The sequence below is a fragment of the Haliotis rufescens genome, unplaced genomic scaffold (assembly GCF_023055435.1).
Source record: "Haliotis rufescens isolate VD_foot unplaced genomic scaffold, xgHalRufe1.0.p SCAF_110, whole genome shotgun sequence".
NCBI classification, from domain to species: Eukaryota; Metazoa; Mollusca; class Gastropoda; order Lepetellida; family Haliotidae; genus Haliotis; species Haliotis rufescens.
In genome coordinates this window covers 12468-73415 of record NW_025963792.1, presented here as the reverse complement: position 1 = coordinate 73415, position 60948 = coordinate 12468, and the positions used below count along the sequence as shown (strand labels likewise).

The following is a 60948-nucleotide window of genomic DNA, read 5'->3' as shown; positions in this document are numbered from 1 at the left end:
CATACACCGTACATCATACACCGTACATCATACACCGTACACCGTACATCATACATCATACACCGTACATCATACACCGTACATCATACACCGTACATCATACACCGTACACCGTACATCATACACCGTACACCGTACATCATACACCGTACATCATACATCATACACCGTACATCATACACCGTACATCATACATCATACACCGTACATCATACACCGTACACCGTACATCATACACCGTACATCATACACCGTACATCATACACCGTACACCGTACATCATACACCGTACACCGTACACCGTACATCATACACCGTACATCATACACCGTACATCATACACCGTACACCGTACATCATACACCGTACATCATACACCGTACATCATACACCGTACATCATACACCGTACACCGTACATCATACACCGTACATCATACACCGTACATCTTACACCGTACATCATACACCGTACACCGTACATCATACACCGTACATCATACACCGTACATCATACACCGTACATCATACACCGTACATCATACACCGTACACCGTACATCATACACCGTACACCGTACATCATACACCGTACATCATACACCGTACATCATACACCGTACATCATACACCGTACATCATACACCGTACATCATACACCGTACACCGTACATCATACACCGTACATCATACACCGTACATCATACATCGTACATCATACACCGTACATCATACACCGTACATCATACACCGTACATCATACATCATACATCATACACCGTACATCATACATCATACATCATACATCATACACCGTACATCATACACCGTACACCGTACATCATACACCGTACATCGTACACCGTACATCATACACCGTACATCATACATCATACACCGTACATCATACACCGTACATCATACACCGTACACCGTACATCATACACCGTACACCGTACATCATACACCGTACATCATACACCGTACATCATACATCATACATCATACACCGTACATCATACATCATACACCGTACACCGTACATCATACAACGTACATCATACATCATACATCATACACCGTACACCGTACATCATACACCGTAAATCATACACCGTACATCATACACCGTACATCATACACCGTACATCATACACCGTACATCATACATCGTACACCGTACATCATACACCGTACATCATACACCGTACACCGTACATCATACACCGTACACCGTACATCATACACCGTACATCATACATCATACACCGTACATCATACATCATACACCGTACACCGTACATCATACATCATACACCGTACATCATACACCGTACATCATACACCGTACATCATACATCGTACACCGTACATCATACACCGTACATCATACATCGTACACCGTACATCATACATCGTACACCGTACATCATACACCGTACATCATACATCATACACCGTACATCATACATCATACACCGTACACCGTACATCATACATCATACATCATACACCGTACACCGTTCATCATACACCGTACACCGTACATCATACACCGTACACCGTACACCGTACATCATACACCGTACATCATACACCGTACATCATACATCGTACATCATACACCGTACACCGTACACCGTACACCGTACATCATACACCGTACATCATACACCGTACACCGTACATCATACATCATACACCGTACATCATACATCATACACCGTACACCGTACATCATACACCGTACACCGTACACCGTACATCATACACCGTACATCATACATCGTACACCGTACATCATACATCATACACCGTATATCATACACCGTACATCATACATCATACACCGTACATCATACATCATACACCGTATATCATACATCATACACCGTACATCATACATCATACACCGTATATCATACATCATACACCGTACATCATACACCGTACATCATACATCATACATCGTACATCATACATCGTACATCATACATCGTACATCATACACCGTACACCGTACATCATACACCGTACACCGTACACCGTACATCATACACCGTACATCATACACCGTACATCATACATCATACATCATACACCGTATATCATACACCGTACACCGTACACCGTACATCATACACCGTACACCGTACACCGTACATCATACATCATACACCGTATATCATACATCATACACCGTACACCGTACATCATACATCATACATCATACACCGTACATCATACATCATACATCATACACCGTACATCATACATCATACATCATACATCATACACCGTACATCATACATCATACATCGTACATCATACACCGTACATCATACACCGTACACCGTACATCATACATCATACATCATACACCGTACATCATACATCATACATCATACATCATACATCATACACCGTACATCATACACCGTACACCGTACATCATACACCGTACATCGTACACCGTACATCATACACCGTACATCATACACCGTACATCGTACACCGTACATCATACACCGTACATCATACACCGTACACCGTACACCGTACATCATACACCGTACATCATACACCGTACATCATACACCGTACACCGTACTTCATACATCATACACCGTATATCATACATCGTACACCGTACATCATACATCATACACCGTATATCATACACCGTACATCATACATCATACACCGTACATCATACATCATACACCGTATATCATACATCATACACCGTATATCATACATCGTACACCGTACATCATACATCATACACCGTATATCATACATCATACACCGTACATCATACATCGTACACCGTACATCATACATCATACACCGTATATCATACACCGTACATCATACATCATACACCGTACATCATACATCATACACCGTATATCATACATCATACACCGTACATCATACATCATACACCGTATATCATACATCATACACCGTTCATCATACACCGTACATCATACATCATACACCGTACATCATACATCATACACCGTATATCATACACCGTACATCATACACCGTACATCATACATCGTACATCATACACCGTACATCATACACCGTACACCGTACATCATACACCGTACATCATACACCGTACACCGTACATCATACACCGTACATCATACATCGTACACCGTACATCATACACCGTACACCGTACATCATACACCGTACATCATACATCATACACCGTACATCATACACCGTACACCGTACATCGTACATCATACATCATACACCGTACATCATACACCGTACACCGTACATCGTACATCATACATCATACACCGTACATCATACATCATACACCGTACATCATACACCGTACATCATACACCGTACATCATACACCGTACACCGTACATCATACACCGTACATCATACACCGTACATCATACACCGTACATCATACATCGTACATCATACACCGTACATCATACACCGTACACCGTACATCATACACCGTACATCATACATCATACACCGTACATCATACACCGTACATCATACACCGTACATCATACACCGTACATCATACACCGTACACCGTACATCATACACCGTACATCATACACCGTACATCATACACCGTACATCATACACCGTACATCATACACCGTACACCGTACATCATACACCGTACATCATACACCGTACACCGTACATCATACACCGTACATCATACATCGTACACCGTACATCATACACCGTACACTGTACATCATACACCGTACATCATACATCGTACATCATACATCGTACATCATACACCGTACATCATACACCGTACATCATACACCGTACATCATACACCGTACATCATACACCGTACATCATACATCATACACCGTACATCATACACCGTACACCGTACATCATACATCGTACATCATACACCGTACACCGTACATCATACATCGTACATCATACATCGTACATCATACACCGTACACCGTACATCATACACCGTACATCATACACCGTACATCATACACCGTACATCATACACCGTACATCATACACCGTACATCATACATCGTACACCGTACATCATACATCGTACATCATACACCGTACACCGTACATCATACACCGTACATCATACATCGTACACCGTACATCATACACCGTACACCGTACATCATACATCGTACATCATACATCGTACATCATACATCGTACACCGTACATCATACACCGTACACCGTACATCATACATCGTACATCATACACCGTACATCATACACCGTATATCATACACCGTATATCATACATCATACATCATACACCGTACATCGTACACCGTACATCATACATCGTACATCATACACCGTACATCATACACCGTATATCATACATCATACATCATACACCGTACATCATACACCGTACATCATACATCGTACATCATACACCGTACATCGTACACCGTACATCATACACCGTACATCATACACCGTACATCATACATCGTACACCGTACATCATACATCGTACATCATACATCGTACATCATACATCGTACACCGTAAATCATACACCGTATATCATACACCGTATATCATACACCGTACATCATACACCGTACATCATACACCGTACATCATACACCGTGCATCATACACCGTATATCATACATCATACATCGCACATCGTACATCATACATCGTACACCGTACATCATACACCGTACATCATACACCGTATATCATACATCATACATCGTACATCGTACACCGTACACCAGAAATAGACTCATACATTGTACCCGCGTGGGGCATCGGATCTCTGTTCAATTTGTGCATACCAAAATATAGCGTGAATATATCGTTTTAAAAGTTCTGTTCTCTGCGCAAAATGCAAGTGTATTTATGCTACAACAATGCGTGAACAGGATAACGACAACAGAAATGACACAAATAAGTTTGCAATACCCTTGCTAACAAATAAAGAGGAATTTAAGCAGATAATTACAGGCTTTGATGGTCTGTTAACCTGGCCGGGACTCCTTCCTCTGTGATGAGAGTGAGTTTGGTTTTACGCCGCTTTCCGCAATATTCCAGCAATATCACGGCGTGGCGACCAAAAGCTTTAACCACTAGGCTACTCTCTCTCTCTCTCTCTCTCTCTCTCTCTCTCTCTCTCTCTCTCTCTCTCTCTCTCTCGGTCTGTCTGTCTGTTGTTAAACGCCGCATTCAGCAATATTCCAGACAATCCAGTGACTGCCACCATTAGCATCGATCCACACAGTTGGGATACAACGACATACATCAACCAAGCCTGACCACTCGATCCCGTACGTCGCCTCTTACGACAAGCATTCAATCGCCTTTGGGGGCAAGCATAGGTTGCTGAAGACCTATTCTCGCCTGGATCTTCACGTATGGTCTTAACTCAATTTTAAGTACCTGTTTTGCCTTCCAGAAGCTTGATCAAGTTTGATTGTAAAAAAGAAATTCTCAATATTGAGAGGTAAGATAATTATTTAACACGAGCAGCGCTTGACAGGTGGACACCTCCTTCCCAGCTGCATGTGACTTGGCGCTTCATCCCGCCGTTGCTAGGCACGGACTTCGCGACGAGAGCAGGTGTGATCACAGAGACAATACCTAGTCACAGGTTGCGGCACGAGCGCCACAGGTACTTCGCGTTATTATCCAGCTCCAGCAAAATATAAGGATAACCAATTTGTTTTCTCTTGTGAAACATCGTAATATACTGAGGTAATGTATACGTATGTTTTTTTTCCCGTGTAAATTCAATTTTTATTTGTTATAACTCACCGTAAATTGTATTTGATATTAACGAGGCCATTATTTGCCTACAATGCACGAGCAGGTCACACAACTACTAGTCACCTTCTTGTACACTCGGTATTTGCTCGAGGGAACTCGGGCACCCGAGGTAAAGGTTTGCAGGCTGGTTCGATCTGAATGTCAACACCATACCAATGCCAGTTTTATTCAATCAATAATTATTTCTACGACCGTGGTAAGTCCAATTGATGAGCTAAGACTTAAGGATGTGGCAGCGGTCTTTGTCAAGACTGGCTATCAAGGGCTGTAAAAGGGAGGGATCCAAATCCAAAATATCAAGAACACCCACATTTATAAATTCTAAAATTTGAACGTTATGCAAGAATCGCGATCGGCCTACCTTTAATATATTTACGCTGAAATGTAGAATATGAATATGATCGTGTCAATAATAATTGTTTAGCTGTAGCGAGAACTAAAATCTGATTTTAATGGAAAAAACACAGTCCTAAGAGTTGTCCGAGATTTTCATTTGAGTTAATTTAGCCTCTGTTAATCACCCACTGATAAATGTACTTTTTTGACACGTCCGTTTGAAAGCGAGGCCTTAGTGCATATAGGGTGAATGGCATATCGGATGTCAACAAGGCACGCAAGAGGGACAAGCTGTGACAATTTGGCAGTCCAGATACTATCACGGCAACACTTTCGACCACAGTATTCGACCACTCAAATTTTTATCACTGACATAATATTCTGCTGTCATCTGATCTCCGTTCTGAAATAATTTAGCAAGTGAGTCTGGCCGTTCTGTTCTTATTTCAAATTCAAACATCCATGACCACATGACAACTCCCAGCGCAGTATAGGAGCTGAACACTGACTTAGCACAAATCCAACAATGCAGGGTGTGATGAATAGTTCACTGTTTAGCCATCCTGTTACCAAGATATTTATTTAGTTGTTTAAGTCTAACTTCAATATTCAATTACTTCAGTATTTGAAGTCAGCTTGGTCTTTGGCAAGTAGGAAAATTATCCTTTGATCTCATCTAGAAACTTGTCAGATGTAACATATAGGATGTAAGAGAATAAGGATTATTATTTATTTTTTACAATAAGTAGCTTTAGTATAATCACGAGATCGAAAATTTTTTCACAAGTGCATTGTGGGACCGAGCGAACATGTGAACATAGTGACGTTCGGTTGACGTGTTTTTTGTCGTAAGTAGGAACTTTGTTTCCAACATAATGTTAGAAGACGGAACAGCTGCCATGAAATACTGTACTTACAGAGTTGGTTGCACGACATTATGGCGTTAAATGGCGTCGCAGACGCCGTGGGACGACCATGACATTCGTTGTGTTGGTTGCCCTAAATGCCCTACACTGAGCAACAAGTGTACATGTTTGTTTGTTTGTTTGTTTGTTTGTTGTTTAACGCCGCACTCAGCAGTATTCCAGCTATATGTCGGCGGTCTGTAAATAATCGAGTCTGGACCAGTCAAGTGATTGACCTCATGAGCATCGATCCACGCAGTTGGGATACGATGACATGCATCAACCAAGTCAGCGAGCCTGACCACCCGATCCTGTTAGTCACCTCTTACGACAAGCATAGTCGCCTTTCACAGCAAGCATAGGTTGCTGAAGACCTGTTCTACCCCGGATCTTCACGGGTCAGATGAACATGTGTTTGGGAAACCTTTCAAGGATTGCTCATTCCTACGGAAGCCTTTTTTTGTTTTGGGATTTTTTTAAACAAATTTTTATTAAGATATATACGTGAAAATTTCAAGATACTAACTTGAAATTTCAAGATGTTATGTCGTTATTTCAAGACACATACTAAGTTGAAATTTTAAGATAATGATCTCTGAAATTTCAATATGCTAAGTTGAAATTGCAAGTTATAATCTTAAAATTTTCATGACATTTAATTATCATTATCTTGAAACTTAGACACAAACTTGAAATTTCAAAAATTTGTTTTAGAAAAACAAATGGCCCTAAAAGGCTTCCGTACTCTTCTGTGTCCACAGACGGCTATAATTATTAGACGTGAACGCACGCCTCGGACAACTTTGTTGCTGCTATAGTACGAACACAATGACATTAATTAGTTTTGGGTAAGGCGGCCGCATGGTTGACGTCATCTTGCCATATTTCTTCCTAGGGAATAATAGTCAATTATTTGACAAATTAAAAGAAACTATTCCATCGATCGATAATATGATATTATGCGCCATCTTGATTGACAGAAATGTTAGAACAATGTTACCATGGATACGTTAGCTCACGGGGAGGTAATTTGAACAGCGTCATGACGTCATCCCATTTTCAATTAACGCAAAAAGTTTACTTCATCGCACGGTAAAGTACTGTCGGCGCTCTAGATCTGTTACCGAAGCATCTTAGAATTTACAATCATGAACAAATCAGAATTTGCATGATTGTTGATTTGATGTAATTGAAATGTACTCAAATACGTTCCAATAAAATATTAGACCTCTTCTAGTGCTGCTGTGGGCGCTATATTTGTATATAGTCATTGTTGGCAGATTAAGTAGCATTAGGTGTATTATTTCAACTGAATTATTACATATGATGCTTAACTAATAATTTATTAGTATATTAAAGGGTGTGATTGTGTGAATGGATAATGAATATAAAATTTTGGACAGCGGTAAGTAAAAGATATCAATCGGATTTAAATGCTGTTATATATTCGGATTATTTCATCATCATCCAAGTTACCTTTACAAATAAACCTCTGCCTTTCGTCGGATCCGTGTCACGTACAAGAGATGACGGAGCATTTTCTTAATATGTTTCAACAACGTTTAAAAGACAATTTTCAGCAGATCGGGCATAACGAACTTCTTGCAAGTTCAAAAATGTCATATTATGCTTGTTTTAAAACTGTTAAGTGTGAACCTTATTTGTCATTCTTAAATTCGCAAAATATGAAAACAATCCTCACATCATAGTTGTCATACTTTTGAAATTGAGAATAGACGTTATTTTAAAATTCCAAGAAATTTAAGAAAATGCAAACTTTGTAAATTAGACTGTTGAAACCGAGTACCACTTCCTGCTTATTTGTCCATCGTATGTCAAGTTACGGCAACTATATCTCAAAGCAAAGTTCTTGTTTCATTCTAACGTTCATAAATTAAATATGCTTCAGTCATCACTAGATACATATATTATTACAAATCTAGCAAAATATCTATATTATTCAAATGAAGTAAGAAATACGAAACTGAATCTTTAAAACCTGTCTGTACTCCATTTTTGTACACCAAGGCCTGTGGCCTATATGTATTGGAAATAAAGTGATGACTGTGCATAAAATTACAGACTGTTTTGACAACAATTAATTGTTCAATAAAAAAATTACAGTGCACATGATGGCTAGTTTACCTCAAATCATACATACAAAGATATACATGGATTAGTTTTTTTTAGAAAGAACCCCCTCTTACTCTAACATAATGTTATTCCAATAAAAGGAAGAAATCATATATAGATAGCTATAATATACCAACAGACATTTTGAATGGAAACTTAATGTAATAGTGAGTGAGTTGGGTTTAACGCCGCTTTTAACAGTATTCCAGTTATATCGCGGCGTGGCAGATTAATGTGGGAGGAAAGCCCGAAGTGATGCAGGTCTCAGACGTTTACCACTTCGGTGAAACCCACGAGCACGGGTATGGTGCTGACAAACCTAGAAACATAATCGGGGCGAACCGGGATTCGAACCCACAATCATAAGTTTCTGGCATGCCCAAGGGACGCAACTCTGCACAGTGAATCGCGGCGCCTTAGACGACTAGGACACCCGTGCCCCCTTAATATGATAAGTATTAGGTGTTTTAAATGGCCTTAGCTTTCAATCTTCTTGTGAACTCTCGTCGATCTTACACTATACTGCCACCTGATAGGTATAAACGTAGCTACATTAAATTATACTGTTTTACTGCCAGTTAATCGAGGTTTTTATAAGACTGATTTAATTGAGAGAAATATAACGAAATCTTATTGATTTGTTTGATTCAATGGATGGGAACAGTGTTATGATGTGTGTGTGTGTGTGTGTGTGCGTTTGCGTTTGCGTGCGTGTGTGTGTGTGTGTGTGTGTGCTCTTGCCGATTTTTTTATAGTGCTAGCCCACCGAGATACCATGCCACAGTTTAGCGAGTTAGATACGCTTAGTTACAACGAGTTGTAAAATAAATGGTATCTGACAGGCACGAGTGCAATAATCTGTTTTTTACACACCATAAACTCGCACATGTTTTGTATCGAATTGATGCATGTTGTCTATTCTCGTGATCGCAGGGGCGCATTGATACACAAAGGTCATGAGTGACGTCATCCGACGTACTGCTTCCTTCTCATAAATAATGTGACCCTACACAAAAAGGTTGACGACATATCTGGATGACGAGTTAATAATTTTACCTCATAGAAATTACCAAATATGTACAAGAGTGTTTTCTTCCGTATGACATCACCACCTGTGACCGACTTTTACAAAATGGCGTGAACACTCCGCGGGATTTTCAAAGGAGGATTTTTGTTAATTGAGTGATCGTATATAAGAAATGTGTCATGTAAGTAATCAGAAACAATCTAACAATCTGAGTACTGTTATTTGTTTCTTATTCTCAATCACCTGAGCCTATATATACAACAATGAGACGAATGGATCTCTCAAAATAGGAGAGAACGCTACACTGTGTAGCATCTGTATTTTGCTTTGTTTACATTTCAAACAAGTACAGTTTTACGAGCACAGCATTCCTTTCACCAACTTATTTATTTCCCTTGATTTTATCTAGATACGGGGCGGTCGGGTAGCCTAGTGGTTAAAGCGTTCGCTCGTCACGCCGAAGACCTGGGTTCGATTCCCGACATGGGTACAATGTGTGAAGCCCATTTCTGGTGTCCCCCGCCGTGATATTGCTGGAATATTGCTTAAAGCGGCGTAAAACCATACTCACTCACTCACTCATCTAGATACTTATTTGGTGGTGACAAAGACCATTGGTGATTTGAATCTAAAATGTAGAAGGAATTCGGGGATATATGTATGGCAGCTGAGTTTGAAAAATACGCGATGTAATATAATATAGGCGTCTCATAACCGGCATATGTGAGATGTGATTTTATAAACACTATATCCAGTAGGGCAAAATGTACACTTCGGCGTTCGTGTTTGCGTATTATCCAAAACATATCGGCGACTTTTTAGGATTATCATTTGTGATTTGATGAAAAACAACAGTGATCACTAATATAATATTTTTGAAATTCTATTCTTCGAGTAAATATCCGATATTTAGATTTCGAAACATACAGTAAATGATTAACACTGTGTAGGATTTAGTAATGGATCAAAAATTGCGAGATTTACGATGTACTTAATTTTCCGAGGTCAATTTCAGTAGGTTTGCTTTGCCTAAAATGACATCAACATGGGTTGCTGAAGACAACGCGGGTCGAAATCCGTTTGAGATAACTGGTATCAAAAATATGTGTGAGATCGAATATGACTACTTTGTATTATCGTAAGTCAGTCATAAGATACGCGTGCTTAAGTCGACTGTTCACCAACGTCTGTGTTAAACGTTATGGTTTTAGAGCCTTACCCCCTAGATGGAACAGCGGCATATATATGTCCCTCCTCATCAACCCTCACATCGAAGTCGAATACAATTCAAAATGCATCACACACACCAATACACTTCACAGTTTTTTAATTCTTAGGGAAATTCCCTTTTCTGTTACGTTATATCCGACCCGTGAAGATCCGGGGTAGAATAGGTCTTCAGCAACCAATACTTGCCGTAAAAGGCGACTATGCTTGTCGTAAAAGGCGACTAACGGGATCGGGTGGTCAGGCTCGCTGACTTGGTTGATGCATGTCATCGATCCCAATTGCGTGGACCGATGCTCATGATGTCAATCACGGGATTGTCTGGTCCAGACTCAATTATTTACAGACCGCCGTCATATAGCTGGACTATTGCTGAGTGCGGTGTTAAACAGCAAACAATAAAATCAAATGGAATTCTCATCCACAGGTGTTTCCGAAATTCAGGTTTTCTTTCAAGTAACAGTTGCTCTGACGGTAGCCTAGACGCGGCATGCTGTTGTTAATTGGGTGAAATCGGATCAGGGCATTACCATTTACAGAAGCCCGAGGTCTTCAAGTAACTGCCCGACGAAGGAGGTAGTGTTACCGTTATTATAGCTAAAATGGAGAATAAACAACACTATCGGTTTTGAAACATTTACTGCAATCAACACACAACGCATGTCACTGACCCACTTTTACAAATATGGATCGTCATTCGACCTTGACCTTTGTTGACAATACTCGCCGCCATTTTTAGCTCGACAACGTTAGTTATCTGTTGATGTTATCACTGCTGCATATTGAAATTTGTGGTCCAATTGTTAAGATGGGCTCTGGCAAGAAAGTTCATACTGATCCCGAAACGGGAAACAGGTACATTTGAGGGAATTGACTTAGACATGTCGCCCATAGTAAACTCAAGTTCAAACGATCCGTAGGAAATGCCGACATGATTGAGACATGACGTTCAGCTACAGATTCAGATGAGTGAGTGAGTATAGTTTTACACCTCGTATTTTAGCAATATTCCAGCAATGTCACGGCGGGGGACACCAGAAATGGGCTTCACACATTGTACCCTTGTCGGGAATCGAAACCGGGTCTTCGGCGTGACGAGCGAACGCTTTACCCACTAGGCTACCCGACCGCCCCTTTGGTACAAGAACGCCATGCAGTACTTTACTTGTGGCCCGCTTCTGCGCACTGCTAGATCCAGAGATGTAGTGTTTCAAGGATTCCTCAGACATGTTTTTTGTGATGTTGCATACTTGCTTGGTGTCAACACCTGCATGGTAGAGGTATGTGAATGTGGATGCCCGGACGGAGTGACAATTGTACACCTGGGACAAACCCCTTCTTGAAATTTCAGAGATCATTATCTTAAAATTTCAACTTATAGTATGTGTCTTGAAATTACAACATAACAACTTGAAATTTCACGTTAATATCTTAATAAAAATTTGTAAAAAAAACCCAAAAAACAAAAGGTCCTCAAAGGCTTCCGTAGGAATGAGCAATCCTTGAAAGGTTTCCCAACCACATGTTCATCTGACCCGTGAAGATCCGGGGTAGAATAGGTCTTCAGCAACCCATGCTTACCGTAAAAGGCGACTATGCTTGTCGTAAGAGGCGACTAACGGGATCGGGTGGTCAGGCTCGCCGACTTGGTTGATGCATGTCATCCGTCCCAATTGCGTGGATCGATGCTCATGATGTCAATGACTGGATTGTCTGGTCCAGACTCGATTATTTATAGGACCGCCGTCATATAGCTGGAATATTGCTGAGTGCGGCGTTAAACAACAAACCAACCAACCAATGGGACAAACCCGCCTTTCTTGATATCTTCTGGTGCTCGGGGAATTTTTACCTGAAGGGGCATTATTGTAACAAATCCCGGATTTTTCAAAGCAATTTTTGTGGCCTTTTGGAATAATGCATCACAATCTAGATGTATTTTTGACAGGTAGAAGAGATAGACGCTACCTGGATTTGCTGCAGACTCGTTCTCATAGATCCTGACAACCGAGCAATCCTGATCGGAATTGCTACCTCCCTGCCAGTTTTTTGTCTTCTCGGCCGATGCTAAGGTAAGGTAGTGCTTATTGTTATCATCTCATTTGAGTTGAAGTGTAGTTTTAGTAAAACATGCCCATCCTTCGGGTCCCCGCCTCCCCAAATGGAAACATAGGTTGTACCAAACCATCTCAACAAACCTTGTCGGGTCGTCGTTCTCTAGATGTCCATATCTCCATTCTCTATACATGGGCTATGTTCGATGTTCGATTTTGCCTGTTCGATCACGGATATTTCAAACTCAGCTGCCATATATGCATCCCTGAATTCCTTCTAGATTTTAGAATCAAATTAAATCTACTCTGTCTGTTGTATATGTGCAGCCTAAATGGTCAGTGAATGTGCTTGATCTATTTAATTTAAAAATTAAAAATAAAGTTAATATTTTGAGTTCGAATAGAATTATTGTATTATTCGTAAATATATTTGATCCAATATTTGTCACATTGTAATCGACAAATGTGTTTTTGTCTTTTATGTTATCATAACGAAATCAAATCATATATCAGGTTCAATAGTGTCAGAGCCAATAACCAGTAATGGCCCGACAGCGGACCGCTGCAGTTTGCCGATGCCGATATTGCCGGTGTCACGAAATATATTCGCCCCCAGAATAAAATCTCCGCCCGGCGAATTTATACCGGTACAGTTCCGCCCCTCTCGAAATAAACTCTTCCCCACCCTACGAAATAAAATCTCCCCCCAAAATATTTCCATCCCCGGTCGTTTTATAAATACTTGCCATGCAGTTCAATAGTTGAGGGGGGAGACTTTATACTGATGGGGGCGCGAAATATATCCGCCCGGGGGAGATTTTATTTCAGAACAGATTCTCCGGGGGAGTATTTGTACCGGTATAAAATCTCCGGGGGGAGAGTTTATACCGGGACACCGGCGGTTGCCGATGCAAAGCCAGCGTCGGCCCGATGTAGTTGTGTCTTTGTCACCAATACAAATTATCTAGATGAAATCAAGCGTAATAAATTAGGTGTTTGAAAAACTGTACTTTGTGTAGCATTTTCTCCTATTTTGAGGACCCGTGAAGATCCGGAGTAGAACAGGTCTTCATTAACCCATGCTTGCCGTAAAAGGCGACTATGCCGCCGTCATATAGCTTGAATAGTGCGGAGTGCTGCTTTAAACAACAAACAAACAAATCCTATTTTGAGAGATCCTTTCGTGTAATTGTATACATTAGCTGACGTGTTTGAGAACATCCATGGGAAGAGTATCGTAGCACGAATATTGGAATTAAAAATATTTACATTACAATGATCAGGTATATTTAACAGAAATCGTAAAAGTTTCCGTCCTGTGTGACGCCTGACGCACGCCGACGACGGTAGTTATCTGCATTTCTGACTAATTCTCTAGGTCACATTGGAAAACATAAAAGAAATAACAGCACGCAGAATTTCCGATTGTTTCTTATTACTTACGTATACATGACATATTCCATCTTCCCGAGGCAAGGGAGTTAACTGACTAAAAGTCCAGCTTCAACTCAGTTAACTCCCTTGCCTCGGGAAGCTGGGCACATGCACATATACGATCCCTCAATTCCTCCTCTGAAAATCCTATGTACTGTTGTCAGAAAGCACGCCATTTTGTAAAAGTCGGTCACCGGTAGTGATGCCATACGGAAGTAAACATTGTTGTACATTTTTGGCAATTTCTTTGAGGTGACCATGTTTAACTCGACATCCAACGGGTTTAGATATTATCTTCATCGCCTTGCTAATCCATAGATATGGTGCAAACCTTTTTGTATACTGTCACATTATTTATGATTATAGCTAAAATGGATAGAATTATCATTAAACCGCCCGCACGTTATCAGAAATGAGCGGGCCACTGTAACTTGATAATGCCCTCATATTGCTTGACGACGGGCCATTATCAAGCCCGTTGTGAGGTGACGTCATAAGGTAGAGAAAGTGACGTAATATTATGAATGTATAGAAAAAGTACATACGTCCTATTTTAAAAATTATCTTTGTATCGGAAAATATGCCTCTAATAAAGCTATTCTGGGTGAAACTGGACGATTAAATATGTTCGTGTTTAGCAAAATAAGGGTACTTAAATACTGGTTGAGATTGCTACGTATGAATCAATGTCGATATCCAAAACAATGTTACAATCTACTTAAACAGTTAGATGATAATGATAAACACACCTGGGTGTCTGATGTAAGATATATTTTGTTTTCTTCAGGCTTTTCATTTGTATGGATCTCTCAACATATTGGCGATGAAAATCTCTTTTTGCTAAAAATAAAACAAAGGCTGAGTGATATGTATTCTCAAGAGTGGCATGACTCTATTTCTTCATCAAAATATCTGTCACATTATGCAAATTTGAAATCACTTTTACAGCCAGAATTTTACATCAGTAATCTCACGAATAAATCACTCAGGAGAGCATATTGTAAATTCAGAATATCGCTACACGGTTTTAAGATTAACATGCTACGAAAGTCAAAACATACAAATGAAGACTTGAGTTTATATCTATGTACCCACTGTACAGGGAGGCAATTAGAGGATGAATTTCATGTTTTGTTTATATGTTCAAAATATTCTTCTGTCAGAAACCACTATTTGCCTTGGTTATCCAATGTCCATCATGATAATCACAGTTTATGTAATATACTCAACTCCAAAAATATCAACATTGTAAAGGCTTTGGCCTTATACTTAAATCATGTATTTAATGTGAAATAAGACTACTTGTATTTATTTTCCTGACATCACGTGACGCAGCAATTATTGTAATTGTAATTGTACTCTAGGCCACATGGCCCAAAAATACTGAATAAAGAATCTTGAATCTTGAAAGTGATGTCACGTATTATAGTGACGTCATCTGGTTTGTTCTATGACGTTTCCATGTTTGTAAAATGGGGTCAGTGACATTCGTGTTGATTGCAGTAGATGTTTCAAAACCGATGTTGTTGTTTCTCTTATTTGATAACAAATTCCATCCATGTTAGCTATAATAACGATAACGCTATTTTTCAGGGCTTTATCATATGCAGAAGCCCTCGGTCTTTTCAACTGCCCTCCTTCGTCGGGCAGTTAATGGAAAACCTCGGGCTTCTGCAAATGATAATGCCCTGAAAAATAGCGTTATCGTTATAGTAGAAAGCAGTACGTCGGATGACGTCACTCATAACTTATGTTATGTATTATGCACCACTGCGATTATGAGATGATAATATTTTTTTTAATTTGAAGTTTTTTCCAGATATACGGCTTTTCCATTGGACGAAAGGTCGGTCACATGACCGCGAAATTGACGTTCATAAGTGTATGAACGACACAATTTGACGTTCATACGTTTTTCACGAGACCGTGTTCTTGAAATGACGTAAACACTGACGGACTACTTCCACATTCCTGGGGAAACCCCTGGGAATTCCCTAGCACGAAAACATACATATATAAGCGTTCTTTCTGATCATTTAGAACCTTTAATCTTGGTCTCAGCATTTCAGTATACATTGAGAAACGTAAGAGAGCTTGACTGCATGATTGTTCACGAATTTCCTCGCTACGGCCCATCCTAATGAACAAACGAAAAAATGCACATCCAAACTATCGTCAGTATCGACTCGATCTGTGTCTAGGCTGACAGTGATTGTCTCCAGCAATCTACGAATTTACCTTGATGTCTGTTTGACGCATCTTTAATCACCTTTCAATGATCGACCAGTTGATCAGTGATGACTAACACATTTAACCGCCACAGGTTTATTAACAACCTCGGAAATCCTCCCGTCACGTTTATCGTGTCGGCAATTTTGACGTCTTGTATAGATGAAAATGTATTACGACGCGCTGTCATTGTGACTGACTTACTGAGGTAGTTGTTTACACACCTTTCTCATCTAATGAGGATATGATTTGAACACATGTGCTGCGTAACATGTTTCTGAAGAGCAAGTTCTGCACCCATACGCTCATATCACCTCTCTTTTTGAGGAACTATTTTATTCCGCGATATAGCTGGTTGTTGTTTGGCTGTCAGTGTAAACATGAAGTCACACGTACTAAATAATAAAATTGTGTTTAGATCTTGGCCTCCATCCTTTGAGGTAAGAAATTGTGATAATTTTTTTTATAAGAATTGACTTTCACTTTGTGTGAGTTCATTGGAGTATGAACCTTCATAGAGTGAGGGCCAAACATTGTATACAGTTTGGCCCTCACTCTATGAAGGTTCATACTCCAATGAACTCACACAAAGTGAAGGTCAATTCTTAAACAACCGCCGTCATATAGCTGGAATATTGCTGAGTGCGGCGTTAAACAACAAACAATCAACAACCGATAATGTAATACTATGTTTACGACAGGGGAGTGTTGATCCTATAGAGTCCTTATTGCTGATGTTGGGTCGTGTGTTGATCCTATAGTGTCCTTATGGCTGATGTTGGGTCGTGTGTTGATCCTATAGTGTCCTTATGGCTGATGTTGGGTCGTGTGTTGATCCTATAGTGTCCTTATGGCTGATGTTGGGGTGTGTGTTGATCCTATAGTATCCTTATGGCTGATGTTGGGTCGTGTGTTGATCCTATAGAGTCCTTATGGCTGATGTTGGGTCGTGTGTTGATCCTATAGTGTCCTTATGGTAGATGTTGGGTCGTGTGTTGATCCTATAGTGTCCTTATGGCTGATGTTGGGGTGTGTGTTGATCCTATAGTGTCCTTATGGCTGATGTTGGGTCGGGTGTTGGACCTATAGTGTCCTTATGGCTGATGTTGAGGGGGTGTTGATCCTATAGTGTCCTTATGGCTGATGTTGGGTCGTGTGTTGATCCTTATGGTAGATGTTGGGGTGTGTGTTGATCCTATAGTGTCCTCAAGGCTGATGTTGAGGGGGTGTGGTCCTATAGTGTCCTTATGGCTGATGTTGGGTCGTGTGTTGAACCTATAGTGTCCTTATGGCTGATGTTGGGTCGTGTGTTGATCCTATAGTGTCCTTATGGCTGATGTTGGGTCGTGTGTTGATCCTCTAGTGTCCTTATGGTAGATGTTGGGTCGTGTGTTGAACCTATAGTGTCCTTATGGCTGATGTTGGGTCGTGTGTTGATCCTATAGTGTCCTTATGGCTGATGTTGGGGTGTGTGTTGAACCTATAGTGTCCTTATGGCTGATGTTGAGGGGGTGTTGGTCCTATAGTGTCCTTATGGCTGATGTTGGTTCGTGTGTTGAACCTATAGTGTCCTTATGGCTGATGTTGGGTCGTGTGTTGATCCTATAGTGTCCTTATGGCTGATGTTGGGTCGTGTGTTGATCCTCTAGTGTCCTTATGGTAGATGTTGGGTCGTGTGTTGAACCTATAGTGTCCTTATGGCTGATGTTGGGTCGTGTGTTGGACCTATAGTGTCCTTATGGCTGATGTTGGGTCGTGTGTTGATCCTATAGTGTCCTTATGGCTGATGTTGGGTCGGGTGTTGGACCTATAGTGTCCTTATGGCTGATGTTGGGTCGTGTGTTGATCCTATAGTGTCCTTATGGCTGATGTTGGGTCGGGTGTTGGACCTATAGTGTCCTTATGGCTGATGTTGGGTCGTGTGTTGATCCTATAGTGTCCTTATGGCTGATGTTGGGTCGGGTGTTGGACCTATAGTGTCCTTATGGCTGATGTTGGGTCGTGTGTTGATCCTATAGTGTCCTTATGGCTGATGTTGGGTCGTGTGTTGATCCTATAGTGTCCTTATGGCTGATGTTGGGTCGTGTGTTGATCCTATAGTGTCCTTATGGCTGATGTTGGGTCGGGTGTTGGACCTATAGTGTCCTTATGGCTGATGTTGGGTCGGGTGTTGGACCTATAGTGTCCTTATGGCTGATGTTGGGTCGTGTGTTGATCCTATAGTGTCCTTATGGCTGATGTTGGGTCGTGTGTTGATCCTATAGTGTCCTTATGGCTGATGTTGGGTCGTGTGTTGATCCTATAGTGTCCTTATGGCTGATGTTGGGTCGTGTGTTGATCCTATAGTGTCCTTATGGCTGATGTTGGGTCGTGTGTTGATCCTATAGTGTCCTTATGGCTGATGTTGGGTCGTGTGTTGATCCTATAGTGTCCTTATGGCTGATGTTGGGTCGTGTGTTGATCCTATAGTGTCCTTATGGCTGATGTTGGGTCGTGTGTTGATCCTATAGTGTCCTTATGGCTGATGTTGGGTCGTGTGTTGATCCTATAGTGTCCTTATGGATGATGATGGGTCGTGTGTTGATCCTATAGTGTCCTTATGGCTGATGTTGGGTCGTGTGTTGATCCTATAGTGTCCTTATGGCTGATGTTGGGTCGTGTGTTGATCCTATAGTGTCCTTATGGCTGATGTTGGGTCGTGTGTTGATCCTATAGTGTCCTTATGGCTGATGTTGGGTCGTGTGTTGATCCTATAGAGTCCTTATGGCTGATGTTGGGTCGTGTGTTGATCCTATAGTGTCCTTATGGCTGATGTTGGGTCGTGTGTTGATCCTATAGTGTCCTTATGAATGATGCTGGGTCGTGTGTTGATCCTATAGTGTCCTTATGGCTGATGTTGGGTCGTGTGTTGATCCTATAGTGTCCTTATGGCTGATGTTGGGTCGTGTGTTGATCCTATAGTGTCCTTATGGCTGATGTTGGGTCGTGTGTTGATCCTATAGTGTCCTTATGGCTGATGTTGGGTCGTGTGTTGATCCTATAGTGTCCTTATGGCTGATGTTGGGTCGTGTGTTGATCCTATAGTGTCCTTATGGCTGATGTTGGGTCGTGTGTTGATCCTATAGTGTCCTTATGGCTGATGTTGGGTCGTGTGTTGATCCTATAGTGTCCTTATGGCTGATGTTGGGTCGTGTGTTGATCATATAGTGTCCTTATTGCTGATGTTTGCACCCACACCAATGCTCGAGAACGAGTCCGATAGTGCGCTATTAGAGTAGCAAAGTGTTTTTTGATATTAAAAAGAGAATAAACTTCAAGATAATATTTCTACCCTCATTAATTTTGACATCTGGATTTTCTTTAGAATATCGAAATTATGTTTTACGAGGTGTTATTATTGCTTCCAGATTTTGACTTTGTTACCTAGGCAACAATGGGATGCGCCAGCAGCCGAGGAGTGAGGACGTTCTATCACCAATCCTTTGAAGAGCAACCCACAGTGTCTTCCGTCTGTGAGAGGGGAGAGCCTGAGGGCTCTGCTAACGCCGACAGTAAGGGACATAACTGCCATTCAGTCCTTAACTCGAAATTATCTCCCTTGAGCAATTATCTCCCTTTTAACGATAAGCTCAAGCTCCTTCCCAGCGCGTGACACCGTCGTTACGCTCTCGGTAACATTGCTGCCACCAGTGTGGTATTTTGTTTCGGTTTTTTTTTTGGTGGTGGTGGTGGGGTGTGGGGTGTGGGGCTAAATAAACAAATCGAAGATTAGTGGAAAGATCACGAAAAAGTAAGGTTTTGTCCTGCAGCATCGCGAAGCTGTGGACACTATGATCATGTTTCACACATTGTACCCATGACAAGAATGGATCTCCGGTCCTTGGCCTTACAAGGCGAAGGTCAAGCCGAGTGGTCAAGCCGAATGGTTGAGACAAACATTGCCCAAGCGGCGTTCATCTGACTGGAGACATACCATATCACGTAGGCCAGAGACCATATACCGATATATGGTCTCTGCATAGGCGGATTTCAGAGGCGGGGTCAAGTGGGGTCCAGGGATCCGCCCTTGTATTGCCACCTTTATACTGACAATACCGTACATCTTGGTTTGGAAAAATAATTAATGTAAGCCCTACCCATCCCAACACCCCTGTATTCCATAAAATGGGCGTAATTTTTCTTTTAGTGCATCGGTTTACCGACTTTTCTTCAAGATAGGGGCGGTAGGGTAAAGCGTTCGCTCGTCACGCCGAAGACCCGGGTTCGATTCCCGACATGGGTACGCCGAAGACCCGGGTTCGATTCCCGACATGGGTACAATGTATGAAGCCAATATCTGGTGTCCCCCGCCGTGATATTGCTGGAATATTGCTAAAAGCGGCGTAAAACCACACCCACTCACTCTTCAAGATAGGCGTTCATTCTGGGATCTTTTTTTAACAGAATCCAGCAAAGAGAATCAATCGAATGCCACCAAGAAGCCGATACCGTACGTTCCCGTTGACGACGTCAACTTCTCCTGCCCCAACACAGACTTCAGCATCTCCTACGTGTTTGCGCCAGAAGACAAGGCAGCTGTGTCCACCCAACAACGCGACTTAGTAATGCAGGCGGAAGACATTCTGTAAATCTGGGTAAGCTGCTCCCGTGAGTTATTCAGGTCAACACTTGACTTGCCTTTGCATGTGTTTGTGACGGGTGCCACCGATGGTATAGGATACGCTGACCTGTTGGCGAAACCTTGTATCATTAGTATTTATAGAGATTCATAAACACTTGTTTATGGTGAAGTCGGAATCTTACAGTAAACTCTGCTTTAAAAAGAGTGAGTGAGTGAGTGAGTATGGTTTTACGCCGCTTTTAGCAATATTCAAGCAATATCACGGCGGAGGACATCAGAAATGGGCTTCACACATTGTCTTCGGCGTGACGAGCGAACGCTTTAACCACTTGGCTGCCCGACCCTCCCTGCTTTAAGAAGAGATTTCTTTTGATGATGGGCGTTTTTGTTGCTTATCCTATTTACACTGCTATGTATGTTCCCAAAACGAAAAAAAGATATAATTTTTATTGCCCGATGTATATATTTGCTCTGAACAATGTCTCTTTTTTCATCACTGGTTTAAATCTGTGATGTGTTTTTTCGTTGCGCAAGGTACTGTTTTATTTGTTGTATTTTATTATGAGTGAGTGAGAAAAAAATTAAACCGCTTTTAGCAATATTCCAGAACTATCACAGTGGGAGACACCAGAAATGGATTTCTTAAATTTCACCCATGTTAGGACTGTTAAAAGCGGCGTTAAACCCAACTCACACACACACACACACACACACACACACACACACACACACACACACACACACACACCATGTAAGGAATCGAACCTGGGCATTCGGCTTGGCGAGCAACCGCTTTAACCACTCGGCTACTCCAACTCCCCCATTTAGTATGATAAAATCATACTCCACTGCAGGCCCACTCGAACAAAGCGACCTTAGCGCTAAGATGATCTTAACTTCCATACTTTAACATAGGCTCACAATAGTCTTGGCGCTAAGACCGTTTTGTGCAAGTGGGCCCAGTTTGTTCTGGGTTATGAATGCCTAAATTGTCCTGTATGAAGAACTTACGAGAGACAACAAGTAATTAAACGATTAAAATCGTTTGAACATGTATAAGGAAAGTCCTTGGACGCCCGATTCGTGGTATTGTCTCAGCTAAGCCTTTAGTCCGTAGTCAGTTGCGTCCCTTAGGTGTGACAGGATCCGCTGGTTGTCAGTTCAAATCCAAGGTTCGCAACAACTGTTAAATATCAGCACCATTTTCCTGCCAGCATGTTTCATTGATGTGACACACGTCAAAGATTTACATTACCCCGCGTTTTCATCTTGGCTGACTTGATATGAACGAAAAATTGGTTAAAGTGTCACAAAAACAGACTCAGTCACTCAGTCACTAATAAAGTCTTGTACTCTTGAACTATTCTTTTGTTTCAGGGTTGTTGTTTTTTTCAGATAAGGTAGCCGGCGGTCATTGATGCATCGGTTCATAAAACACGTGACATCTACTGTTCCTGCTAAAACACGTGACACCTACTGTTCCTGCTAAAACACGTGACTCCTACTGTTCCTGCTAAAAAGCGTGACACCTACTGTTCCTGCTAAAACACGTGACGCCTACTGTTCCTGCTAAAACACGTGACATCTACTGTTCCTGCTAAAACACGTGACATCTACTGTTCCTGCTAAAAAGCGTGACACCTACTGTTCCTGCTGAAAAGCGTGCCACCTACTGGTCCTGCTAAATCACGTGACATCTACTGTTCCTGCTAAAACACGTGACACCTACTGTTCCTGCTAAAACACGTGACTCCTGCTGTTCCTGCTAAAAAGCGTGACACCTACTGTTCCTGCTAAAAAGCGTGACATCTACTGTTCCTGCTAAAACACGTGACACCTACTGTTCCTGCTAAAAAGCGTTACACCTACTGTTCCTGCTAAAAAGCGTGACATCTACTGTTCCTGCTAAAACACGTGACATCTACTGTTCCTGCTAAAAAGCGTGACACCTACTGTTCCTGCTAAAAAGCGTGACACCTACTGTTCCTGCTAAAAAGCGTGACATCTACTGTTCCTGCTAAAACACGTGACACCTACTGTTCCTGCTAAAACACGTGACACCTACTGTTCCTGCTACAACACGTGAGGCCTACTGTTCCTGCTAAAACACGTGACATCTACTGTTCCTGCTAAAAAGCGTGACACCTACTGTTCCTGCTGAAAAGCGTGCCACCTACTGGTCCTGCTAAATCACGTGACATCTACTGTTCCTGCTAAAACACGTGACACCTACTGTTCCTGCTAAAACACGTGACTCCTGCTGTTCCTGCTAAAAAGCGTGACACCTACTGTTCCTGCTAAAAAGCGTGACACCTACTGTTCCTGCTAAAACACGTGACTCCTACTGTTCCTGCTAAAAAGCGTGACACCTACTGTTCCTGCTAAAACACGTGACGCCTACTGTTCCTGCTAAAAAGCGTGACATCTACTGTTCCTGCTAAAACACGTGACACCTACTGTTCCTGCTAAAACACGTGACACCTACTGTTCCTGCTACAACACGTGAGGCCTACTGTTCCTGCTAAAACACGTGACATCTACTGTTCCTGCTAAAAAGCGTGACACCTACTGTTCCTGCTGAAAAGCGTGCCACCTACTGGTCCTGCTAAATCACGTGACATCTACTGTTCCTGCTAAAACACGTGACACCTACTGTTCCTGCTAAAACACGTGACTCCTGCTGTTCCTGCTAAAAAGCGTGACACCTACTGTTCCTGCTAAAACACGTGACACCTACTGTTCCTGCTAAAACACGTGACTCCTGCTGTTCCTGCTAAAACACGTGACACCTACTGTTCCTGCTAAAACACGTGACACCTACTGTTCCTGCTAAAACACGTGACGCCTACTGTTCCTGCTAAAAAGCGTGACACCTACTGTTCCTGCTAAAACACGTGACGCCTACTGTTCCTGCTAAAAAGCGTGACACCTACTGTTCCTGCTTAAACACGTGACACCTTCTCGTCCTGCTCACCACGTGACACCTACTGTTTCTGCTGACCACCTGACACGTTCTCTTCCTGCTAAAACACGTGACACATAAACTGACCCTGTGTACAAACTTTACCTTAATCAAAACAATCCTTATACGTCATTGAATCTGCTTCTCACATCGCTGAACAAGAGCAATTCGCAGAACTCGATGTTGTTTGTCGGAGCCATTTACTTACAAAATAACCCAGAGTAGCGAGGATGGAATTATATCGATTTGTCACATAATATCCTCTTCGACCAACGTGACACAACGAACCTGATCTTGTTTGCGGGCAGGACTTGATCTGTACGCGGACTATTGCTTAAATGCATTACATTACATGAGCAATTTGTTTTTACTTCGTCTTGTGGAGGAAAATTGCACAATCTACTTTAACAGTGATTGATAACAATTACTTTATCGGTAGTACTTGTGGCCCAGTCGTTTAAGAGTTGCGTCCCTTGGGCGCTCCAGGATCCTATGATTGTGAGCTCGAATCTCGGTTCGCCCCGATTACGTTTGTACCATACCTGTGCTCGTGGGTTTTGCCAACATGCTAAACGTCTGAGATCTGCATCACTTCGGGCTGTTCTCCCACATTAAGCTGACACGCCGTGACGTAACTGGAATATTGTTCAAAGCGGCGTTGAACCCAAATCACTCACTCACTCGTCCCGTGAAGATCCAGGTCAGAATAGTTCTTCAGCAGCCCATGCTTGCCATAAACGGCGACTATGCATGTCGAAAGAGGCGCTAACTGGATCGGGCGGTCAGGCTCGCTGACTTGGTTGATGCATGTCACCGTATCCCAGTTGCGTGGATCGATGCTCATGATGGCAATCACTGGATTGTCTGGTCCGGTCTAGATTATTTACAGACCGCCGTCATACGGCTGGAATATTGCTGAGTGCGGCGTAAAACAACAAACCAACAACACCCACTCACTATCTATTGTATGGCGATTTCGGGGAGACGTATTATAATATATATCGTGTGGTGTTCATGTACTTGAAAAAGAGACTCGTCAAAGCATTGTGATATTTCTTGTTTTTTCGGTATCATTGTGATTTTGTTATTGTTGGAATATCAAAATATAGACATCAATGAGATATGCACATGTTTGGCACAGATCATACGTACATCAGCACAAAATATGTGCAAATATGTACCGTATGCAGTGCAACTAATACTTAACAATTTGATAGCTTAAGAAGTGACAATGAATACATTATCCGTTGAAAAAACATCACTAAAACATCGGTGGGCACGGGTGGCCCAGTCGTCTAAGGCGCCGCGATTCGCTGTGCAGAGTTGCGTCCCTTGGGCACGTCAGAAACCTATGATTGTGGGTTCGAATCCCGGTTCGCCCCGATTATGTTTCTAGGTTTGTCAGCACCATACCCGTGCTAGTGGGTTTCACCGAAGTGGTAAACGTCTGAGACCTGCATCAATTCGGGTATTACTCCCACATTAAGCTGACACGCCGTGATATAACTGGAATAATGTTAAAAGCGGCGTTAAACCCAACTCACTCACTAAAAACATCCGGAGAAAGCCACACAAAGGAGTTCAAGTGTGTAATTACAATATGAGAACTGATTATTTGAATCGTTTGATAATGTATTTTTTTAACAAACTGAAAAATCGAAACGTTGCTGGACATATAAGTGAACGTCCTTATCATCATTTTTTGGCTTTGTTAGATTATTAAAATACAGTAAACTACGGTTATAACGAACTCAAAGGGACTACTAATTTTAGTTCGTTATAGCCTGTATTTCGTTATAAGCATATATGCAGCATAACTACAGCAAATAGTCGGGACAAAAATGTTAGTTCGTTATATCCGTCAGTTCGTTATAATCGTGTTCGTTATCAACGTAGTTTTCTGTAGATCCTTTAGTCCGATACCAGTCCCCGACGAATTCTGCGGGTCCGCGGAAAGATATGCAGAAAAAGTGACTTTCCGCAGAATTGAACAAAAATCGCATAATAAACCTTTTATTATCAATCAATACACACTTAGTGGAATAAGGGTCTCTGAAATCCTCAAAGTGAGGAACAGCTAACTGCATTCAAGTCCCCCCAAAACTCCCGCTATCAGCAGGGGTCCTCTTGCCAGCTTCCCCGGTGTGTCACATCTGATTAATGACCACAAGCTCTTCTGTAGCAGACGACATGTATGTGAGTCCAGAAAATAATTGTCTTCTTTTAAAATATTGATATTTGGTTATTTTAAACTACTTTCGAAACATTTAAATGTTCTGCAGATTAAAAAAAGATATTGGTCAACTTGTAGACAACCCATTTAAATTTAAATTTATTGTGCGTAACATAATGGCCTCATGAGTGCTTTCAAAAGCAGGCAAGACATTACAAAGTATAACTCTTTTGCCATGAAACATTTATCTAGTCAGTTGTGTACGAAAATATCAAAAGTACAGTAGACATTGATGAATAATTAAAACAAATGTTCATAATTAACAAATCAAGTGGGTTTTTTACATGAAGCAGAAACAGTATATACTAACTGGATTCAACATTTGACATAATAAGAAATATCTTTCAAGAGCTATAAGCGTGTTCATAAACCTGCAGGTGCAATGGACATCATGTTACTGCCCAGTACTACAATTGGTGCACGTTGTCTTCTGGTGACATTCATGTAGATGTGAGAAGTTCAGTTAAACAAACTATATAGAAATAGTATCATCTTGGTTTTCCTTTCATGTACATACCATAGTCACCCCTATTTCTTCTAACTTTGATGGCAAAGAGTATTTAAAACATAAATAAGTACAAAGTAACAAATTTCATATTTGGGATAAAACTTTCTCTGTAATGTGCAAACCCTAGTATTTTTTGGAGTTGAGTCCCATCTGGGACAAAAATGGAAGTTTGACAAATGGTACTCACAAACTTCGTGTACCACTCTGACAAGTGTATATTGGCACGGGTACAACTTTGCAATATGTTCGCTACTTATTAAACCCACTAATTATAAAGTTTAACATTTTACCCATCATATTATTCTCAAAAAGGTTTGAGGAACCATTTTACATTGCTACGTTAGATTTTGAGGAGGTTATTGGGGCATATAATATCTCCTTTTAATAATCTGAAGTGGCAGTCAAACATAACAAATGTTAAATTTGGGATAACACTTTCTTTGCAAAGTACAGTTTCTCCGGGATTCAAACCCACACTGCCAGAGTGAGGCACACAAAGTCAGCGATCTAACCCACTCAGCCACCGAGGCTTCCACAAAAATGAAAGTCTGACAACTGGTAGTCTAGATCACGTACTTTGTGTACCCCTCTGACAAGTGTAAATTGGCACTGCTCCCATGGCCGAAAGCTATGAACACACAATGCCATTTAGAAAGTGGTCAAATGTAACAAATGTTATATTTGGGAAAACGCTTTCTTTGCAAAGTACAGATTCTCGTACTTTTTCGGGTTGAGTCCCGTCCAGGATTCAAACCCACACTGCCAGGGTGAGGCACCTAATCGCCAGCACACAAAGTCAGCGATCTAACCCATTCAGCCACCGAGGCTTAAACAAAAATGAAAGTCCGACAACTGGCCATGGGAGTCCTGCCAATTTACACTTGTCAGAGGGGTACACAAAGTATGTGATCTAGAATACCAGTTGACTACAAGTGTTATCCCAAATATAACATTTGTTACATTTGACCACTTTCTAAATGACATTGTGTGTTCATGGCAGTCAAACAGTTTTGAACATTATTTGTAGTGGCGAACATATTGTAAATTTGTTCCAGTATAAATCCATTTTTCAATTTTTCACTGAAAGAGCAAGTTGAACAGAATACCCTCTAAAAGCTGAATCTCTCATCTCAGTGTGGCTCTTTTTCAATTTATTGGCGTTATTGGTTTCTATCAAAATTATATAGACTAAGGGTTAGTCTACTAACATACCTATGAGCCTAACCCAAAACTACCATCATTAGTAACGGCTAATGAATTGCCTATTTGGGTTTAAACCCGATATATATAAATGCTTACCACATTGAACATGATTTAAATATTGGTCAAGGGTTGTCAGTTTCCAGTGAATAGACACTTTATTATAATTATTACCTCCAAAACGTTTTTCAAAGAGTTGATTTGGTCACTGTAGTTCCACTGTTTTGTCTTGGAGTGTTATGTTTCAATCCTTGAGTGTCAAGCTGGCCCATGCCATCAGTGCCCTAAAGTAAACAAACTTGGACCAGCTTGACCATGCCTGCTTCACTGGAGCAGGGGAACAACTGATAAGATCATGGCTAAAGAGTATCAGATTCAGTGAGAGGGGGGATGCTGACAGGGAGAGTTTGGGCTTGTGCCACTAAGTGTACATTATTTTTCAATATTTTCACATTTAACATGCGTTTCAAACATACAATGAATCCTACGAAATTTCAAATAATTCTCACTTTTAAACGTTCTTGTGGTATAATGACGACGTAAGGTTGACGTGTTAAACAAAACCTGAAATGTCTAAACGCAAGAGATTAACATTTGGAAATAAATAAATGAGTTTGTTTTAATTTTTAGTAGGAAATATTTACCGCAGACTGGGACTGTGATACGATACCGGGGCTCTGAGGACCCCTGTCGTTTCTGAGCGCTATGGCATTTTCACCTTAAAGGGAGTACCATCGAAGGCGTAAATGTTTTCTGTTTTCATTGTACGCAACGACATTCCCGAATCGAGGTGGTAGAGAAATGATGTCGTTGCGTTTAAGAAAGCTGACATCTGATTGGCTGAGAAACCAAAACTTCCTTCAATTTAATTGGGTGGTCAAAATTCGCTCAGAATTCACTTGAGATTTCGTCAGATCTTCACGGTAACAGGTATCGTATATGAGTATCAATCAATCTTCATACATGGTTCTGATGAGGCCAAAAGCCTATAGCACATTCTCTGGGGGTCTTACAAATTCATACATGTTCTTAGCTTCATACCATGATAAATAAACATAGAAAAAATTCTCTTAGTTTCCTTACAATCACATGTCATTAATTTACAGAATTTGTTACCATTTGGGTTTGTGTTAGAAATAGTTATCTAGATATTTTACTCTTAAATCATTATACATTGGACATACAAAAAAAAAGTGATTTTCATATCTTCAATACAATAAGTTTTACAAATCCTACAAAGTCTATGTTGCTACGGGGGCACGGGTGGCCCAGTCGTCTAAGGCGCCGCGATTCGCTGTGTAGAGTTAAGTCCCTTGGGCACGCCAGAAACCTATGATTGTGAATTCGAATCCCGATTCGCCCCGATTATGTTTCTAGGTTTGTCAGCACCATACCCGTGCTCGTGTGTTCTACGAAGTGGTAAACGTCTGAGACCTGCATCACTTCGGGCTTTCCTCCCACATTAAGCTGACATGCCGTGATATAACTGGAATACTGTTAAAAGCGGCGTTAAACCCAACTCACTCACTCACTCACTGTGTTCCTACATAAGTGCCTGTTTCAATGAAAAGATCATGTGAGCTTCAACTAAATCATGAAAGATCTGAGTGGAAGGTTACACTTAATAGATAAGGTTCTGGTATTGTAGCAGTCTTAAATGTAGTGTAGTAATTAGCTTTTCTAGAAAAAATATTCTTAGCTTCCATGAAATGTAATTTGCATTCTTTGGACCCAGTAAACACACACTTTAGTAAAAAAAATTATAAAATAGAACAACTTCTACGAATTTCCCTCTATAATGCCATTTTTCTTTTCTGAATACGGTACTACCATTTTTAAAAACTCCAACTTTGGTTTTCACCATATTTACAGTAAGTCTCGACCCGTCCACAATAACTCTCTAATACCGGCATTTGCTTTTGCAAGCCAGGTATTGTGCTCGAGAACATGACAGCGAAAGGAAGCAGAAATAATTTAATAGATTCGTGTAGTTAGTTCCAATGAGTGCAATTATTTTTCGATTTGATATGCTAATTCATTTATGAAAAAGGAAAATAGAAAGGGACTTAATATACACCCTTGTAGCACACCCATGCTACTTAAAAAACTTTTAAAATTATCCGATATAACGCCATTGTTACGAACACATCTTCATATTTTGTATATAAAAAAGACAATAACTTTCCAATTACGGGTCACGTCAGACCGGACTATAAACGATCAATGGAATGACTGACATAAAGTCGACATAAGCCAATCAGAAGGCAGCTTTCTCGAGCTTTAAGCCTTAATATGTTGTTATTTGGTGATTATATCATTCTGTTTGAAAATACAGTTCGTGGTTTTACTTGATTTGTTGTTGTTTTTTGTCTGTTTGTGGTTTAACGCGACACTCGGCAATATTTATTTGCTGATGATATTATTCTTTCTATTATACTGTTCGTGGTTTGCAAAACAACCAGATGTATTGGAACCCTTCCCTTGTAAATGATGGTTCTCTGTTAATTTACACAAGACAAAATTGTCTTTATTTAGAAACGTAGGCATTGTATCTAAACATGAAACTGGATATTATATGGATCGAGATTAAAATCTGTAACTTATGATTTTCGGTGGTCCATTCATGTGCTTTTCATAGCTTTTTTGCCTGTCGGGTCCAATGAAGTGTGTTCGGGCTGGCTGTTCTCTCATCTTGACGTTTTATATTAACAAGGTTTTCATAATCTTTTATATTGGTCGACGACATACATGTATAAGGCAATTGCAGCATCTAAGCAATAATTACTATATATAAATTATTTAGGAAATATGTATGTTACATTTTCAACAGCCTGTACAATTGGTTGCTGTAAAGTTGCACCTATTTTTTATATGGTTCTGAAATCTTGCGACTAGTATAATGATGTCTGTGAAAATTTTCATATTTAAAAATGTTTTTGAGTATAGTAAAAATGCTTTAAATAAGGTTGTTCTGTATGAAATGGGTCGATATTCAATTGTTTGCTTTTAGTAAAGTTAGAGTATTGAAATATTGGGTAAAATTAAATGGGGCATGGGTAACTCATTACCTGTATTACTATACATGTCGTCAGAGGCGACAAACGGGATCGGGTGGTCAGGCTCGCTGACTTGGTTGATGCATGTCATCGTATCCCAATTGCGTCGATCGATGCTCATGATGTCAATCACTGGATTGTCCGGTCCAGACTCGATGTTTTTACAGACTGCCGCCATATAGTTGGAATAGTGGTGAGTGCGGCGTTAAACAACAAACGAATCCATATTATAAAAAATAATGTGAAAGCAACTTGGTCAAAATGACAAATATAACTTGGCTTCATAATATATAATTTTATTTTAATGGTTCTGCTTGTGGGTACGGAAGCCTTTTAGGGCCATTTGTTTTTTTTGTTTTTTTCGATACTATCTTGAAATTTCAAGATACTAAGTTGAAATTTCAAGATACTATCTTGAATTTTCAAGATACAGAAGTTGAAATCTCAAGATATTAAGTTAAAATTTCAAGATAATAAGTTGATATTTCAAGATAATAAGTTGAAATTTCAAGAAAGTATCGAAAAAAATTAAAAAAACAAATGGCCCTAAAAGGCTTCCGTATATGGGTGAATAGCTCAACGAAAATATATTTTCATATTTACTTGTGTAATTAATTAATGACATTTATCAACAAAATTGGCACGATTCAGTTTCTACATCTTAGCTATTACTCTTGTTTAAAATCTTCTTTGGGGCTGAATTATACATCATACATTTAGCACATCAATCACTGATTAGTTGTTTTATGTAAATGTAGGATATCACTTCATCATTTTTGTGTTAATTGTATCCGTGATTGTGTCATCATGTTGTTGTTTTGGATTCCATTGTAAATCTGGTGTAAATTCCATGGTTTTTTTGTGAAAGGTACTCAATGGTAAATATCTTAAATTATGATAATATTGAAGATGTTCGCTCTGTAGACAAGTTCTAAATGACATGTACTGTACAAGAGTTAATCTTGACCTGTGACTGAGTTGTACTTAAGGCCATTAGGCCTCTTATACTGAATAAACATTTATGTATGTTTGTCTGTCTGTCCAATGTAGGGGAAGCATGCACACAGATGGGACATGCATTCAAGAACTGGATCATGCCCTTGAAATATTCAAGTGAGTCAGTGTTTGTTTGTTTGTTTGTTTGTTGTTTAACGCCGCACTCAGCAATATTCTAGCTATATGACGGCGGTCTGTAAATAATCGAGTCTAGACCAGACAGTTCAGTGATTAACATCATGAACATCGATCCACGCAATTGGGATACGATGACATGCATCAACCAAGTCAGCGAGTCTGACCGCCCGATCCCGTTAGTCGCCTCTTACGACAAGCATAGTCTTCTTTGGCGGCAGGGGCGGTCGGGTAGCCTAGTGGTAAAAGCTTTCGCTCGTCACGCCGAGGACCCGGGTTCGATTCCCGACATGGGTACAATGTGTGAAGCCCATTTCTGGTGTCCCCCGCCGTGATATTGCGGGAATATTGCTAAAAGCGGCGTAAAAGCATACTCACTCATTCACTCTTTGACGGCAAGCATGGGTTGTGAGTCAGTGAGTGAGTATGGTTTTACGCCACTTTTGGCAATATTCTAGTAATATCACGACGGGGTCACCATGAAATGTGCTTCACATATAGAACCCATATGGGGAATCGAACCCGGGTCTTCGGCGTGACGAGCGAACGCTTTAACTACTAGGCTACTTCACCGCCCCCTCATGTAATCGACCGCCTCCGTGGTCTAGTGGTAGAGCGTCCGCCCGGAGAGCGGTAGGCCCGGGGTTCGATCCCCAGCCGCGTCATACCAAAAGATGTTAAAAGATAGTACTTGTTGTTACCCTGTCTGGCGCTCGGCATTAAGGGGCTAAAACAAGGACTGGTCGGCTCGGAGTCAGTATACTGTGTCTGAGTTGGGTATTCATGTTAAACTGCGGCATGGTATCTCAGTGAGCTAGCACTATAAATCGGCATCAGTCCGGACTAGTACAAGCAGCCACACACTCACACACACACGTACATGCACGTCGCTATATAAGTGCAATAATCTTGGACGCGACGTTAAACCCCATTTCACCTCCTTTGACAATCTTCACATTAATAGAAATAAGCGTTATTGTTATTATTGTCATGATACGACAATCAGAGTTCATTGTACTGAGGGGTGGTGGGCTAGCCCCGTGGTTAATGCGCACGCCGAAGGACCGTTTCGATTCCCCGCATGGTTACAATGTGTGAAGTTTGTTGTTTAACGTCGCACTCAGCAATGTTCCAGCTATACGACGGCGGTTTGTAACTAATCGAGTCTGGACCAGACAATCCAGTGACTGACATCATGAGCATCATTCTACTCATTTGGAATACGATGACATGCATTTACCACGTAATTTGGTAGAGCGTGCGCCTTCTTGAGACATGAGAGCCTTCTTGTTTAATGATCCTGTTATCAGTGAAATGAAATCATCTCGCCAAAGCAATAACAATAATTATTACCATAATAACATAACTTTGCAAATATATAATTCTAATTTTGAAATTTTTACTGGCAGTTACTTCAGACTTGGGCCTTTGATCAGGTCCAGAGAAATCACTGAATTGACATGTTTGACTTACCGCACTGATAAAATCAAATTATTTATGAACGATATCAAAGGAAATTGAACATTCCTATCCCAGTAAAGATATCAGACTAGTTCCCCAAGCTTTTACAACACACACTAAACAAGAAGTCATTTCCATCACCTCAGGGACCGCCTCCATGGTCCCGTGGTAGAGCGTCCGCCTGGAGAGCGGAAGATCCGGGGTTCGATCCCCGACCGTGTCATACCAAAATATGTTAAAAGGTGGTACTTGTTGTTACCCTGTCTGGCGCTCGGCATTAACCCTCTGGATGCCATTTGGACATATATGTCCCTACACAAAACGCAGTTGCTGTACCAGAGGGACATATATATCCTTCTGAAACATCATGTTAAAAGAATTGAAATAATTGATTACCCCAAGCCCATAGCAATTCCAACACATATGTGTGATTTTCACAACTCTACTGTCAATAAATAACGCACATGGAGTTAGTCAAATTCCCTTGTTTACACTTTCGTTCAAATGTACCGCCATTGAAATATTTTTTGTTCATTTTGAAGAAATTGCACCGACTGATTGAAAATCCACATGCGAAGGAATGTTTGAAACCTTCATAAATATTTTTGGTAAAAAGTTTGAAAATGATCAAATATCTACGCATCTATGTATTAATCAGCTAATGAAACAACTAAATGCCCAGTTTATCGATGGTGAATGGAGTGTATATTTTTTCTTCACAGTATTTGTTCAAGGCCTCGTTCATCACATTGAGTATCAAAGCGTATTAAAAAACAATCATACAGTAATACATACTACTGACATCTGTAAAAAACTGTCTGAAAATGTGCCACTTCTCATATTCATACGTATACTTAGAAATTCCATGAATGCTTCCTAAACCTCAAAATCTGCAAAATAAACAGAAAAATGACCGCAACTTCTTCGCCGAAACTTTAAACAACGATAGTACACAGGTATTTTTAGGTGGCAGCCAGGGAGTTAACCCCCAGGATGCCATAGGGACATATATGACCCTCCTCTCCACCCTTCACTTTTCCGATCTTAGGAAAATGTGCGTCAGAAAAAAAATCGGCATCCAAAGGGTTAAGGAGCTAAAACAAGGACTGGTCGGCTCAGAGTCAGTATACTGTGTCTGAGTGGGGTATTCATGTTAAACTGCGTCATGAGTTCGGACTAGTACAAGCAGCCACATGCACACCCATGCACGTCGCTATATAAGTGCAATAATCTTGGACGCGACGTTAAAACCAATTTCACCTGAACTCACCAAGTCAATTAGTCTGACCAACGGATCCCGTTAGTCGCCTCTTATGGCAAGCGTGGGTTGCTGAAGACCAATTCTAACCCGGATCTTCACTGCGTGAAGCCCGTCGCTGTTGGCCCTCATCGTGGCATTGCTGGAATATTGCTAAAAGCCGTGTAAAACCCAACTTACTCACTCATTGTCCACGTCATAGCTTCCTCTGGGCGTATCAAGATGAGACTAACATTAAGTACCAGAAATAAAGTTCTCTCATTTCAAAATATATTGCAAATTATTGCAAAATATATAATAACATCCAAATGGAGCCCAGAAAAATATTAATTTAAGAGCTGAAACAATCTAGACTTGACAAGTCCTTTCTCAATAGACTCTCAAGGGTCTGAGAAAGACACTAGTATCCAGGTATGAAGAGGCCTCCATATTAATCGTCGGAATCGTAATCCAGATGCCTTATACGTCAACCCACTTCTACGGAATCTTAGAAGGGACATTGTCAAAAACAAGCAAAAGGTCGTCAAAATTAACCTAAGCGCTACAATGCGACAACGCGACATTTTGGCCATTTGTCGCATTGTCGCCCTTTGTTAAAATAAAAAAGACAATGCGACAAAATGGCCAAAATGTCGCGCTGTCGCTCTTTGGTTATTTTTTACACTTTTTGCTTGTTCTCACAAGGGCGACAATGCGACCACGCGTCAATGTCCCTTCTGGAATTCCATACACTTCTCGTGCAAGTCACACGCACTGATATATGTTAATAATTATATAAGCTCCCTGAATGATCGCGATGATATTACAATAGCAGTCTGTTAGCCACATAAGACCGTGTGATATATAGTATTAGTGTGTGTCATGTATTGTGTCATTCATCGCACCTTGTATTACACGGGGTGAAGATATCTATCGCACACGTGATCGTAAATCTCCGCCTGATGACGTAAGGAAACCACACCACGTGACATGTGATACTTGCACGTGAAGGGATGGTTCCACGAGGGAGTCTGTATAGGTTCTACAACACCAAATCAGAATCAGCTTTAAAAAAAATAAAACGTACTGATTAAAAAGCAATACAAGAAATGGAATATTACGTATGTTCTTAAACGAACTCCGGTTTTAAACTTAAAAACTCAAGATAGTCACGACGTAGGTAGGTATATGACGGCGGTCTGTAATGATCGAGAAAATTCAGTGATTGACATCATGAGCATCGATCCACGCAATTGGGATAAGATAACATGCATCAACCAAGTCAGCGAGCCTGTCCACCCGATCCCGTTAGTCGCCTTTTACAGCAAGCATGGATTGATGAAGACCTATTCTAACCCGGATCTTCCACGCCTCTAACGACGAGCATAGTTTACTGACGATGGAGCTGGGAATATTGTAGCAATATATTTTTCATTGCATGAATGGGTTTTTTTCTGAGCTATTCTAAATTTCATGAGTTAACGAGAAGATATTTTCAGCTTACATCATGATCAACCGATTGCCAAATCTGGTCGCACAAAGGTCAAATGTGGTGAGGTCAAATGCGGTGAGGTAGCCTAGTGGTTAAAGCGTCACGCCGAAACCCCGGGTTCGATTCCCAACATGGGTACAATGTATATGTCCCAGTTCTTGTGTTCCCCGTTGTGATACTGCTGTAATATTGCGACATGCGGCGTAAAACCATACTCACACACTCACTATAAATTATGGTGAGTGAGTTAAAGCTTAACGTCACATCGGCAATATTTCAGCCATATCGTGACTATAACTTATGGACGTAGAGGACAACATCTAATCGGATACCACAATTGTGTTACAGTCGTATAAAATGAACATGCATATTCATGAATACAAGTACATTGTTTGATGACTCCGCCCGGAGAGCGGAAGGTCCGGGGTTCGATCCCCGGCCGCGTCATACCAAAAGACGTTAAAAGATGGTACTTGTTGTTACCCTGTCTGGCGCTCGACATTAAGGGGCTAAACAAGGACTGGTCGGCTCGGAGTCAGTATACTGTGTCTGAGTGGGGTACTCATGTTAAAACTGCGGCATGGTATCTCAGTGAGCTAGCACTATAAATCGGCATCAGTCCGGACTAGTACAAGCAGCCACAGACACACACGTGCATGCACGTCGCTATATAAGTGCAATAATCTTGGACGCGACGTTAAACCCAATTTCACCTCACCTGTTTAATGACCCGTGAAGATCCGGGGTAGAATAAGTCTTCAGCAACCCATGCTTGTCGTAAAAGGCGACTATGCTTGTCGTAAAAGGCGACTAACGGGATAGGGTGGTCAGGCTCGCTGACTTGGTTGATGCTTGTCATCGTATCCCAATTGCGTGGATCGATGCTCATGATGTCAATCACTGGATTGTCTGGTCCAGACTCGATTATTTACAGACCGCCGTCATATAGCTGGAATATTGCTGATTGCGGCGTTAAACAACAAACAAACAAAACAAAACATTGTTTGATTCGTTATTCGGGAGCAGGGGGTAATAACATCATGTCAAGAAAGTATAGTTCTTGATATGGCTTTGAAACGTTGGCCAAACCAGAAACAGACTCCACTAAATCAGACAAAGACCGCAATTTCTTGAATTTGAAATTTGCAAACATAATTTCAAATTTCAGGGGGCACGGATGGCCCAATCGTCTAAGGCGCCGCGATTCGCTGTGCAGAGTTGCGTCCCTTGGGTGCGCCAGAAACCTATGATTGTGGGTTCGACTCCAGGTTCGCCCCGATTATGTTTCTAGGCTTGTCAGCAACATACCCGTGCTCGTTGGTTTCACCGAAGTGGTAAACGTCTGAGACCTGCATCACTTCGGGCTTTCCTCCCACATTAAGCTGCCACGCCGTGATATAACTGGAATACTGTTAAAAGCGGCGTTAAACCCAACTCACTCACTCACTCACTCAAATTTCAGGAACCACCAACAATTTAATCCAGGTTGTTCAATTATAGGAACGTTTTGCAGAACGTGGACTTTGCAGCTCATAATGTAAATTCCTGTTGAATTTAATAATAATAAGTGCATTTATAATGAGCCAGATTTCATTCACGGATGCTCATAGCGCTACACTAGTATTACCCCGGTCAATGGATCAGTGAACACTCGATTTTCATTCTCAGCTCCCTGGGGAGTATACAAACACAAGCTGCTCGTGAGGCCAGAAGGTTAACAGACACATTGCCATCTCATCCTACCGGGTACCCACTCACTGCTGGGTGAACAGAGGCACATTTCGAACAAAGTCACTTGCCCAAGGAGACACCACATGTGCTACATGTGCTTCAGTGTGGGGCAGGACCGAAGCCCCAGGAACTCTCAGGAGTCAAGCTGATTAACGTGGTCACCCATCCAAGTACTCTCCCAGACCGACGTTGCTTAACTTCCCCTGATTTGTGATCTGTGGGCTGTGCACAGGACCACGTGCCACCACGGGATTGGATTAAGTCTGTGCGGGATGTTGTCATTGCTAGAATGCACAAACTTAAAAAAAAGGAAGCGGAACTGGAATAAACCCATTCTGTCCCAGCCAGCTGTCATCATGGAAAGTTTGTAGTTGTTCACACTGCTAAGACCTCAAATAACATCACCATTATCTGTAAACATCACTACATTAATGGTTTGATGAGGGAACTTGGTATAAATGACATATCAAATAATGTCACATATAGGGCCAGTGTGTTAACTGGTGAAGAAATCTGCCCAAACCATAAATCAGTTCTGTCAATTCTTGACTTGTCTCTAAGACCTGAAGACATGTCCATTCCTCTTTTGTACTGGATTCCAAAGCTCCGTAAAAATCCGTACAAAGAGAGATATAATGCTGGGTCCATCAAATGTGCCACCAAATCCTTCTGTCAAAGACTACCCATAATCCTTAATACAATCAAGGAAGGACTTTCTTTATATTCACAGAAGGTATTTGAGACAAGTGGTATTAATGCTATGTGGATTCTCAAAAACTCAAAGGATTTGCTTGACTTTTTGCAATCTCGGAAAAGAACAAAGTTCAATTTTTATCAAAACATTTAATTTAATGGTATCATTACTCTTTGATAGTGATTCATAAACACATGCTCCCTATATAGTCGGAATTGTACAATCGACCCTGCTTTATGCATAGATTTCTATTGGATTTGGAAATGGTTTTGTCGCTTCTTTAAATACACTGATGTATATCCCAGCATGATAGAGGGATCAGAGACTACCTCAATGTCAACACCATGCCCCAGCCCGAGGCTCGGTTAAAACAAGAATTGCAATTAGATCCGCTATCTGTCGTAGATCTCCTATAGCCTAAGAGAATTCCTCCTACATTTTAGAATCCAACTAAAAATTATCTTTGTCACCAATACAAATTATCTAGATGAAAGCAAGCAAAATAAATTATGTGTGGAAACTAACACTGCATGTGCGCGGAAAACTGTACTTGTTAAAAAGTCAACAAAGCAAAATTAAGATTTTGCACTGTATAGCATTTTCTCCTATTTTGAGATATCCATTCGTTTAATTGTTGCATACATTTGATAACGTGTTTGAGAATATTCATGGGAAGAGCATCGTAACACGAATTATTGAATAATAAATATATATTTTACAATGATTAGGTAAATTCAACAGATATGGTAAAAGTTTCCGTCTTGTGTGACGCCGTGACAGGCAAAATCGCGCACGACGGAGGTAATCTGCTTTCCGGACTAATTCTCTTGGTCACATCACAAAACATAAAAACAAATAACAGTACGCAGATTATCAGATGGTTTCTGATTTCTCATATGACACATTTATGTACATACGATCTCCCAATCAACGAAAAGCCTCCTCTGAAAATCCCGCGTACTGTCGTCAGTGAGCACGCCATTTTGTAAAGTCGGTCACCGGTAGTGAAGTCATACGGAAGTGAACTTTGTAGCGTATATTTGGTAAAATCTTTGAGGTGAAAGTTAATGTTCTTTGATCGTATCTAGATCATCCACAATTTGGCGGAAACCATTTTTGTCGGGTCACATCATTTTTTAGCAGTAAGCAGTAGTTCCCTCATGACCGATGTGATAGGTGTTAATGCGCCACAGAGATCATGTAAAGAGACAAAATGGTTTGATTCGATGCTAAAAGGTGCGATTTTAGGTGTATGTAAGAAACAGATTACTGCACTCGTACCCGTCAGATAACATTTATCTTACAACGGGTTCTTACAACTCTCGTGTATTGATCTCGATGTATCAATGTCGTGTTATCACATAATCTTGATCCGTTCATAAAAGATCTGCCGGAGGGTTCTGATTCACGCTTGTATACCGTACAGTAACCATTCGTATTGTCCCCAGACGATGATATTGACATGTTCACACCAGCTGAAAAATAGCCTGTCAATCAAATACGCAATGGATTCTCGTCTACCCAATGAACAGTACATTTACTGACTGGGACACCTTTCTTCAGTCAACCAATCCCAACAAGGGGACGACGATATTATTTATAATATTATCTCATTGAATGAAGCAATCATATTCTAGCCAATCAGGACAATCAGGACACGGTTTTAACCAATCAGGTTACAGAAACTGAGATTAAAGGATTAGTATATATACTTTAGAGATTTGCGTTAGATGCCACGTCCAGTTCCAAGAAGATCCTCCTGCACAACAGGGTCACAATGTCGGCATGGATCTTTGTTGTAGCCAGCCTCTGCATCTTCTTCTCAACTCTATCTCTACAGTTGGAGCAACAACAGGTTTGTTTGTTAACGCCGCACTTAGCCAGCAATATTCCAGCTATATATGACGGCGGTCTTTAATTAATCGAGTCTGGACCAGACAATCCAGTGATTGACATCATGAACATCGATCCACGCAATTGGAATACGATGGCATGCATCAACCAAGTCAGCGAGCCTGACCACCCGATCCCTTTAGTCGCCTCTCACGACAAGCATTGGTTGCTGAAGACCAATCTAACCAAGGTTATATACTGATCATGAAATGTGTTTATACCGTAAACATTTAAAGAAACAGCCTTCACTACAAATATAATACCCTTAAACATTCATGACCCCTACGTTTTTGTGCTCAGTATGTATTCTTACGTTAAACGTTACAAGTGTTTCAGCTAATTGTACTTTTAATGAGTGAGTATGATTTTACGCCGCTTTTAGCAATATCACGGCGGGAAACACCAGAAATGGGCTTCACGCACTGTACCAATATGGGGAATCGAACCCGGGTCTTCGGTGTGACGAGCTAACACTTTAACCACTAGGCTACCCGACCACCTTTGCTTTTGCTGAACAGTAGCCTATTAGTTGTTTTTTGGTTGGTTTGTTGTTTTACTATGTGACCGCGGTGTGTAAATAATCGAGTCTGGGCCAGACAATCCAGGGATTGACATCATGAACATCGATCCACGCAATTGGGATACGATGACATGCATCAACCAAGTCAGCGAGCCTGACTACCGATCCCGTTACTCGCCTTATTAGGCCAAACATAAATAGGTCATCTAGTTACATTTGGATATCACCAAACTGAACACACCGAAACTACTGATATCACAAAGCTATTTCAATTAAATACATTTTAATTTTGATTTGATTTTTAATTCATATAACTTTTATTTTAGTTTAAGGGTCACATCCCAGGGTGAATGAAATGGCGGTCTTGTTTAAATGTCAATCATTATTGTTTTTTTATACTTTATAAAGTGAGCAAGTGAATGTTGGTTAACAGTAAAAAATATTCCGCGCGATGGGGTAGTCCAGTGGTTAAGGCGTTCGCTCGTCCCACCGAAGGCCCAGTTCGATTCTCTTGTTTTTTCAGGTGGTATGTTTTTCTTTTCTTACCTTGATTTATTGTTTGTTTGTTGTTTAACGCCGCACTCAGCAATATTCCAGATATATGACGGCGGTCTGTAAATAATCGGGTCTGGACCAGATTGACATCATGAGCATCGATCCAAGCAATTGGGACACGATGACATGCATCAACCAAGTCAGCGAGCCTGACCACACGATCCCGTTAGTCGCATCTTTCGACAAGCATAGTCGCCTTTTACGGCAAACATGGATTGCTGAAGACAGGGTTGTTCTTGGTTATGGCCAACGTATTGCTCTTTTTGTTGTAATGTAGTACTCGTAGTAGCAATATTCGAGCTGCATGACGGCGTCAAGTAAATATTCGAGCCTGGACCTGATAATCAAGTGATTGATATTATGAACAACGTCACTGAGCCTGACCACGCGATCCATTAAGTCGCGTTAATACAACAAGCTTGGGGGACCAATTCTAACCTGGAATCCCCACAGTTCTGTACTATCAATGATTAATTCACCTTTGTGTTGAAACCGCTTCACGGGGCGGTCGGGTAGCCTAGTGGTAAAAGCGTTTGCTCGTCACGCCGAAGACCCGGGTTCGATTCCCAACATGGGTACAATATGTGTCCCCCGCCGTGATATTGCTGGAATATTGCTAAAAGCGGCGTAAAACCATACTCACTCACTCACTGAAACCGCTCCACGTATTTATTTTGCAGATGGCCTATATTCCATGCAACATGTTGGCAATCCGAAGACATTCTCAAAACAATACCCTGGCCCGTCCCGGACGGGAGGTGAGGCGCAACAGACAGGGGATGTGCAGCGTCCCTATGAGTTCCTTATCCCCCACCGTAGACGAATTGCTTGAAGTGGAACCCACAGACGCAGCAGGTAATATAACAATCGGCTCAATCGGCCTTATTCTTTACCTCGGGCCCACTCGATTCAATTCGTTACCACTCGGGCCCACTCGGTTTCATTCGTCACCACTCGCCCCTTTCCGTAACCTGCAAGAAGACTCGTCCCCCTATCGATGAATGTTATGTGCGAAAATACGACAAACCAATCAGAATGCGCGTATGATTTCAAGTTCTTCGGCAAAGAATCACTCAGAAATATTTTTTGATTTTACATATGTCTTGCATCTAAAAATATACCCAAGACACAGTTAAATGTGGTCAGTCATACTGCATAACGCCGCACTCAGCAATATTCCAGCTATATGACGGCGGTCTGCAAATAATCGAGTCTGGACCAGACAATCCAGTGATTGACATCATGAGCATCGATCCACGCAATTGGGATCGATTACATGCATCAACCAAGTCAGCGAGCCTGACAACCCGATCCCGTTAGTCACCTTTTACGACAAGCATAGTCACCTTTTACGGCAAGCATGGGTTGCTGAAGACCTATTGTACCCCGGAATCTTCACGGGTCATTAAGCGGATGTTAAAGTATCTACATTTGCGGGAACACAATCAAATGGAATTAGACACAGTGATGGACAAAAGCAACCGGATGTACCGACCCTGAGCAGGGGTGGTCACTCTTGGTCTTCCACTTCTTGGATGATCTTGAGTCGAATAAGTGCGAGCATATCGATTCCATAATCGAGATATTGTGCTTTGGTGAACGTTGAAGTGTCTTGCAACTGCAGACTGGGACCCCCCTGCTTCCAAACGTCCAGTGGCGATATTTCGGTCAGCTGCAGTTAATCTTGGCATATTTTTTTTTATTTTTTTTTTTTTATAATTGGCATTTTTCGATCTCCGTTCACGTCAGAAAATTCGTAATGAACTGATGATGAACTGTAATGCACGTGCATTGTGCAAAGAAATTTAATTGGAATTCTCAAAACACCTATGCGTTTGAAGAGTGTATTTAGAATCACCTGTCTTCCTCCTCGCTGGTACGCAACATGCTCTACATATGCAGTTTTAAAAAGTTCTTCACAACACATCTCCTGACAATTAATTGACTCACCAGTGGATTTTTTCAAAAATATGTTTACAAAATCTCTTAGGTAATCCTTGGCTATGAACTCTTATAAGTGTAAATAAATATTCTTGGTGGCTGAGTGGGTTAGATCTTGGTGGCTGAGTGGGTTAGATCTTGGTGGCTGAGTGGGTTAGATCTTGGTGGCTGAGTGGGTCAGATCTTGGTGGCTGAGTGGGTTAGATCTTGGTGGCTGAGTGGGTTAGATCTTGGTGGCTGAGTGGGTTAGATCTTGGTGGCTGAGTGTGTTAGATCTTGGTGGCTGAGAGGGTTAGATCTTGGTGGCTGAGTGGGTTAGATCTTGGTGGCTGAGTGGGTTAGATCTTGGTGGCTGAGTGGGTTAGATCTTGGTGGCTGAGTGGGTTAGATCTTGGTGGCTGAGAGGGTTAGATCTTGGTGGCTGAGTGGGTTAGATCTTGGTGGCTGAGTTGGTTAGATCTTGGTGGCTGAGTGGGTTAGATCTTGGTGGCTGAGTGGGTTAGATCTTGGTGGCTGAGTGGGTTAGATCTTGGTGGCTGAGTGGGTTAGATCTTGGTGGCTGAGAGGGTTAGATCTTGGTGGCTGAGTGGGTTAGATCTTGGTGGCTGAGTGGGTTAGATCTTGGTGGCTGAGTGGGTTAGATCTTGGTGGCTGAGTGGGTTAGATCTTGGTGGCTGAGTGGGTTAGATCTTGGTGGCTGAGTGGGTTAGAATGCTGAGTTAGTGTGCTTGCGATTGCGTGCCTCAATCTGAGACTGTGGGTTCGAATCCCGGATGGGACTCAACCCAATAAAATTACTAGAATCTGTTCTTTTCTAAGAAAGTGTTATCCCAAATAGAACATTTGTTACATTTGACCACTTTCTAAATGTCATTGCGTATTCATTAAAAATATTTTTGTTGTTATTAGTAAGACACATCCTCGGCACGTTCAGTTGTTTAATGTTTTTATGCTAAAATAACTGACCGGTATAGGAGTGACGATTCAGGAGAAGGGGTAGCTAAGCTTTTAAATAATTGTTTTATTCAAAGATTGCTTCCCTTTGTTTACTGAGTTACTCCCGGGCGGGATGTTTTAAATTATTCGACATTATTTCAATTTTTAATTTTATGGATGGGATTAACTGAGTGTTGTCGAATCACCCGACCTCACCACAATTCCGGGGGCACGGGTGGCCCAGTCGTCTAAGGCGCCGCGATTTGCTGTGCAGAGTTGCGTCCCTTGGGCACGTCAGAAACCTATGATTGTGGGTTCGAATCCCGGTTCGCCCCGATTATGTTTCTAGGTTTGTCAGCAGCATACCCGTGCTCGTGGGTTTCGCCGAAGTGGTAAACGTCTGAGACCTGCATCACTTCGGGCTTTCCTCCCACATTAAGCTGCCACGCCGTGATATAACTGGAATACTGTTAAAAGCGGCGTTAAACCCAACTCACCACAATTCCTGTAGTCGACTGAAGTTGAAATGAACTGCACTCGAAAGAAGGCGAGTCACAACAGTTACGTCATGTGACAGACACGTGACAGACACGTGATCGAGCTGACCGCGGTGATTGATGGGATTGATGCGAGTGTCAATACATTACATGTACGATAATTAATGACCTGTTCAGACACTGTGGTTTAAGGCCATTATCGGTAACAATGGCTATGAATAGATGCGACACCAACGTCACATTGTAATCGTTGAAGAATGTTGCCTGCTGCTGTGTTTATCAACAAAACACAAACAAATATTCGTATAGAAGATTGAAATGTGGGGTTTCTTCTTCAGATAGCCTATTGATATATGGGTTCGAATCCCAAATCGCCCCGATTATGTTTCTAGGTTTGTCAGCACCATACCCGTACTCGTGGGTTTCACAAAAGTGGTTCACGTCTGAGACCCGCATCACTTTTTTTTTCTTTTTTTCTCCTATATATTAATATTCTATTGAATACTGTTGAAATCGGCGTTAAAGGAGATCGATTAAAAATACATCGATCAAGCGGACACATTGTGATAAAACTGAATGGATTGAATTGGGTATTAAACCTAACTCACTCACTCACAAACCCATTCTAACTCACTGGGGGGCGGTCGGGTAGCCTAGTGGTTTAAGCGTTGGCCCGTCACGCCGAAGACCCGGGTTCGATTCCCGACATGGGTACAATGTGTTAAGCCTATTTCTGGTGTCCCCCGCCGTGATATTGCTGGAATATTGCTAAAAGCGGCGTAAAACCATACTCACTCACTCTAACTCACTGTAATATTGCTAAAGGCGGCGTAAAACCATACTCACTCACTCACTCACCCACTCTCACTCACTCACTCTCTCACTCATTCACTCACTCTCACTCTCACTCTCTCACTCGCTAACTCACTCCCGATTTACGAACAGATAAGCCGTTCCCGTATGTGTGGAGATTTCGGGTTGGAATTGTCCCCTCTGTTGGTTTTAAAAGACGACCAAATGGACCATGTGGTCTAAGGCGCCGCGATTCGCTGTGCAGAGTTGCGTCCCTTGGACACGCCAGAAACCTATGATTGTGGGTTCGAATCCCGGTTCGCCCCGATTATGTTTCTAGGTTTGTCAGCACCATACCCGTGCTCGTGGGTTTCACCGAAGTGGTAAACGTCTGAGACCTGCATCACTTCGGGCTTTCCTCCCACATTAAGCTGCCACGCCGTGATATAACTGGAATATTGTTAAAAGCGGCGTTAAACCTCACTCACTCACTCACTCACTCACTCACTACCTGGTGTTACCCAAAGTACTTCCGGTTATTCTGTTTTATTTCCGAATTGACCTGATTATTAGAACACGTAATCTCAATTCATTCACTCGCGAAATAACCTAATTATCTCCCAGTTAACATGAGTGAGTGAGTGAGTGAGTGACCGGGAGAGTTAGTATGGTTTTACGCCGCTTTTAGCAATATTCCAGCAATATCACGGCGGGGGACACAAGAAATGGGCTTCACTAATTGTACCCATGTCGGGAATCGAACCCGGGTCTTCGTCGTGACGAGCGAACGCTTTAACCACTAGGCTACCCGACCGCCCCCAGTTAACATAAGGGCGACTGGCTAACTTAGTGGTTAAATCGTCACGCCGAGAGCCGGGTTCGATTCCCCGCATGGGTACGATGTGTGAAGCCCATTTCTGGTATCCCCCGCCATGATATTGCTGGAATATTGTTTAAAGCGGAGTAAAATCATACTCACTCAGTTAACATACGATTCGAACCAGTTTTATTCTATCGCATATTTTGTTGTGAATTAATAACGGGGCGGTGGGGTAGCTTAGTGGATGGAGCGTTCGTTCATCACTCCTAAGGCCCGGGTTCGATTCCCCGAATGCATACAATGCAGGAGCAAATTTTTTGTGCCCCGCGCCGTGATTTTGCTGAAATATTGCCAATAGCGGCGTAAAATACCATTCACTCACTAACTCGCTTCTCAATAACGTGACTCAACTGAAATTATTTTAATGATATTCAGGTGCCATGTTCGCTGCCTTCCCCAGCAACGACACGTCGTCCCCGGGTGGTGCCTTAGGTAATACACGTGCAGCTGATGCACCCCTCTTAGATACGTCACAATTGTACTATATACTGAGTAAAAGAAATAACACATGTAAAATAATGTTTATCCTTTCGTTCAATTACATTATTCGTATAACAATTTCTTGTGGCACTTTCATCATCTTGTCCAACAAATTTGTTTTGTTTTTTTTGCTTTTTTTTGTTGCTTTTGTTTTGTTTTGTTTTTTGGTTTATTTATCTTTAAATATAAGGGCGCACGGATAGACCACCGGATTGTCTTGCCAAGACACGAATTTTTGTATCACTTTCATCTCCTTGTCCAACAAGTTTGCTATCTTCAAATTTAAGGGCGCAAGAATAAATCACCGGATTGTCTGGCCAAGAAACGAATTTTTGCATCACTTTAATCACCTTGTCCAAGAACTTTTTATCTTCAAATATAAGGGCACGCGGGGGCCAAAAACCTGTGATCGTGGCTCCACCCTGATTATGTTTCTAGGTTTGTCAGCACCAAACCCGTGCTCGTGGGTTTCACCAAAGTGGTAAATGTCTAAGACCTGCATCACTTCGGGCTTTCCTCCCACATTAAGCTGACACGCCGTGATATAACTGGATTACTGTTCAAAGCGGGGTTACTCACTCACTCATCCACTATAAAAATCAAATGGACCCGGGCTCTTAATTGAGGAAAAATGGCAGCTTATGATTTGTATATATTGTACACACTAGGTGCATAACTTTAATCCTCCCCCACATTTGGACAAGCGAGAATGACACTGGAGTCTTAAGCTGGTCGTTCCCTCGTTTGTCGCCCGAGTGCGAAGTCGGATCCTGCAGAAGCGCACGTAAAATCTCCAACGCCATCACATATTGTTTGCCCTCCCCTCTTGGCAGTCATGCTGAATGACGTTTATTTCTTTTCAAATCAAATCTCAAAGATGACGATCTCGTTTTGGGCTGTTTTTATATTAGTTAGCAATCCTTCAAAATTAATCTGTATCACATGTGTATTGATAGCGACATCACGTAATTACTGACGCATATTTTCAGCGTTGTCAGAAATATTTTATGTTATGTTCCATTCTCCTTCAACATAAAGTGTGCGGGGTTAGGGCATGCGGAGTTGTCTCCCTTAACCGTGACAGGATTCTCCTGGATCATTGTCATGGACACGTCATGATATACCGAGCAAAGGTTAAAACGGCGTCAAACCCAAACACTCACTCATATTGTCACAACTGTAGTGAGTGAGTATGGTTTTACGCCGCTTTTAGCAATATTCCAGCCATACCACGGCGGGGGACACCAGAAATGGGCTTCACACATTGTACCCATGTCGGGAATCGAACCCGGGTCTTCGGCGTGCCGAGCGAACGCTTTAACCACCATGCTACCCGACCGCCCCGTCACACCTGTCATATCCGCCTATTGTCACATCTGTCATATCCGCCTATTGTCACACCTGTCATATCCGCCCATTGTCACACCTGTCATATCCGCCTATTGTCACACCTGTCATATCCGCCTATTGTCACACCTGTCATATCCGCCTTTTGTCACACCTGTCATATCCGCCTATTGTCACACCTGTCATATCCGCCCATTGTCACACATGTCATATCCGCCCATTGTCACACCTGTCATATCCGCCTATTGTCACACCTGTCATATCCGCCTATTGTCACACCTGTCATATCCGCCTATTGTCACACCTGTCATATCCGCCTTTTGTCACACCTGTCATATCCGCCTATCGTCACACCTGTCATATCCGCCTATTGTCACACCTGTCATATCCGCCTATTGTCACACCTGTCATATCCGCCTATTGTCACACCTATCATATCCGCCTATTGTCACACCTGTCATATCCGCCCATTGTCACACCTGTCATATCTGCCTATTGTCACACCTGTCATATCCGCCTATTGTCACACCTGTCATATCCGCCTATTGTCACACATGTCATATCCGCCCATTGTCACACCTGTCATATCTGCCTATTGTCACACCTGTCATATCCGCCTATTGTCACACCTGTCATATCCGCCTATTGTCACACCTGTCATATCCGCCTATTGTCACACCTGTCATATCTTCCTATTGTCACACCTGTCATATCCGCCTGTTGTCTCACCTGTCATATCTGCCTATTGTCCGTCACACCTGTCATATCCGCCTATTGTCACACCTGTCATATCTGCCTATTGTCACACCTGTCATATCGCCTATTGTCACACCTGTCATATCCGCCTATTGTCACACCTGTCATATCCGCTTATTGTCACACCTGTCATATCCACTTATTGTCTCACCTGTCATATCTGCCTATTGTCCGTCACACCTGTCATATCCGCCTGTTGTCTCACCTATTGTTTCCGACTGTTGCAGCCTATGCGAGCAGACAGCAAGTGTGCAGTGGGGTGCTTCTTGACATGGATATGTGTCTGACCCTCAAACAACAGCAGCTGATTGATCACTACCGAGCGCTAGATGCAAGGTGAGCTACTCGTCAAAGATTTGGCTTGTTTGTTTGTTTGTTTGTTTGTTTTTTGTTTAACGCCGCACTCAGCAATATTCCAGCTATATGACGGCGGTCTGTAAATAATCGAGTCTGGGTCAGACAATCCAATGATTGACATCATGAGCATCGATCCACCCAATTGGGATACGGACGTGCATCAACGAGCCTGACCACCCGATCCCGTTAGTCGCCTCTTACGACAAGCATAGACGCCTTTTGCGGCAAGCAGGGTTTCTGAAGACCAATTCTACCCCGGAATCTTCACGGGTCACTCGTCAGTGGTGAAACCCTCGTAGAGATTCGGGCTAGAATTGGTCCCCAGCAACCCATGCTGGTGGTAAGAGGGGCTTAATAGATCAGGTGGTCGGGCTTGGTGACTCGATGGATTGTGTATCATCGTACCCCGACGGTGGGGATCGTTGCTCATAATATCAATCACTGGATGGTCTTGTCCAGAATCGATTATTAATAAGACGCCGTAATAAAGTTTAAATGTTGCTGCGTGAGGTGTTAAAGTATCATGAAAAATAGTAATATATGTTTTTTACATCACTATGTAGCCAGTATGATGTTCAATGCGTTGACAGCCTCCTTGGTCTACTGGTAGGTCCGGAGTTCGATCCCCGACCGAGTGATACCAAAATACGTTAAAAGATGGTACTTGTTGTTTCCCTGCCTGGCGCTCGGCATTAAAGGGCTAAAACAAGGACTGGTCGGCTCGGAGTCGGTATATTGTATCTGAGTGGGGTATTCATGTTAAACTGCGGCATGGTATCTCATTGAGCTAGCACTATAAATCGGCATCAGTCCGGACGAGTACAAGCAGCCACACAAACACACACGTACATGCACGTCGCTATATAAGTGCAATAATTATAGACGCGACATTGAACCCCATTTCACCTCACCTCAATACTTTGGTCGAGAAAAAATGTTTGAAAACGTAAATTTGGCGCTGTTGCGTTTAATCAAAAGAACGTATTTTGAGGTCTGCATTTGTAACAGCCAAAACGAATCTTAAAAGCGCTAACGAGGAGGCGTGGCTTGATCAGCACGACCGGCTAGGCCTGCAAGATAATTGGATATAACCACCATCCGGGTACAGAATATACGCGATCGTTTCATTGGTTGTGGGGACACCTATGCTGTACATATTACAACAACATATAATACCGGTATGGATTCCACGTATGTCAAGACTATGGTTAGTGGGCGTGTCAAGTAATCTTGAGTTTTAACATTGCAAGATATTATCCTTTTTAATTTTAATTGTAGGAAGTTGTTTTTTTGTTTATTTGTTGTTTCTTGCCGCACACAGCAATATATAATATCCGTAAAAAATCGAGTCTGGACCAGACAATCCAGTGATTGACATCATGAGCATCGAACAGCCAATTGTGGCGCCTTTGACGTCTGGGCCCGCCGCGCCCCGTCTATACAAGAATTGACTTTAATACTTGTATCTTTTTGCGTTTATAGAGGTCTAAATGTCAAAAACGAGGTCCACACTTTGAATAAATCCGCGTTTTAATACGATTTTACGGTCACCAATGTGTGAATATCTTATTTGCATATAGGGGGAAAATATTTCTCCATATTTAGACCCTTCGGTTGTCATGACATGGTTTTGTATCTACAATTTAGAAGACATTATGTGTTTATATCTTCGAGGGTATTGACATACGTTTCAAACCAATGAGTGAGTGAGTGCGTATGGTTCTAGTAATATCCCAGAAATATCACAAAGGGGCACACCAGAACGGGTACAGACATTGTCCCCACCGTAAAGAATCGAACCCAAGCCTTGCGTGACGAGCAAACACTTTAACCACTAGGCCACCCTACCTCCCCTGAAACCAATGGGTATCGGGTATCAGGGCATTGACAAGTCACAGGTGGTTTGTTGACAATAACTATGTAAACATATAATTTTTGTTTATTTGAATATTACACGAAAATGCTTACGGTATCCGAATAAATCTGTGCCACCATGACGTCACGTCTGTCACATTGTGACTGTTTTCAGAAGTCCGAGACGCTGGAAGAGGAAAGCCCTGACCGCCTTGTCGTCACGATGGTTAGAGAAGGAGATTCCCTACGAAATTAAAACAGGGATATTCAGTGAGTTGTTCCGCCAGTGGACCCGTGAAGATCCGGGGTAGAATAGGTCTTCAGCAACCCATGCTTGCCGTAAAAGGCGACTATGCATGTCGTAAAAGGCGACTAACGGGATCGGGTGGTCAGTCTCGCTGACTTGGCTGATGCATGTCATCGATCCCAGTTGGATGGATCGATGCTCATGATATCAATCACTGGATTGTCTGGTCCAGACTCAATCATGTACAGACCGCCGTCATATAGCTGGAATATTAGCTGGAGTGCGGCGTTAAACAATATTCCAGCTATATGACGGCGGTTTGTAAATAATCGAGTCTGGACCAGACAATCGAATGATTGACATCATGAGCATCGTTCCATGCAAATGGAATACGATGACATGCATGCCAAGTCAGCGAGCCTGACCACCCGATCTCGTTAGTCGCTTCTTTCGACCAGCATAGTCGCCTTTTACAGGAAGCATGGGTTGCTGAAGACCTACTCTAACGGGATGCTGACGCTGATACTCCGAGTTAGAGTAGGTTCCCAGCAACCTATGTTTGTAAGTGGTGACTTGATGGATCGGGTGGTCAGACTCGGTTACTTGGTTGATTACATTTATCGCAATCTGAGGGCGTTGATCGGTGCTTACAACATCAGTCATTGGTTTATCTAGTCCGAATAGTTACAGACCACCGTTATACCCTCACACACTCTCTCACAGACACAGAAACATACATACGCACGCACAAACATAAACACGCACGCACGCACGCACACATAAAACAGTGCAACATTTGCAAACATGACCATTCCGTTCCCGATGAAATCAGAAACACACACAAACACAAACACGTACGCACGTACGCACGCACACATGCACGCACTCACGCGCAAGCAAGCGCACACACACAAGCACGAACGCACTCACGCGCAAGCAAGTACACACATACACACATAAAACAGAGAAACATCTGCAAACATGAAGATTCCGTTCCCGACGAAATCATTCGGGTGTTTACTGTATAATACAGTTGAAGAGATCGTCTGTTTAACATACACTTGTCTCTAACCAGATGTCAAAGAAGTCGAGACGATCCACGCGTCCATGAGGGAGTGGGAGAAGGAGACGTGCATCACGTTCCGCCCAGCTAATTCCAAAGACAAGGATAAGGCAGTCATCAACACCGGATCCGGGTACGATATTCAAAACCTCATATGTCTTCAGCAACCCATGCTTGTCTCCGATGAGTGAGTGAGTGAGTTAAAGTTTAACGTCACATCGGCAATATTTCAGCCATATATCGTGACGAACTTGTCCCCGATGAAGATCCGGAGTAGAATAGGTCTTCAGCAACCCATGCTTGCCGTAAAGGGTGACTACGCTTGTGGTAAGAGGCGACTAACGGGATCGGGTGGTCAGGCTCGCTGACTTGGTTGATGCATGTCATCGATCCCAATAGCGTGGATCGATGCTCATGACGTCAATCACTGGATTGTCTCGTCCAGACTCGATTATTTACAGACCGCCGTCATATAGCTGGAATATTGCTGAGTGCGGCGTTTAACAACAAACAAACAAACAAAACCTCATACCAGGGACCGTATTCGTGGTCTGGTAGTCGGGTAGCCAAGTGGTTAATGCGTTCGCTGGGTGCGATTCCCTATGTGGGTACAGTGCGTGAAGCCCATTTCTGGTGTCTTCCACCGTGAAATTGCTGGAATATTGCAAAAGCGGGGACGCCAGAAATGGGCTTCACACATTGTACCCATGCTGGGAATCAAACCCGAGTCTTCGGCGTGACGAGCGAACGCTTTAACCACTAGGCTACCACACGCCCCCTCGTTGTTTTTAAATAGGTACTAACGGGGTGAGTGAGTATGGTTTTACGCCGCTTTTAGCAATATTCCAGCAATATCACGGCGGGGGACACCATAAATGGGCTTCACACATTGTACCCTGGCGTGAATCGAACCCGGGTCTTCGGCGTGACGAGCGAACGCATTAATCACTAGGCTACCCGACCGCCCCAAAGACCGCCGTCATACAGCTGGAATACTCCTGAATGCGGCGTTAAACAGCAGACAAAACGTCTCCCGGAGAGCCATATTTTAGTTCCGTCGAATTCTAATCCACTAAGTAAGTCTGTTAGAGTCACGGGGGAGGTCGGGTAGCCTAGTGGTTAAAGCGTTCGCTCGTCACGCCGAAGACCCGGGTTCGATTCCCGACATGGGTACAATGTGTGAAGCCAATTTCTGGTGTCCCCCGCTGTGATATTGCTGGAATATTGCTAAAAGCGGCGTAAAAACCATACTCACTCACTCACTGTTAGAGTCACGAGACAGATCATGCCCGAGAAAGTATCTTTTTAAAAAGTAGAATAAAATGATGATAGAACGTGGCTTTTATTTTACAGATGCTTCTCTCGAATCGGTCGGGTTGGTGGCGAACAGGAAATTACACTCGGACCAGGAAACTGTAGAACGGTAGGTCTGATCCCTAGGCATGCCGGGTAAAAATACAAGCCCCCAGCATGTCTGTCGGAAGAGGCTGCTAAATAGATCGAGTGGTCAGGCTCGGATATTTGGCTGAAGCATGCCTCCGTATCCCAAATGCGTGGATCGATGCTCATGGTGTCAATCACTGGTTTGCCTGGTGCACTACCGATTATTTACAGACCGCCGTCATATAGCTGGAACATTGGGGTAGAATAGGTCTTCAGTAACCCATGCTTGCCGTAAAAGGCGACTATGCTTGTCGTAAGGGGCGACTAACGGGATCGGTAGGTCAGGCTCGGTGACTTGGTTGATGCATGTCATCGTATCCCAATGGCGTGGATCGATGTTCATGATGTCAATCACTGGATTGTCTGGTCGAGATTCGATTACTTACAGACCGCCGTCATAAAGCTGGAATATTGCTGAGTGCGGCGTTAAACAACAAACAAACAAACAATAGATCTCCTTTCACGCCGATGTTAACAGTATTCAGTGTAAGCTTCGCGTACAGGAGAGATGTAGGTCTTTGACATTTACCACTTTGGTGAAACCCACGAGCAGGGGCGTGGTGCTGACAAACCTAAAAACTAAATCAGGGCGAACCAGGATTCGAACCGACAATCATAAGTTTCTGGCACGCCTAAGGGACGCAACTCTGCGAGTTTGGGTGCCTCTTATATTAAAATGACGACGCTTGTCCCATTTCAGAAAAAGGTAGTTATGCACGAGCTTGGCCATGCGTTAGGCCTTATTCACGAACACCAGCGTTCTGACCGCGACGACCACGTCTACATCAACATGACGAGCGTCAAGCCGTTGTTCGTGCCACAGTTCAAGATGATCAGCAAACGCTTGGTGGAGACGGAGGATGTCCAGTATGACTACATGTCGCTCATGCATTATGGGAAATCGGTAGGTCCATATCCGGTTGTAACTGAATAAATAACAACAAATACTTCTACGTCAGGTGAACTTCGCCTGTGTGTGCGTGCGTGCGTGCGTGCGTGCGTGTTTGCGTGTGTGTGTGTGTGGCTGCTTGTACTAGTTTGGACTTGATGCCGGCTTTATAGTGCTAGCCCACTGAGACCATGCCGCAGTTTAACATGAAAACCCCACTCAGACACAGTATACTGACTCCGGGCCGACCAGTCTTTGTTTTAGCCCTTTAATGCCGAGCGTCAGGCATGGCGACAACAAGTACCACCTTTTAACGTCTTTTGGAATGACGCGGCCGGGGAGCTATTGATAGACCTGGCATAGACATATTATACGATCTCAACAAAATAAGTTTTCGACTCTGATGTATTAATTCATTAGGATGGATGCTAACGTAAACTCCAATATTCAGCCTTGGTTATGTAATTTAGAATGTTTATTAAGCTCCTGTGGCCTGATCCAAGTTTATGATATGCCATGTAATTTTAACACCAAGTGGCTAGTCTCGTCTGTGGAAAGAAAATTGACCGATCATTTTCTACAATCCTGGAGAAGTTCAATATTGTCGAGTCCAAAAGGTTTCTATTATAAATATCTTAAAGAAGTGCCAATATTTGAAAACTATCTCTACCTACCTAAATCTGTTAATTACCCGCTCTTAAAATTTCGCACTATAATACTCACGTAAATGAAAAAAACCTGTTTTTCGATCTCAGATTTTTTAAATAAATGCAGTTAATATGCAAAATATATAAATATTCAAACAACTCAATTAGCACTAATTCGGCCTTGGCACAAATACAGCGTATCAAAGGTTTTTATGTCTTTTTACACGTAAAAGTGTGTAAAAATATGAACAAAACAGACTATTGTGAAACTGAGCATAACCAGGTGTAAGTAGATCAAGGTGAATGTCCATGACCTATGACACCTTGACGACAGGTGAAAACAGGTGCTTGAAACCCACGTGCATGTGATTTGTCAGTGGTTAGTGATTTGTGAGTGGCATTGTGGGATAGTGAATCATCGTCAAAATATCAGAACGTAAAAGTAACATGTTCCCTTCTCAAACAACAACTTACATGTCATTATTATTATGTACATAAACATAGCTGTTATTTTTATTGTTGTTTTGATCACTTTTTTCCAGGCTAATCTGCATAATGCCTATAGCCTGTTTCTGCCATGTCAATTTGGACTTAGTTTTATTTTTGAATGTTGAAAGTGCCTACAAATTATCTCCTGTAAAGTACATTTTGTATTGAGCACTGAGATAAAACTAGCAAATCCAGACTAGTACTTTTCCAGTTGTTTTGTTATTTCGTATTTACATCTACGTAATGCTTTGTGTCGATCATTAAATCCAGCAAAACAGGGTTTTTTTCATTTCCATGAGTACTTTAATAACCACAATTTACCAGTCGAGACTGGCCGCTGGAATAATGTACCCAGAGAACAACGTCTAGGTTCTCTCTGTAACTCCCCGGCAACAGCTGATGAATTCCATTATATATTTCGATGTCAAGCTTTTGGCCCAGTCGTCTAAGGCGCCGCGATTCGCTGTGCAGAGTTGCGCCCCTTGGGCACGCCAGAAATCTATGATTGTGGGTTCGAATCCCGGTTCGCCCCGATTATGTTTCTAGGTTTGTCAGCACCATACCCGTGCTCGTGGGTTTCACCGAAGTGGTAAACGTCTGAGACATGCATCACTTCGGGCTTTCCTCCCACATTAAGCTGACACGCCGTGATATAACTGTAATACTGTTAAAAGCGGCGTTAAACCCAACTCACTCACTCACTCACTCACTTAAATTTTGAAAATCATTTGGACTAAACTGTTTCCAGTGGGCCTCGCCGCTGTGTCAGTATTATTGTATTCATCAACCTTGTTCTCCTTCAGTTCTTCTCCATCGATGGAAAAAAGGTGACAATCAAGACCCTTGATCCAAAATACCAGGATGTGATTGGCCGGGTAGAGTCGTTGTCCTTCACAGACATAAAGTCCATCAACCTTATGTACAAGTGTGCAGGTTGGTAGAGCCCCCTGTCGGAATAGCAAAGAACGATAACTCTGAGGGCATCTTCGCGAACTGCTTGTGATAGATCAGAAACCATTACCTTTGATTTTGGGTATTTGTGTTGAGAGGCAATACTTTTTCCACCACTGCGTGAAGACCTACATTGTTTTCGGAAGGAAAGAGCTGAATTATCTTTTCCAAAACCTTTTTTTTCATTCAGAGTGTCATAATTTTCTTTCTTTTCCATAAAATCTAATAGTGAGGCACCATTAGTTTCAAGTATTTTCTATCTTCCTGAGGCAGTGGAGTTAACTGACTAAGTCCAGTTTCATTCCTTGCCGAACTAGGCTGGAATTCCGGGGTTACACTTTGTCTGGATTAACGAGTCTATGCATAGTCCAATCAAAACCGCGCAACGAACTAGACAGCCGGTTTAACGTGCAGATTTTCGTCGACTGCAGGATTTGCAAAGCATGTGTATGTCGACATATATTTTTCAAATCTGTTCATGTTTTTGATCAAATTTTTCAAATGATTTAATGCACTTCGCGAGGTCAGACCCGTTTTGTTACATCAGAAACCTTGATTATCGATCAGATTGTCTTTACTGGGCGCTCCCATTTTGTTTGAAGCAACTATAAGTGATATAAGACGTGGATTCTGATTGATTTTTTTCACTTTGTCAGAATATCAAATAGCCAGTCCCTCTTGACACTCCGATAATTCCGTCAATCAAAAGGAATATAGTACACACTGATAGGCATTGAATTTAATTAAAATGAAATCCCGTTTGTTTAAATAGACTCAAGAGTACACAATTTGGAAAAAAGTGTGCCTCAATTATGCGTCCCTCTCCCCACAAACATTGTTGAATGAATATATTTTATTGAATTATAACTAACCCATTCTAAGAAATATTGAAAGCTATTTTCAATCGAAGAACCGCTTGAAAATTCCGCTGATCGAACGTTAATTGATTAAGCAATTATCTGTGTGGGGTTGTCTCCCTTCTATATACATACAACAAGAGATAACAGCATCATTATCAACAGTTGTATTATGCTACTTGAAAAAGTTGAAGAACACCAAATTGTTTCACTGTTGGTATTGCAACACACAACCTTTCCATTGTTGTTTTTCGTTAACCTGTTGGGTTGTATATATCTAAAACTCCTTAACACTAAACTGTTATTATCTTCTAGCATCTTAATTTATTATTTTCATTCCAGAGTTTTGCCCTCGCCGTGTGACGTGTATCAATGGGGGGTACCAAGGCCCGAGCTGCAAATGTGTCTGCCCTAAACCTTCAGTGTCCTGCGAAAGTAGCGAGCCTCTTAAATCCGACACCACAGGGTTTTCAGGGACGTATGTACCGTTTCATTCCTACACAGCTTCAGCCAATAGAACCGACCCCCCTGTCGAGGCAGAAGAAGCTGCTAACCTCATTGGAAGCAACCCTTGGTTGGGCAGCCAGAAACCTCAAGGTCAACCAGATAAACCCATTCTGAAGGTGACCGATCGCCAAACACAGGGGCAGAATGAGGTAATTTTTATGTCCACGGCAAACATTTCTGCTGCACTTGCAACCTTGGTACCAGAGAAAAGCCAAACAATCGATCTTTCTTCACCAGCAAGCTACCAGCAAGCAGCAGATACACTCGGAGGGCCTTCTGTTACGCATCTCTACCTTTCAGATCTGGTTAGAAATCGTTCCAAGACATCACAGTACCCTTCAGATTTAGTTGGACAACCTACACCTTCAACTTCACTTCTAATGACAGCCAACTACACTTCAGATACAGCTGGACAACCTTCCATGACAGCCAACTACACTTCAGATACAGCTGGACAACCTTCCATGACAGCACGCTACCCTTCGGATTCAGCTGGACAACCGTCCATGACAGCACGCTACCCTTCATTTACAGCTGGACAACCTTCCATGACAGAACGCTACCCTTCAGATACAGCTAGACAACCTTCCATGACAGCACGCTACCCTTCGGATACAGCTGGACAACCGTCCATGACAGCACGCTACCCTTTGGATACAGCTGGACAACAGTCCATGACAGCACGCTACCCTTCAGTTACAGCTGGACAACCTTCCATGACAGCACGCTACCCTTCAGATACAGCTAGACAACCTTCCATGACAGCACGCTACCCTTCGGATTCAGCTGGACAAGCTTCCATGACAGCGGGCTACCCTTCAGATACAGCTGGACAACCTTCCATGACAGCACGCTACCCTTCAGATACAGCTAGACAACCTTCCATGACAGCACGCTACCCTTCGGATACGGCTGGACCACCTTCCATGACAGCACGCTACCCTTCGGATTCAGCTGGACAACCTTCCATGACAGCACGCTACCCTTCAGATACAGCTGGACAGCCTTCCATGACAGCACGCTACCCTTCAAATACAGCTGGACAACCTTCCTTGACATCGCGCTTCCCTTCAGATACAGCTGGACAACCTTCCTTAACAGCACGCTACCCTTCAAATACAGGTAGACAACCTTCCATGACAGAACGCTACCCTTCAGATACAGCTGGACAACCTTCCATGACAGAACGCTACCCTTTAGATACAGCTGGACAACCGTCCATGACAGCACGCTACCCTTCAGATACAGCTGGACAACCTTCCATGACAGCACGCTACCCTTCAGATACAGCTGGACAACCTTCCTTGACAGCACGCTACCCTTCAAATACAGGTAGACAACCGTCCATGACAGCACGCTACCCTTCAGATAGAGCTAGACAAGCTTCTATGACAGCACGCTACCCTTCAGATACAGCTGGACAAGCTTCCATGACAGCACGCTACCCTTCAGATACAGCTGGACGACCTTCCATGACAGCACGCTACCCTTCAGATACGGCTGGACAACCTTCAATGACAGAACGCTACCCTTCGGATACAGCT

At 42.2% G+C, this 60948-nt stretch overlaps 1 protein-coding gene and 1 long non-coding RNA gene across 2 annotated transcripts in view; both read left to right on the top strand.

Moving 5' to 3' along the window:
* The first annotated feature begins 5633 nt into the window (after window positions 1-5633).
* On the top strand, window positions 5634-25301 carry LOC124144059. Its single transcript, XR_006862370.2, has 5 exons — window positions 5634-5760; window positions 13409-13532; window positions 20585-20728; window positions 21621-21811; window positions 23176-25301. It is a non-coding gene; the product is annotated as an uncharacterized LOC124144059 (long non-coding RNA).
* Window positions 25302-47897: 22596 nt separating this feature from the next.
* Window positions 47898-60948, top strand: part of LOC124144067 (nascent polypeptide-associated complex subunit alpha, muscle-specific form-like) — an 18478-nt gene continuing 5427 nt past the window's right edge. Inside the window, exons 1-8 of the mRNA XM_046513306.2 lie at window positions 47898-47949; window positions 50328-50436; window positions 52487-52581; window positions 53634-53754; window positions 54975-55044; window positions 55765-55968; window positions 57893-58022; window positions 59240-60948. The exon at window positions 59240-60948 is cut by the window's right edge and continues 2890 nt beyond it. Coding sequence (XP_046369262.2) covers window positions 47898-47949; window positions 50328-50436; window positions 52487-52581; window positions 53634-53754; window positions 54975-55044; window positions 55765-55968; window positions 57893-58022; window positions 59240-60948 — 2490 coding nt within the window. The remainder of the gene's footprint in view (window positions 47950-50327; window positions 50437-52486; window positions 52582-53633; window positions 53755-54974; window positions 55045-55764; window positions 55969-57892; window positions 58023-59239) is intronic.